Source organism: Aythya marila (assembly GCF_965140915.1).
Source record: "Aythya marila genome assembly, chromosome: 2".
Classification (NCBI taxonomy): domain Eukaryota; kingdom Metazoa; phylum Chordata; class Aves; order Anseriformes; family Anatidae; genus Aythya; species Aythya marila.
Window position 1 is genome coordinate 123,522,170 of NC_139043.1, and position 72,089 is coordinate 123,594,258.

The 72,089-nt window shown below is 35.9% G+C and overlaps 1 protein-coding gene across 1 annotated transcript; it reads right to left on the reverse strand.

Moving 5' to 3' along the window:
* Positions 1 to 4,557: 4,557 nt before the first annotated feature.
* On the reverse strand, positions 4,558 to 44,129 carry TRPA1 (transient receptor potential cation channel subfamily A member 1; the record flags this gene model as incomplete). The annotated part of the gene is made up of 27 exons (XM_082752356.1): positions 4,558 to 5,330; positions 7,212 to 7,309; positions 7,843 to 7,953; positions 9,819 to 9,887; positions 10,903 to 11,085; positions 11,215 to 11,344; positions 13,444 to 13,613; positions 13,835 to 13,924; positions 16,540 to 16,687; positions 17,147 to 17,217; positions 19,128 to 19,226; positions 20,574 to 20,633; positions 20,986 to 21,079; positions 22,027 to 22,193; positions 23,441 to 23,555; positions 24,813 to 24,977; positions 25,065 to 25,234; positions 26,505 to 26,605; positions 27,693 to 27,792; positions 31,557 to 31,605; positions 34,147 to 34,283; positions 36,688 to 36,833; positions 37,186 to 37,294; positions 38,219 to 38,326; positions 39,749 to 39,924; positions 41,058 to 41,220; positions 44,010 to 44,129. 27 exons carry the CDS (start codon positions 44,127 to 44,129, stop codon positions 5,099 to 5,101), a joined length of 3,381 nt encoding a protein of 1,126 aa, XP_082608482.1. The 3' UTR covers positions 4,558 to 5,098.
* Positions 44,130 to 72,089: the final 27,960 nt, after the last annotated feature.

Here is a 72,089-nt window from a genome sequence, read left to right on the forward strand (position 1 = left end):
GTATAAAAGGGAATCAATCTAAAGGAAAATTTTGCTCTGGTTACTTCTCTAGGGTCCTCCAACTAAGGGTGTTCTCTCACTTCCTTTTTTTTTTTTTTTTTTTCTCCTCTAGCTGCATGCTCTACTTATGGGCATAAAGTTTACAAAACAAAATCCTAAGCAGTTAGGATGACCATCTCTTTGATTATACAGATTTCTATTCTTCATCAATAGATGTAGCTCCTAAGGTTTTTAAAACCTTATTGGCTGATTTCAGTGGGGGTTTTCTCCTCTACCCATCCTCTACAACAGATTTTACCACACAGCAGGTATTGTCTAGAGATCTGATATGGCTACGCTTGGCTCTGAAGTGTTTTTCACAGCCACATCTTCAAGATGTTGCAGGTAAGAACATGGCATCATACAGTAGAGAAAGGAGAATGCAAGGTTATTTATTTGGTGACAAAATGAGAGCCATAATATAATGTCGGTTTATAGTGCAGCTTTGTCTTTGTTCCAGTAGCATAACATCACAAAAAGGACACAAATATGCACACTGCAGAGTTTGGAGCGGGTTATAACCTACCTACTGGGTTTTGCCATCCTAAAATAACCTCACTGTAGTCCACTTCCAAGTTGCTTACTTCAGGTTTGCTTGTAAGGATGTATTTCATCGCTCCAACAGATTTCAATTCGTGTGGACACAGCATTATTACCATTTTAACAACAGTCTGATGCATTCACTAGAAATCCAGGCCTCTGGACCTCTGGGTTCCGCAGCCACCACACTGCCACTCATGTTCCACAGCCCTGCTGATTTGTTTCAGACTGACAAATCATACTGCAGCAGCAAGCACTTCTTGGCCCAACTTGTGACCTTCCTAGAGCTATTGGAGATGTCCCAGAATGTCCCCACCCTGGTTTTGATAGAAGAACTTTATGCCATTGCCTTGCCCACATTGTTGCTCTCTTTGCTCACTTAAGGAGTGCTGCTGAGCAGAAGGAAATGAGCTGGAATACTTACCCTCACTATCAGAAATACTTGATGTAAGATCATGAGAGAGAGAAATGGTACCTATATGTGCCTGCAGTACCCTCTGCACCCTGAATAAAGAGCAGGAAGCATTTCCACATAGATTAACAGTTACAATGCCAATGGCATTCTTCATGGTTTAACTTTCTCTTCAGTTACCCACAGTGAAATCACCATAATGCTTCTGGCATTTGGATATTTTAGGAAAGACTACTAGGACACTTAAATGGTGAGCATGAAGAATAATTTGAAAGAAAATAGTGAAGTAAAGGTTGAATTACACACACATGTAAGCACATTCTAGAGATCTGTTAGCCCTGAGCTACTTGTTAAATGGAAGTGGGTGATGAAGATCAGATGCAGATAAACACCATTTACAGGTTGTGGATACATCCACAGACAAATAACCAATTCCAGTTGAATGTACCTGTAGTTAGATAATTCCTATGTGGAAAAATTCACACTTTAACACTTTCATTTAACATATATGGATGTATCCAACAGGATTGTTTATAGAGATGGCTGAAATAACCCACTGTCTTCACCTCAGCCTACACAATTCTTCTTAAACGTGTGATTTGTCTTCTGATTGATAATATGTGTACTAAGTTTTGTAAGCTCGAAACTTATCATAGAGTCATAGGATATCCCAAGTTGGAAGAGACCCACAAGATTCATCAAGTCCAACTCCTGGCACTGCACAGGACCACACAAAAATCATACCACGTGTCTGAGAGCGCTGTCCAAATGCCTCGAACTCCAGCAGGCTCGGTGCTGTGATCACCGAGACTGTTAGGTATTTCTATCACGAGGCAATCAAATAATCATAGTCTGATGATTTCCATACAGAGTTAAATATCTAATTCAATGTTGTGATATTAGATAGTTATAAAATACCTTGTTTTTCCATATAAAAACCTTTGACAAAAATGATTTTTGTTTGAATATTAATTAACATATAGGTGGTTAAACTGTTTTCTATCCACTGTTGTACCTGCTGAGAACTGCTCCGTCATTAAGCTTAAAATCTAGGCTCTACGTATCCCAACCTCTGTAAGCTTTTTTACTTTTTCCCTTGGTTTGTATAGCCCTACTACCACCAAAATGGAAATGACTACTCTTCTGCCACTCTACCCTCATGGCCTGAGAGTGCATACTAAAACCAGGAGAAACTACCTATAACAATATATTTATAGATCCCAATATCTACTCAACTACCTATTTGTATATAAACTCTCCAGTAAACAATGTATATATCATAGTTTTTCCTTAAATCCAGACGGTTTAAAATATTACCAGTCTACTTTATAATGGCTTTTATATTATATGTGTAAATGATAGTTGATTATATGAATGCATTTTTCTTTTTAAAATGTATTATGACACACTTTACATCTCTACAGTTTTTCAGAAGCTTGTCATTAAATAAAATCACTTTTATATGCCATGATATGCATTGGCATCCTAACTATGAACCAATATTGGGATTTAGACCCACACTAGACTAGTGACTAGTAGGTCACTGTTTTGTGGATAAGCAGATGCTATGAATTTTAACAGGCTGCAAGCCTGCTATGGCTAACTCACGGTAAATAAAATAAAACAAAACCACTTAGAGATCTGGAATTTTCTTATCTCCCACCATCAAATTGTCCTCTATGCAGACGAACTATGCAGTGGCTTTCATATCAGGTTTGGATGCCTCCACGAGAAGGATGGATATGGTTATCCATATTTTCCGTCATAATAACAGCTGCTAAATGAATGAAAGCAGCAAAGCCTGAGAAAATAAAATAAATAAATAAATAAATAAAATCTCCAATCGAAATTTAACAATTCAGAAAACATTAAATCCCTGTCCTAAGAGGCTGCTGTGTGTAAGTGTATCAGAGTTCTGCTTGAAAGGCTCAAACTTCAAAACTATGTAATGACTACTTTGCTTCTGTTGTAACCATGTTGCTGTTCCCTTTCACTTAAAGCTATGCATTTAGGCCCAATTTATTTATTCAAAAATGTTATCACTTACTGCCATCTAGTGTTAATGGTACAGATTGTCACCAATTTGAAATAACTTTTCTGGCTTTAAGAATTAAAAATTCATTTTTTTCAAGTTTGCCCTGAACCCAAGAACCTGGACATTCCTGTTTCAGCTGCCAGAGGGAGCCATAGATGAACAGTAGCTCAGAAAATCTGAACAGTTTATTTAAATAAATACATTTGACTACAGTTACCTTTGTTTTTACCTTATTTACTCTGTCTGCTTACTCTCCCTGTTTCACACTGTCATGTGTCAGACTTGGTCCTGAACTCCTCCTGCAGCCTGCAGGGCAGATGCCACGTGCTTTGTGGCACATGTTCCTCGCTCCCTCTCTGTCTAAAAAAAAAAAAAAAAAAAAAAAAAAAAAAGCCACTGCTATGTGGCTATGTGCTAGGTAAGAGTGGTGGTACAAACAATTCGTCCAGAGGCAGACTCAACAAGAGGTGGAGCACCAAGGAGTACGACTGTGAACACAGTCATACAGCAATGCATATGTCCATGACCCATTTAATTGCCTGAATGTTTTGCCTCAGGCTATTTGGGATTAATTTTATTGAGTCACACTTACATACCAAATGCCTGTTCAGATCTTGGGAGGCAAAAGCAGAACAGAGCTTCAGTCTTAACAGCAAACATTTTCAGTGATAGCTGCTGTGGATTTATGCTACAGAATTCGAAGGCATCAGTGAATCTGGTGAGTGAAAAGAAACGAACACCAAGGGCTTCCTGAATCTCATTACCATTACCATTAGATATTAAGCTGTGGTTCACCTTAATAAGTACAGCATAATAGGAAGGAAAAAAAAAAAAAAAAAAAAAAAGAAAAAAAAAAAGTGATAACCTCCTCCTTTTTCTATTTACCAGGCAAGGATTAAAAGTCTCAAAACTGGGATAAAGCAGTTGGATGAGAAAGCACTTTCCCTACTGAACAGAGCATTGTCCATGGTAATTTTAAGGTACAAGTCTCCCTGATTAGTAGTGCATCTTTCTGTGTTTTTTGAGGATTGGACAAGTTCTGTACAGTGAGAATTAATTTTCTGGTGTCTACCTTGGTTTTAAATAAACAGGAACAGTAATTGTTCCTTACATGAAGAATTAATGCATAGTAAGCTCTTAAACAAATAGTCTAAATTCAAAGGCATACCACAGAAGACTGCAACCACATATAGTCATAATTAGTTTATTAGCACTATTTTTGCAACAAATATACTCAGGTACTTAAACACAGTTTAATTCATGTTTATTTCCACATCTGGTATATTACCGTATATTACATAATTCATTGAATATCTAGTAAATAACAAAAACAGTGTGCAGATTAAAGCAGAAAGGTCAGTTTTCAGGATATCAGGAAGGCCAAAATCACACTAGCAGTACAAGGACATTAAGTTGTAAATTACTAGTATTTAGCATGTCATTCTATCATTGCTATAGGCATACTAGTCCAAATGATTCCTCTGAGAATTGCATATAGTTATCCACAAAAGAAAATGGTCCTTGCCTTAGATTACATTTTTGTAATCTTTTTTATTTCTTACCTTTCAGGCCTGATCCTGCAGTCCTTACTCAGCAAAGCTTCCAAAGAATCTGCCAGGTTAGTTTCTTACTTTTTGTTAGTCTACATAAAGCCCATTGGCTCTCTCAAAACATCTGAACACTAGATGAATTGGAATTTGAATTTCTAAAAATTCTGAAATTCTAAAAATAGTTGTAACAGAAAGCATCGTAGTTAAGTATATAACAGCATTAGGGCCAAATTCAGGAATAGACCTAGAAAGAAGCCTTGGGAACTGTCAGGACAGCAAGGCTGGCATCTGGTGAGTTAGGCACTTTCCTGATTAGTCAGCTACTTTCAGGATCACAGTTTTGGATGTAGACATCTTTAGTCTCCTTAAATACTGTTTTGAGCACCTACATCCTTGTTTGGATCTGAATTTATTTTTATACTTGAATAAATAATGTGTCACATTGACATTATGCACAGACATTAAGATAACTGACCCCAAAGAAAAGCAAAATATTAATACACCATACTATCACAGAAATGTCTAGAAGAAGCTATTGTTCTTTTCTGTGCTTGGGTTAGGCACATTTGTTTTAACAGCTTTTAACACTGTATCCCATTTACTATTCTTATGTTCTAACTGCCTTTTCCTAAACTTGTGCTGAAATAAATCATTGCTGTCTTCATCCTCAGCCTCTGATACTATCTCCATTTTTTGTATAATCAGTTTAATGAGGTCGTGTTGCTTTTCCAACAGGGTTGATAGATCTTTGAGCCTAAAAGAAGATTAAAAAAAAAAAAAAAAAGAGTGAGAGAGAGAAAAAAAAAATATATGCATAAAAGGGGCTTTGCCATTTGGTTTCAAAGGACAGATACAAAAGATCTGTCAGTCCTCAATTTCTCCCTTCTGCTAATTATCTCTGGAGTACATTTGATTTTTTAAGCTGTGGTACTTTTCCAGGTTCCAGGAAATTATATTAAAGAACAGATTTATGGATCTTGAGATAAGTGACATATATTTAATGTAAGAGCAGTCTCACTCTCAAATAAAGTAAAATTCTGAACTTTCTTCCATAGTTCTGACTCAATTAGTATGGCAAGGAAAAAAAGACCAGGTGTGCAACAGCAAATAAGCATTCAGACACCTGGTGGACTTCACAACTACTTTAACAGCACATGTGTCAAACTGATGAGACACATACTAATTTCTTTAAAAGTGCTATCCAAAGTGCAATCAATACAAATAAAAAGCATCATTTAGCATCACACATACAGAACACATTATCTGTTAACTTTTAAGGAACAATGGAATAAATAGTAAATGTGTGTAGAAACTGTCTTTATGAAAGCGTGAAGCAGGATTTTTAAAATTCTACTTTTTAGAATTCACAAAATTACAGCACAAAGTCATATAGAGAGTGACTGAAAAGACTCTTTGAAGAACACTTTGGGGTTTCTTTAGTTACTGTTGTTTTCATGTGGCTATCAATCAAATACCATAAGAATTAAAGTAGTGTAACAATTAGCTAGCATTAATGAAAACAAAATGAAACAAAACAAAATGAAGAGTGTAAATACTTGGTGCTGATTGCCACTAGCTTCAGCAGGAACTGAATGCTGTTTTGAACTCTGACAACAAAAACATGTTGGTAACACAGTAAAACGAAGTTTTGAGACATATTTTCGGAGCAGAATTTTCCATAGTGAAGTGGCCACAAGTTATTCCATTCCAAATAATTCTATAATTATAGAAAATATTATTTTTCTTCCTTCTTTGTAGAAAAACAAAGAGTATGTTCTATGCTGTTTCGTAATACACTGATGTGGCATAGACTTGAAGAAAGACTTGTTAAGTTCCATGGCTTGCCAACATCTGTAGGGTGTATCCACAGCCCCTCAATTCTTGCTGTGTCCTACATGCTTCAGTCCTACATACTTCATCAGATTATGTGCAGGGCAAAAAAAAATCAGTAGATTAAAAGGAGAGACAGAACGAGCTTGGATATGGAGGCAGGGGAGACATTGATGGGGGGGGAGAGAGAGAGAGAAAAAAAATAGATTTTTCTAGCTGTACATTCATGGAAGGCTTTTCTGAAACCATTCCTATGGATAACATCGGTAAGATAAGTAAGAAAAGTACAATACAGAGAATTCTTTCCAAGGTTTTAGGAAACAGATGATTTGTCTGAAGGAGAACCAGGACAACAATCAATTTTTTGGGAAAAAAAACTGAAGCAGATTTACCATCTGACCACTGCAATGTCAGTTACAGATTGTGTGTATCTGCAAACCAACTGGAATTACTTTAATTTTAATTTTAGTGTAACTCTGGAAAACCTCCATATCCAAACCTCTGATTTTGAAATGAAAGTTCATTTTCCTCATTAGTTTAGTTCAGTTTAATGTACAATTGACCTCCACCTCCTTTGCTGCCATGGGATAAAAATATTTCTCTAACCCTCAAGTATTTTGAAAGTAAATACATTACAGAATATAAAATAAAATACTAAGTTGCCATAGTGATTGAGCTTATTTAAGGACAAAAGATACACTGGATTTTACTTTTCAGGTGTAGCATTGAGTTTTAGAACACTTCATTTAAATAATATATTTGTAATTTCGCTGTGCTTACTGTAATAAAGTAACACAATGAATACCTGTATTTCTGCTTCAGAACTTCCAGTTCTAAGGTTGTATCAGTGCTCTGTGCATCTGTGGTAGAGTCCTCACACCCAAAGCAATACTGGAACACACTCTAAACAAAACAAAGTACCAAAATGAAACCAGATTTTATAGTCTGAAAACAGATTAAAAATCCCAAAAGGGTGAATGGTAACAGTTTCAACACACTGTTAAAAGTTGAAAACAATTTCAGTTATAAAGTTATTTTTAGTATATCAAACATTTGTTTTGCAAAATGTGTTTAATCAGAAAATTCATTCTACCAACAACAGTTGAAATTAAAAGTAAACAAATAAAAGAAGAAATGCCAAAAGGGAGTAATTACATTTTCAGTCTGAATGACTTCTGTAGCTTGTCTCATCTCATAATGTCACAGATCACTAAGAACTCAAACACTAATTATATTTGAATAAATTGGGCTGCACTCAAACTGAAGACTTAACTGTTCATTTTTAGTGAAGACAATCAAGGTTTAAACATGCTTCTAGTGATATCAAATAATGATCAAGTCTTATTAATACAACATTGCCAGCAATCTGTGTACAAATTAAGTCAATCATAACACATATAAATATGAAATCTTTAGTCTAAGATTCAACATCTTACCATAAATCCACAGTATCTTGGTCTGTTAGGATACACAGTGATTGATTCCTGGTCCACCCGACTTAGGAACCAAAATGGCAGCTTCTTCTCTAAGTTTGTGTGAAGATTAACCTAAACATTATTTCGCATTTAGAGTAAGATATATTCTCTTAAGATAATGACACATTACAATATGAAAATAACAATTATGTCATTACATTCAAATCACTATTACTAGATATCAAGTCCTAGAGGATATCTACACTGCACACCGTAGTATAATATTTGATCTGTGTAGCTCAGACACTAGATAATAACAGTATTAATAATAATTAATAATAATTAATAATGACTAGATAATAATAGTTATTAATAACTAGACACTATTTATAACAGCATTGAGATTTTTTAGCAGAGTTAAGTATTCCACAGTTATGCACTCTTACAATTAAAATGTTTTTGTTGTTGTTGTTGTTGTTGTTGTTGTTTTTTGTTTTGTTTTGTTTTGTTTTTAAAAAATAAAAAACCTGAGTTAATTCTTGTGAAATGAACATCTTTTTTACCTTGAGGGTTACAGTATAGAATTACAGACCAAAAAAGTTCAAAGACAGAATACTTATCATAGCAACAGATTTTGAAACCAAATAATGAGAGTGATCTTTCTTTCTTTAACTGTGCTATATTCTTTTATTAGGTTCTGGCAAAGCCAGTATAGATTAGGAGGCCAGTAGAATGCCTGTGAGTAAAGTATTCCCAAAGGTAAAATGAATATGTAAGTGGCCTTTTCAGCAGATGCCACCTTTCCATTCATTCTCACATTGTTACAGAAATACTAAGCATATGTATCTAAAAGAAAAGGACATACAGCATAAGCCTATAAGCAGACAATCATAATCCTATCAAACATACTAAATGTTACATGCTTAATAAAGATTTCACAGCACTGTCTAAAGTGGCAAGACACCACCATTCCTGAGCATTCTGTTGGCAACAAAATACTTAAACAGATGAAAAACATTAACTGTCCTTATACCTTTACTTCAGTCTTTTTTATAACTCTTGGAAGGAAATGTTACTTATTTCTTCAAATATGCTTGAACTAAGCCAGTACGGCACACAATTCTAAGTTATGTAACTACCAGCAGAAGGTACTTCTGAACTGTTCTTGTCTTTGGATATTCTGTCTGTGTACACATCTCTCCTTTTATAGGCACTATGTAGGCTCTGAAACTTTCTAGAAAAAGCAGAGCCAGCAGGGAACATGAGCAAAGACACTTCTCTCTGCAGCATATGAACAGCCAGTTTCTATGAACACATTGTGAGAAGCAATATTTACTCTTTAGTTGACAGGTGTATACTTAGCATATTTCCACTTGTGAAAAATCAAGCTTGATATGCAGTTCACAAGGAAAAAAATATATGACAAATTTTGTGTTTCTTAAAATAAATGTAAAAAGGCATATAAATTACTAAACTCTTCTGCTTTTAATGCAAATTCTGTTAGATGTCTACATACATCTTAAGGTATCTAAATACACTTGTAAATGTGACCCTAAGCTCCTTGGTTATACCTGGCATCGCAGAGTATCTTCTTGGTCCACAAACCACCATGAGCATTCAGTATACTGCAATGCATTTGGCTTCCTTTTGATTCTCGTGTACTTTGACCCTCTTTTGACTCACCTTAACATGCAACACTCCAGTTTCAAACAGTGCACTTATTCACTTTGACATTCTGTTATTGAAATAACTCAAAATTCATTGATCTGGCTCTTCTAATTTCCTTAAAAATGCAGCTGCTTACATATGCTTTTTTGACAGTGACTCCCATGATTGAAAATAAGGTTAAGTTAGGATGCCCATGTTCAACAATTTGCTTTATAGAGATGTTGAATGTTAGTTAGGGATGTTGATGATAAATTAGTTAATTATCTTGATAGTGTTCCAGTTATGCTATCTACTTCCTATAGTTGTTGCTTCTATGGTATGCTACTCACCTGCATTGCAATCCTTTTGAGTGCAGCATATTTTTGCACTTCAGCTATGTCCCCAACAGCCAAACCAATCTAAAAATACATCACAGGATCAAAGAAACATTTTATTGTGTTTTTATTGTTGTATTTCTCACTCACATTTAAGTCCAGATAACTTGAAATTTAAATTTGCTTACTTGAATCTGGAAACACAACTCCTTTGTGCATATTTGAAAAACACATATCAAGAAATGTAGTAAGCTTTTTTAAGGTCAACTGTCTACTACTAATAAAAACAATGTAAAAGATTTGTCAAGAATAAAATCCCTTCTTCTGTAATCCATGATTGCTTTTATGTTAAGAGAAAAATACATGTTGACCACTGATTGAATACTATCACTGTGACAATAAATAATCTAAGAAAAAATAATTGATCATTAATGCTCATCTCTTGTGAAACCCTGATTTACTAAATACAATAACTGATGTTCAATGGAATATGGCTGAAAATGATTTAACTATTATTATTATTTTTATTATACATGCATTTTATTTTAGCCCTTTCTCACTACGTATAGGTTTTCCAGTTCATTTTGTTTACTTAATTTTGTTTATTTACTTTACTCTCTCCAACATGAAGTTAGACCAAAATGTGCGAATGTTGGTCCAGAATCACCCCAGAGCACTAAGCCTTAATTCTTACATTTTTTTCCACTGTCAGTACAAACTCAGAGAAATGTAGCAGAGACCAGAGGGACTATGCCTCAGCAAAGAATAAAAATAGTGCTTTTCCTATTCTAAAGTGCTTCTAATAGTGCTCCTGCCTATTCTAAAGTTGAACCCAGGAAATGGGGAAGACTTTCTTGAAGTTCAGCAAATTCCATACAGTTACTACCTGATACAAGATAACTCTACAACAATTAACTGTACAGTAACTGGAGGAAATGTGAGTCAAGGGAAAGGCAACTTTTTAATATGTTACTAAGAACGTCTATTTGTTAAATAACGAATGAATGTCACAAGTCAGCACTAAAGTAATGCTATATGCCAAAACTGTGTATAAATATATGCATAATCACTTCTGTATATTGAGAAGTAGTTTACTTACTAGCAAGTTCATAAGAAGGATTGGAATAAGCAAGGTAAATATAATGAGAACTGTGTAGCTCAGGAATGGATACGGCAATTCACTGCTCAGTAATGGATCAAGAAATGCATCATGATAATTTATGTCTCCTAGCATCATTGCAAATGTTTTCATTACAGAAAGCAGTGGCGTGCTGTATGTTTGCTGCAAAAAGAAGAAAAAAAAGTCAAGAAAATACCACAAAACTATGAAATTTCTAAATAATCTCTTGACATTCTTTATTCAAAGATAATATTTATAATGATAAAAAATTAACTGTGCCATTCAACTAACCTGTGAACCCAAAAGGACAAAGAAACTCAGTCCAAAGGCCAATATCAGGAAAAAGAAAACAACAGCAATCCTAATCAAAGTCCTCAGAATTTCCCAGAACATTACAACATAAATGCCATAATTTTCAAACCTGGGCAATAAGTAAACAGAAAAAGATAAGCAAAATTAAATACTGAAGTTACAGTCTCTTACAGTTACATTACAGTTACAGTCTCTTATATGCAATACAGTTAAATATGAAATCAGTTATCCTACTTTCTATGTGTGATAAGAAACATTTCGCCTCTGGACATTCTGAGATGGTCTAAATATTTTGTATTTTCACATGCAAAAGAATGTTCTTATTTATGGCAAGATTAAATTACAGAATCTTATGCTTAATGCACTAGAGCTGCATTTCAAGATAAGTATTTTTTATCGACAACTTTTACTCTGTCCATAGTCACTGAAAGTACTATACTGTACAACTTGTTCTCTAAATATTAGGAAATTAATTGTATGGTTTTTTTTTTTTGTTTTTTTTTTTTTGCTGTTTTGTGAGGCAAATTAGCAATTAGAACAAAGGACAACTGGCACCATTATACATCTAGTAGTCATACACTTGATTTTAAAAGATTTTTCTTTTTATGACACTAGAAGTCATGGAAAACAAATGAGCAGAAAAAAATATTGCTCAGTAAGAGAAGGTGAGTAGCACTATTTTAAGTCACCTGTGTTTCTAACAACAGTCTGTACGCTGGCAAGCCCCTTCCATTCCTGGTTTACACAAAAACCAATTCTCAGAACATGAACTGTTTTCCCCAAAAAGCAGATTCAGGGACCAGATAACTTTTTAATGCTATGAAAATAGCAACTGAGGAAATCCCTTCATGGGGTTCCTCCTCCTCCCTCTTCCCCCCAATATTATTTGCAAGTCTGAAAACATCAAACTGGAAGTAAAACAAACCTAATCTTAATACAAATAAATTTGTATTTATTAGATACAACACCACTGAAGTCAACAGAACTACTTGCTTTCAGAAGAGATGGCCTGACTCAGTTACAGAAACGTCTTGTAGAGTACTTGTAAAGTTCTACCGACATAAGCAGGGAAGGGAAGCATTTAATCTCACAAAAGAGGTAAGGTTGGGTACTTTTTACTGTTTAGGTTCCATACTCATTTTGCCCATTGAACACAGCCAAGAAGAAAGGATAAGCCCATTCACTAGTCATCTAAGGTCAGACACATGCAAGGCAAGGTTTGTCAACAGAGGCAATATCATAAAGAGACAATATCATAAAGATATTGTCTCAATATCAAAGATATTGTCCTCAAACATCCCAACTACAGTAAAATGCTGTTAAAATTAATTAGCAAATGCATGTTTGTCTATCTGTCAAACCACATGGAATAAGAGTCTGAAAAGCATATATGCTGGGTTATCACTTAGATTCTTTAGCAGCTCAAAACACTTTTTTTTTTTTTTTTTCCTGTTCAGCCATATATCATCTTTATGCAAGACACTCCTGCTCAGGTACAAACATGTTTTATTAATATTAAGCAGTACATCCACCCTATTTTTCCATCTTCATAACTCTCCTTAAGTTCATGACTCTCAGACACCACTGTATTACCCATATGATTGGGGTCATTTATGGCAATAAATAGACTTAATGTCAACTAAAGAAATAATTTCACCCATTGGAATTCTTTTACAGGACATCATGGTGTAAAAAAGTGGGGTGTGCCATTCACTCTGTAAAATGATGGAAGATATTACCCTCCCTCAGGTGTTGTAACAACAGATTGTTGTCCTTTTGCCTCCTGTAATTTGCATTCTTTTTTTGTGATGGTATATATTTTTATTTTGGGTTGTGGTTTTTTTGTTTGTTTTGTTTGTTTGCTTGTTCTTCAAGTTGAAGTCTACATACTATAATAAAACACTTTTTTAAAAGACATATCCAGTGACTTTGCTCACTTAGCATTAAAATAAGTTTTGTTATTTCTTATGTTTCCATTACACACTGTGATTCCATACATGAAAAGCACAAAAAACTACTTCACAGTTCATAAGTTAAAAAATAAAAATACTTTAAAAAATCCTATGATCCTAATCTGGAAACTTGTATAGTTTAAAATAAATACATAAATTAAAAATAGGATTATCACATGATAAGTTACACTCTAGAATATATATAATTTGTAAAATATTGAAAGTATTTATTGTAAAGCTTGTAAATAATTTTTACCGTTGAAGGTAAAGCAAGAAGTTCATCCAAGACAAGTATACAGCAATTGCTCCACATTCCCACTGCAAATGAGCTGGTGTATTAATAAATAAAGAAGACACAAAAATTATGCTTGTAGTATAAATTGTCCAGTCCAGTAGATTGGAGTAATCCAACAAATATTTCAATTTCTAGGATTTAAGAGAGAGATGCATATTTACAAGTCATGCATCATTAAAGGACTGAATTCAATAACAGGTTTTAAATCCTCTTCTCACTTGTAATCTCATATATAGGAATAAATTATCTTTCCCTTACAATTAGAGAAAAATCAGATATATTTCAATATAGTACAAACTGCTATGCACATGATTGTGATTGATGTTATGCATATATTTCCTTATGAACTTACCTGCTGAATGAGCTGAAATATTTCTTTGCAGATTCCCAGTAAACTCATAATTAAAACTAAACACATACACACCCTTGTGAAGTATGAGTCCTGAAACAAAAAAAAACAGCACAAAACAAATCAGAAATTGTTAAATGTTTATTTTTGCTCCACCTACTATATATACATTATATTGCCAAGTTAGGATAGTAATAAGCTTATCTGAAGCAAACAAACAGACTAAATTATATTTTACTAATGTTTATTGTGAAATTCATGTAATATATATCATGTTTAATGCAAACCAAATATTAAAATTTGCACATTCCAATGATAAACCACTGCTGTGCAGCTTCCTTGTTACTACTGTTCAAGATTGGGAACTGAAATTGCAGTATTTATGCCACGTTTTTTTTGGTGTGTTTTGCTACTACATGAACATAAAGATAAATTCTATGGTCCATAACTTCACTATCATATTGTAGTGTCAGGAATAGCAACAGAAGTCTTTGGAAGATGCACAATTTGGAGTCCTGGCATCCTTATGTGGCTGCTCCCTTTGACATCTCTCTTTACAATTAGTATCAGCAAAGCCAACTTTATTGTGAAATGCCTTATACTGGCATAGATAACAACAGGGAATTTTATCTTTAATAAATAAATTGTAAAGCCAATTTGCCATCAGAGGTGTTGCTGCTATACATGTCAGCATTTGCCCCATTGTGCCCTCTTTAACCTGGATTCAGAGAACAGTACCACGTTCTCTAATGCTGTGCTCCCCTCAGGATCTGGTATTCCTGGCTTCATTCCCATTACAGAATCACTACGACGCTGACTGCCCCACTGCATGACATATGCTGGTGTTGCTTTAGTCTCTCAGGCAGCAACTTCACAGCTCCTCATCAGTACACTGCTTCTCCACCAGTTGGCATCATTCCTCACTGAAGGATAGAACTCCCTCGTCCAGTTACATTTCTTCCTGATGTCTCAAAGACCTGGGGCAATCAGAACCTTTCCTCTGTCTGCTTCTGTCCTTCTCCTATCTTCCATCAGGAAGATTAGTTAATTTGAGCATGAATTATTCCAGTTCTAGTCTTGGCTTTTGAATTTTTGAGAAACTTGCATGCACTGGCCTGGGTGTGTGGTTCTCCAGACTTTTTCATGCATCAGGATATCCTCATGGACCTTTTATATTCCTTGAGTTTACATTATTTCATATTTCTACTAGCATATCTTTTTTTGAATTCCTTTTTTTCTTTTCTTTTTCTCCCCTGGAATGACATATAAAATATTTTTCTTGTCTATTTTCTTCAAAATCCTTGTTTTTAGTGATAAAAATCACCATTTTAAATTGATTAATTTGAAGATATCACTGCACAACAATAACTTCTGTCCATTAATGCCAGTATGCCACAGCTTGAGACAGAGCTCTGGGACTCTCCTGCTCTTCGGGTGAACACAGGAGTATAACTATGCATGAGCTGTATTCACAGGTTCAGCAAAAAGCAGTATTTGCAATTTCTTCTTTGAAAGTCTAGTACAATGTTCAGCTTTGGGACAACACAGCCTTCCTAAGGGACAGAATACTGCTTAGTTTTAACTGCAGGAGGGAAACACTTACAAAGAAATCAACCAGTCACACCAATGTCTGTCTTTTCTAAAATGTCATTTTGGATCGGGCAAATCTAACTTCTTCAGGTCACTTCAGGTCCTACTTATTGCAGTTCCAGCTTCTGAAAAAAGTTCATTTCTGTCTCCTAACAACCCCAAAGTACCTCTAGAGGACAGGTTTATCCCAAGACAGAGTTCATCCTGGCCTGTTTTCCTTACAGCCCCACCTAAAGCAGCATTTTCACCCAATGCATATCATGAACAAGATCAATATTCACAAATTATTAGAGTATCCCCACATCTACTGTAGTTTTGACTTGAAGATAAATATTCAGAAGTCAACATGATATGCATTTACATCGTTACCTAGCTATGTTTTTCCTTTTGAGATATCATAATTCCAAAACAAGGGTATGTCATTCACATTTTTGCACAACACGATTATTATTTTTTTTTTAATGTTTATACACAAGAAATGAGCCAATACATTTGAAAGTTTTTTTTTTTTTTTGAGAGAGTTTTTCATTCATATATACTGAATTCTGCTGTTACATTTGTTACTACTGTTGTACATAAAGTAGCTATATACAGACTAGAAAAAACTGTTTTGTCTTAGCCACACAGTTTATGGACCTACTGAAGAAATACTGGGCCAGCAAGGAGAAGTAATGCATAACACAGGCAAAGAAAACTGTATTTGAACATTCAGAAACACTATTATTGACAACTATTTCTATGTCTTAAAATTAAAATGAGTAATATCCAATTATTTTTGCTGAAAATTAAAAGGATAAAAAATTCTAAAAAAGTCCACTATTTGCTGTTTTTTCATGATTAAATACATGTTAATCCTTTTTCTTCAGTGTTAAAGAAATGTTGACTTCAGGGAAGAGGCTGATATAGCCATGTAGCAGACACGAACTTTTCAGAAAAGACTTTGAAGATAAGATATGGAAATTGAAATTTATCCACAGAAGTTGTTGCTCAATGTTTAAACATAAACAATTCTATTCAGAGTTGCTAAATAATAAATAACTGTAGTAAATACATAAACAATCACATCTTCTTGCTATAAAAATCCTAAACATATTCTAAATAGTATGAAAACTCAGTACCTCATATTCTAATGGTCTTGCTTCATAGATTTCTGTTCCATTCAAAGGTCTTCCTGGCTGTATGTGGGTGACCAGAAGGGTCAATGGGATGAGACCCAGAGAATATATGCCTAGATTCATCAGATGTGCTCGAAACCCATAGGCCATCCTTGAAAGTAAAAATGTTCACAGTTACAACACTTTACAAATTTATAAGAGCCTGCATTTAAATTTAATAGCCAACAATGTTCTCATGATGAGGAAACAAGCATTTTTCAAACATCCTTTCATGATGAATCACTGAGCTTTGTGAGGAAAAAAGTATATCAGTCATTCTGAAATATTGTTCCTTTTCTTTTTAGCTCAGTGATAAGTGAAATATCAAAAAAAAAAAAAAAAAAAAGACAGCTTTTTTTTTTTTTTTTGTATCCATCAAAGAATCACTACTAAGTACTAAACCACATTAGCATAATCTAAGTATGCTTATGAGTGTGTTGTACAAATACATATTTGCTTTAGTAACATCATAGTAGTATGTGTACTTTACTAAACAGCTCTCAGGTACAATAGCCTTCATCCTGACATGCAATATTGTGTCTATAAATTGTATCTATAAAAATACACCTACCATTTCATAAGCAAATATTCTTTGCACACAGGATGGCTAAGTAGCTCCATGCGATTGTGACGTACCATGGCCTACAAAACGAGAAAGTGCAAGGATCCAATTTGTTTCTTCTAGATGAGTAAAGCACTTAAAAACAAGTTTGACCACCTTCTTAGCCTGAATATTAGCCTAGTGAAAACCACATTGTTTGTAAAATATTGCAAAGTTCTTTTGATTATTCACTTTTGTCCAAAGCTATTAGAATTCTTCTTATATATGAGAAAAGCCTACCCAGCCATTCTCTTCTCTCCTGTAGCTTGTTAGAATAACAGGTCTATTTCAAGCTTTTTTTTTTTAAAAAAAAAAAGGTAAAAGCTCTAAATGCTCTACAGAGACAGACTTACATGATTTTTCGGGAGTAAATATTTTGCCAACCATAGATGTGAAATGACCGTGATTTTCTAGTTGTGTTTAATTAGAAAATAATTTATTCTTAAAAAGTATACCAAATCTAGTTGCCAACAGTAAGTCCAAAAAGTAATCAAATATAACCTGCAATATTGTTCTGTAAATGTTTTCTGCCAAAGACAGCAAGAACAGATTGGCGGTTTGTGAGAACAGTAAAATTTGCTTTAAGCACAGATTATTTTTTCAGTTCACATATTAAAAAGTCATCTTTGTCAGGTTTTTCAATGTCTTATATTCCTGAACATGGTCACTACAGGGACTGGAGAACAGTTTTCCTTGATGTACTACCTTTATTTACAGCATATTCTCTCGAAACCCACGTAACTGTTTAAATAAACCAAGAATTTATATATAATCCTGAAAGAATAGTTATTTATTATTTAGACTATATGAAGGCCCTTCCCCAGGGCTTGGTGCTGGGGCCAGTCCTCTTTAAAATCTTCATCGATGATCTGGATGAAGGCATTGAGTGCACCCTCAGTAAGTTCGCAGATGACACCAAGTTAGGTGCGTGTGTTGATCTGCTCGAGGGTAGGAAGGCTCTGCAGGAGGATCTGGATAGGCTGGACCGATGGGCTGAGGTCAACTGCATGAAGTTCAACAAGGCCAAGTGCTGGGTCCTGCACCTGGGGCACAACAATCCCAAGCAGAGCTACAGGCTGGGAGAGGAATGGTTGGAAAGCTACCTGGCGGAGAAAGACCTGGGAGTATTGGTTGATAGCTGGCTGAATATGAGCCAGCAGTGTGCTCAGGTGGCCAAGAAGGCCAACGGCATCCTGGCTTGTATAAGAAGCAGTGTGGCCAGCAGGTCTGGGGAAGTGATCGTCCCCCTGTACTCGGCTCTGGTGAGGCCGCACCTCGAGTACTGTGTTCAGTTTTGGGCCCCTCGCTACAAGAAGGACATCGAGGTGCTTGAGCGAGTCCAGAGAAGGGCGACGAAGCTGGTGAGGGGCCTGGAGAACAAGTCCTACGAGGAGCAGCTGAGGGAACTGGGTTTGTTCAGCCTGGAGAAGAGGAGGCTCAGGGGCGACCTTATTGCTCTCTACAGATACCTTAAAGGAGGCTGTAGCGAGGTGGGGGTTGGCCTGTTCTCCCACGTGCCTGGTGACAGGACAAGGGGGAATGGGCTAAATTTGCGCCAGGGGAGTTTTAGGTTGGATGTTAGGAAGAACTTCTTTACCAAAAGGGTTGTTAGACATTGGAACAGGCTGCCCAGGGAAGTGGTGGAGTTACCATCCCTGGAAGTCTTTAAAAGACATTTAGATGTAGAGCTTAGGGATATGGTTTAGTGTTAGGTCAGAGGTTGGACTCGATGATCTTGAGGTCTCTTCCAACCTAGAAATTCTGTGATTCTGTGAAGTTTAGCTCATACTTTATTACAATGTACTTTAAATATACAGTTAGGACCTTAGGAGAAGAAATATTATGATAAAAATATAAAACACTTGATTTTATCTCAAACAAGACAGCATGGAATTATGTCAATTAAACAAACAAACAAACAAAAACAACAACAACAAAAAAAACAACTTACATTTAAAATGGCAAGTGGTTCATAGAAAATATCTTCACCATCCTTTAATTTCTTGTTAAGTGTCAGAGGACACTGAAGATATCTGAAGTTATATTCAATCTGAATAATAAACATACATCAGCACTTGAATATGATAAAACTCATAGTCTAAGACTGAGATAATGTGCTAAATTTTAAAATACTAATCCTTTAGAGAGAAAAAAAATATTGTGTAGTCACAGACAGCGTGAACACATGCCATCAAAATACAATGTATGATTGCAAGATGTAAGCTTGTAAGAATAGTAATTTTAAAATCTTAGTCATTTTAAACATTGTTAAAAAAAAAAAAAGGGACATTTGTTCTTAAAATATTATAGCTTGAAAAGGTCATTCTCATATCTATAATTCATTTTTTATGTTGACTTCAAAGAAAATATTGTATTTTAAAGTTATATGGCATTGGTAATACAATATAAAGAAAATGTTTAGTAGCAGAAAATTCTCAAGTTTTCTGTTAATGTAGTAAATCATATTTTTTTTTTTTTAATATGGTTTTAAAGATAATGTAACTGTAGAACATTCATGCCTCTTCAGCATTGTGGAAGCAATTTACTGCTTAAAATTTTGGACAAGAATTTACAAAAAAAAATGTATTCAACTTGGAATTATTTATGACAACTGTATTTCTTATGATAGGCATGCATTTCATATACATTAATAGATATTAATGTTTCTGTCACTGTTTTTTTGCTATATCCATAACCTCTGACACTCAGCTTGACTGTAAGAATTTACACAGCAACGTTAAAGTCAATGGTTTGCTCAGGTTTGATGTTATACTTGCTAAAATGCATAAGCACAAAGGTTACAGAAACTGAACTTCAAAGCCATTTGCAGCCCAAAGGATAAAATAAGATCAGTCACCAATGTTTTCTGTTAAGATCTTATACTTTTCTACAAACATGCTGTATCAATAAGAACTTGACAAACATTAAAATATATGTATAGAATATATGTATTGTCTTTCAAGTAAATTTATTTATTTTTATTTTTTTACATACAAACATACAATAAATAGAATTACTGTCTTTGCAATAAAGTCAAAGACCAACGGTTGAAGATTGCTAGTATCTGATGAAGTGACTTTAAAAAGTCTTCCCAATACTGACAATTTTTTAACAAATACATATTAAAAGCATAAATCTAAATTTAATTATTTGTAACTATGGAATTATTAATGAATGAAGTTAAAATATTAGTCAATTTGAATTTAAATCAAGACACTTATGTAACTACAGAAAAAACGTAAAATTATTAATATTAGTGGCTAAAAGGCAAGCTGATGATTTTCTAAGTTAACTATTATCCAGATAATGCCCTGGTGTTATTACCAGGGACGTTATGACATATTCCATTCTAAGACCATAAAATGTACTGTCTTCATAATTTTTTTTGTCCACTTACATAGAAGTCTCGACTTGTCTTTTCCTCTGAAGACTCAATTATGCAGTTGTCCAAAACCAGCTTTGAAGATGAACAGAAAAGTGAATGAAGGTGATACAGATAATGTTTATCAGAATGAACAGAAAACATTTGTAGCTAAAGAAAATAACATTCAAATATGGCAGTCATCTCATGGGAGTGCTCATTCAGTCAGGTTATATGGTAAATATATGTTTTATGTTATGAATACATAAAACTCCAGAGTTTACATGTAGGATAATAAAATTAAATCAATGTATGAATTCATGTTGTTCCTATTTTATAATAACCCATGTTAGTGAGGATGGCATTAGAAAAACAAAGGCAAATGATGCAATGTAACCAAAGGGGCTTTTTGGTGCAGTTATGTTTTTAATATTTGCAGTGAACTTACTTTAAAAGAATCAGGAAGATACTCAACCATTTCCAGCAAAGGACACTTATTGGCATTAGAATAGTGAGAGAATGTTAGAACAGCTTCTTCCCATCTGCAAAAATAAATTGAAATAATCAACAAGGAATGAGTTACTTCTCTTTTAAATTAAACTAGTTTTAGATTATTTGAGTTTTATTTTAGATATTATCTTGCAAATCACAATATGTAGTAAGTTTACATACCATCACATGGAAAATCAGCTGTAATTGAGTAACATTTTGGATGCTGCCATCATATCTAATTCTGTTAGCAGCTAAGCAGAAATGTTTCAACTGTGTTAAAACATTCTCAAGAATAAGTATCCTTCCAAAGGATACTTCCTACTCCACAGGAAACAAACTAAAGCTGAAATCTCAGGTTGCAAGATTAGATGAGTAAGATAAATACAGTTAAATACTGTCAGTGCTCCTGCAACTCTTACCAAAAAATGCACTCATCTAGCAGTGGTGCAATACTTTTGCTCCTGAAGTGGAACTTGGTTATATTTTAATATAAAACATTCTAAATTGCAGTTCAATTGACACATTTTTAAAATTTTGCAAAATATTTAAAAGAAAATTTGAAAATTAATTCCCTTGAATGGTATCCTTTTATATATATTTTTATATATGGTTATATTTTTATTAAAAGTCTGTAGGTATTGAAACATATTGTGAAAGGACAAAATTATGTATATATGTAGAGAGATGACATGGGAAGGATTACTTATTTTTCATGGTTTCTACATTTGGCTTTTGTTGTTGTTTTTTTCTTGTTTTTGTTTTGTTTTGTTTTCCAGAATCTGAATACACAGTCTAATGTGGAAAAAACATGCCACATACCTGATGTTCATTACAGTTATGCTATTTTATCACTAGATCACAATGCAATCTCTAGAAATTTAATATAAGAACTCAGTCCTACTTATTAAACCACAGATTTTCAAACCTTAATCAATCTTAATTTTTTTTTTTTTTTAAAAGTAAAATTAAACACAAAAGCATTTTCTGTGTACTTTACCTTTTGTGCAAGATTACAGCTGATACTACATCTTTCCTCCTATTGTGTATTGCTTCATGGAAAAAAGAAGCTACTGCTTTGTTCAACAGAATTTTTGCACCATAGTCAAGAAGTAACCTTACTGCTTTTGCATGTCCTTCTTTTGCAGCTAGGTGCAAAGCTGTGTTCTGTACAGAAAAGTAGGACGGAAATGCAAATGAGACTCAAAAAAATAAAATGCCTTTCCCACACTGAAAACCACATGACACTCTCAGTTACAAGACCTAAATGCTTTTACTGGCAATATGAACAAGTAGAATCTTGTCACAGAGAAATTGTAGACAAATTCTTCATTCTACGTCTACGGTCAGAATAGTTCATTCCATTTGAAGAGGAAACTCAACTGTAGATAAGAAAGGCCAATTTGTCAATATCTTTTAGTTTTGTAGCTAACAAACAGTGAGTCACAGATAGGTAAAAATGACAGTGTTGCCAGACGCAAAAAGCCTGCATTTGACAATCAGGAAAAAAAGCATTCAATCCAGATGTACTCATACAAACAAATCTGTAGGCAGAGCTTTTTAAGAGAAACCTTTTTTTTTTTTTTTTTTTTTTTTTTTTCCTTTGTTATTTTCATAAAAGTAGGGCAATGAGTGGTATAGGAATCAAGTGACACTGAAATTGACATTTGAAAGCCTTCCCAAGTGACCCATATTTTCCTGAGGGAACTTAGAAACTAAACATTGGCTTCTGATTGATTTCTAGGCAACAGTTTTTCCTAAACTACTAGTTCTGGATGTCTTCATCATCATTTCTCTGAGAAATTAGCAACATCTTATGTGTTGACAAACGAACAGTTCTTTAAAATGATCGCCCTGTGTTTTCTGATGAAAAACTGTTAGGCAGGTTCATACAAGAAATCTTCAATCCAGGAACTATGTTGTCTTTATTCAAAAGATTTGTTCAGACTTCAGAACAAGACAGAAGATGCATTTGTTGGATATGGCTGTTCAGAACAGATGCATTTCAAACAGTATGTTGATGAGTATTATTTGCTATTGGATTTCGTTTAATCTGTATGAGTTTCTAAAATTTAAATTACCAATGCTTGTATTATATTATTAAACTACTGTTGTGCTGTAAAGGGGGCAAGAGAGACAAGTCCAATATACTCAGCACATTGCTTTTTGATATTTTGTTTGTTTGTTTTGTATCCCATAATAATAATTATAACATATGTATTAATATAAAATAATTTCATTAATTATGCTAATCTAAGTGATAAACTTTAACAGCAATGAAATATAAACTGACTTTAAAAAATAGAATATTATATATGCAATACACAGTGAAATGCAATCTACTAACAGTATACCACCGATATTTGCTCTAGAAGTAACAGATGACAAACAAATAACATTATGTGAACACATACCCCTTCTTCATCCACTCTGTCGGTACACTTCACATTAGTATCCAAAATTATCTGCATTGTGCGAGTGTATCCTCCAAAGGCAGCATGGTGCAGGGCTGTCCAGCCTTTATAATCACTTACATATAGCAGATACAAAAATACTAATTAGAAACAGAAAAGCCTTCCATAAATTTCAGATAAATGTAATTGCCTTGTTCTTTGACTCAAACATCTTTGTTTTGGCATGACTACCATAGAAATGTGCATGCCTTCTATCAACTATTATGTGATAAAAATGCATCACTCTGAAGTAAAAGGTTCAAGGCAATAAAAGTATTTTGGTCCCCCTCTCTCCTTTCATCTCTCTATTCATGTATAAATGGGGATTGCACCCATTTTCTTAGGTGTCCCTTGAAAATGAGTCAAATATTTACAATATTCTGTTACTAATACCTGCAACAGAGATGGCATAGATCATGACCGTGTTATAGAATTGTGTGTTTAAAGGCAGTAATATACAAATCATTGTAAGCACACAAATTTATTCCAATTAATATTACTTCATTGTAGTTTAACAAAATTAAGCCTTTAATCGCATAGAACTTATCAGGTCATTTCATCAAAAATGATAATTTTAAATCTAAATTAAGCCTAAATACATACATAAACACTAACCTGTGCACACACATCCCTATCCTAGCTAAGGAAACATGAAATAAAGAGCCTGACAGCAGTCCACTTAGTGGGTCCTCCACAGTTATAAATACTGAATGTATGACAGGTCTGTTTGGTATAAGATCTCTTCAGAACACCTAGATCCCTAGCTCCAAGGTGCAGATGCAGTACAGATTGTCAAGGATTTAGAAGCATAGCATTTGAAAATTAAAGCTCTAGAATGTACCATGTAAACAGGACTCTAAAGATTCTAAACTTTCACTAGGTTTGGCTCACACCAGGTTTTGCAGGGAACTTTGAAAATCCTGTCAAAATTGCGACTGAGAGTGAAAGGCAAGTTGCCTGCGAAACACCAATTCTGAGAACCCATCCCCAAACCTGTAAGCGAATATGAAGGGAATATCAGTGAAGCTGACATGATTATTTTATTTCTAAAACAGTATTTTTTCCATCAAAAAATACAGTATTTTTCTCTCAGTTGGATTTAGAGAAATCTCAGTTTTGCCAGCATTAGTAGTCCTGGTTCTATGCATGAGGCAGGAGGGAGGTACAATCAGCTTATTTTTATAAATATTATATAAATTTACTTTATTTTATATATATGTATGAAATTGTATATACTATTTATTATTATATATTGTATTAGCTTCCCAGTTACTGGACATAAAATGTAAGGTGATAGTTCTTTAACTTAATGAACAGAAATCTGAACACTTACCAGAGGAAAAGGGCCCCTCTCTTCAGAAGAAACTGAACTACCTTCTCATGACCATTCTGGGCTGCCAAATGAAGGGGAGTCATTCCCTTCTTATCACCTTCATTCAAAAGTCTTGTGTCTTTCATATCTCTTATAAGTCGTTGACATGTATTGATGCGTCCATAGCTTTGAAAGATAAATATGTAAATTATTGTCAGAGAAATATGGATGGGAAAATGGCATTGATTGCACAGCCTAGACTGTACTACTAACCTGGCAGCAAAGTGTAAGGGTGACTTCTTGTCCCTGCTCTTAGAATAAATGGAAACATTGAGGCTGAGTAAATTATTTACAGAGAGGGCCACACCTTGTCTGCATGCATAATGCAACGGAGTGCATCCTTCATTATCTTCATCCACTACAAGATTTTTAATATGTTCCATCTGTTACCCCCAAAAGAACAAAAGCATAGAATTACATTTATATCAATGATGCTCCAGCTTCTAACAGTTCCTAACAATTGCATTAATAATTTTAAAGCAGTATCTAAAAACAAAAAATAAAGAAATGTAGTAATAACGAGCACTTAATATCTGCTGATTAGTGGGTCATCATTTTTAAAAACAATTACTCTTTGGAGAACACAGCAACTTGCCAAACTGTGCCCTCACTGCAATCCATCCATAGAACAAGTGTAACACAGGAGATTCTTCTTTGCTGCCATTCAACCACAATGATTAACAACTCATTGATGTTAATAGAAGGCTTGTACAGAAAGCAAGGGTAGTCTATAGTCTTTATTCAGCAGCAAAACTTCTGGCTGTCAGGAACTACCAGTTCACTGTTTTGTGGTATAATTTTTTACCCCAATTTCTTTTTCCTCATCTTCATTCCCTGTTTTTCTCTGTACCTTGTCTAACACTACTCTATGTATATCCTTTCTTAAAGAAACCAAGAATCTCCTCCCTCAGTCTGCTCCACCCTTTGTATGAATTACTAGTATGATCAATAATGAGAAAGTCAATGTAGACAAGCAAGAGTTATCACTCTTTAAAGTTGATTCCCAGCATTTGCTGAAAAAGGAGAATAAATCCATTCTGCACTACTAATCAAAGTTGTTTACAGAGTCCAGCCAACATAAGATAAGTTATACGTGATTCACATTTAAAAGGTTGTTTCTATAACTTTGGAGGCTAACAACTTTAACTCTTTCAAGCAAGCTTGGGTTCTATCAATATGAGTTCATCTCAGCATAGACAAATACAAATCTGTATTTTAAATCATTTTAAAAAGAAATCCAAGACTTCATTACAGTCCAGTCCACAGAGAATTCCTGCAGAATATAAGGTAAGCTATTTAAGTCCTAGAGCTTGACTGAATATGAGCATGTCCTCTAGTTTTACTGCATGCAAACTGGGAAAGTAGAAGTGAAAAGTTCTGTATTTTATTGCCTACCTCTTGAGCTATTCAATCCCCCAACAGCAAAATAATTTATGGGATTATGTTATTCCTTTGCCTGGCAATAAGAAAACTGTATTATTGCTTTGAAAAGTTTTCATGAGAGATATGTACCTGTTCAAACTATTTTCTGTGACACTGGGCAACTTAGAAGGCACCAAAAACTTTTACCAACATTCCAAAATAAAAAGGTAGTTCTTCCTTTACTTTTTCTACTAAGGGTAACAGATAGACATAAATTGATGCTTACTGTACCTGCAGAAATTTCTCATTCAGATGCTGTAATCCTCCAGGCTGTAACACCGTCAAATGCAAGAAATTCCGACCAAGATGATCTTTTAATGATACATTTGCTCCTAGATAAATATGGAAATAAATACCAGCAACTTCAAAACTGCTGGTCCCTGACAGTAACTGACTATGTTTAAAACAGAGGAACAAATGTTGAAAATAAATCCATAAAATAACAAATATCATTTCAAGTCAACGTTATATCATTTTACTTATACCTCCCTCCCCCCCCCCCCCAGCACAACTAGTGACACTCAGATTTATTCAATGCATATGCATTTTGCAGTTCACTGAAGCACTAAGATTTATATGAGGCCCTTATATTCAGAGATACAGAGCACCCACAGATCAAGAGGTAATTTAAAGATGCAGATGATCAACCTCTTCTCCTATGGGTTTTACAGTCCATTCCAATTGTAATCATACTGTCTTCACGTTTCACTATTTTCAAAATTACAGTAATTTTATCTAGCAAAGCTATTTAAGTAATAATCCACAGAAATACTACATAAAGCAAGCCACAGGAAATGGGAGCTTTCCCAGTTATGAAAGAAAAAAAAAAAAAAGTGTCTTATTAAAGTTTTTGACCTTGATACAAATTTAAAACTTTTATTATAAGGTTTATTAACAGTTATGTTACCGTTAACAAGAAGAAATACACTAACAATTATTGGCTTGCACCAAAGGCATAACAATTGAAAAATATAGCTCAAACATTGTCAAGGTAACCATGAATCTATAAAGTCACAAGTAATATTTGAAACATGAGCTTTAACACTTAAAGATTGATTTCTGATATGAAACACTATTTTTTGTAAGTGGTGTATTTATTCCATGGTTCTTATTACTTTGTGAGCTACTAAGGAATAGAGGGATGGGGTGCCAGTGCCACCTCTGCCTTGAGAAACATGAAACATAGCCCACATTTTTTTCCTACGGCCTATCCATTCTATATGAAAAACAGTGAAACCATCAGTCTAATTCTGCCTTTACCTCCAGAAACACCAGCACAGAGCAGCTGTTTAACTCAGATACATCTGGACTGTATGCTGAAGTATTGCATTAAAATTGAGAGGAAAGTTGAATGTAGAGATTTCATATGTATGAACCCTGCTCAAAGAAAGTATGTCATATGCACATATTCTTTTGTACCTTTTGAGAGCAGTAAATTCACAATTTTCCATGATGCACAAGAAGTTGCCAACAGAAGCGGGGATCGACCCTCTATGTCAACACTATCAATATTTGCTCCCTGCAATAAAGAATTTAAAGTTTATCATGAAAAATGAATAAATATGATTTTAAAATTGTGTTACCCTTTAGAAGCATAGCAGAACTATAGGCATTCTTAGTAAATATACATGCTCCAGATAAGTAAATTCAATAAACATTTTATGTATTTATATAAAAAAAAAAATGTTTTTAAACTACCAGCCACAACACAGTCATCTATCTGTCTTTAGATGCCTATTTCTAAGTATACTGCACTAACACCTCATAATTTTTAATAGGATACCTTCCCATGCATATGAATACTTAAAATATATACTTCTAACTTGAAAATACTTAAAACTCTGGAAAATACAAAAATTGCATCCCTTTTGATGATCTTTTACCTATCAAGCAATTAGCAGAACAAGAGCCTTCTGAACTACTGTACTATACTAGATGAATACTAATCAAGAAGTGATACATCCAGGAATATAAAGTTGATCTGTATAGCTTGATCTACCTTCTTTTTCTATTATTGATCATAAATTATGTAAGCCAAGTTATTTTTTTTAAACCCAAAGTAGCTGTATCAACAACAGACACATTTTTATTCTCCAAACTTAAGGTTTTTGATATGACCTTTTTCCTTGGGTGAAGCTCAAGGACTGGAATGAGATATTCCAGCAAAAGCACAATGTTGATGTTATCTATTTTTGCACAAGGTGCATAATGGCAGGAAAGTGTGGTCACCATGGTGACCTATGGTCATATCAGTACAATGTTATGAGCATAAACATATCTATCTAAAAAATCCTGCCAACAAGGGAGCATGGTGATATAAGTAAATGAAATAATGAGATATATATTTTATAATGCTGTAGATACAGTTTTTCTAGATATCAAGTGCAAGTGAAATTGGATGGAGTGAACAAAGCATACAAAAAGAAAAAATCTATTTCAGATGTTATCCAAAGATCATTGAAAAAAAAATCAATTGGAGTTTTCATATTAACATGAATAATCTTTGGGTCCAGTCCAAATTTGACAGAGAACTAATAATGATAATGATCAATATTTAATTTCTAGGATAGTAAAACCTGTAATATAGTAATACGAAGTGTGTAATAAATGCACTATATTTACTTTACCAGAAGAAAAGAGGAAGCTTTCAATGTATGTTGATGAAATGTTTGAGGGTAACACGTGCAGGACCCTTTCACCAGTCACCTTTCTGCAAGGTCTGGCAAACTCTGAAAAATGTTCTTATTGATCAAAGAAACAAACAGAAACCTGTTTATCCAAAAGGCTTGTTCATTTCAGTGAATACAGAGGCACCAACTTCTAGTCAACAACACAATCTTAAAATCACCTTCACTCTATTGTCCAGCTCTCAGCAAAACAAGTTCAGCAGTATTCATCCTGTATTTATCATGATACAGAGTAATTTACATACTACCACATATATTTACCATATTTACAATACAGCTGAATTAACAACTTGTAAATTTAGCTTCTGAACTCCTTTTACTCTGGCATGTAAATTAATATCTATTAATTAAACAGAAATGAAGGTACATAAAAATATTATGTTTAAAGTTGTGAATATCATTTAGTATTTACAGCAATTTAATATGTTCCATTTGGCGAAAATTAAGATCAAAAAAATGGGGGAAAAGGGAAGTTACAAAAAAAAAAAAAAGTAATAGCACTGCTCATTTACTTTGACTAAGCACATTTCAACAAAGTCTATGAAAATAAACAATCTTTAAAGGAATTAAACTCAGGAAACAACAGACATCTCAATGCTCAATTGTAAAATGCACAGGCAATACACAGGAAAAAAAAAAAAAAAAAAAAAGCAAACTTTCTGATTTTCATGTCTTAATTCTTTTTTATAATTGTGTACATAACTTGCAAATACAATCATGCCACGTGCATGCACTGACCAGATACTGTGCATCTAATTGTCATACATGTATGTGACGAAGATCATTTTGACATTAGTCAAAGTCACTGTGCTTAAAAGGCTTAATTTGTAAAGCAATTTATATGCACCAATTTTGTAAAGCTATAAAGTTTGTAATGTTTAAATGTTAGAACGCTGACAGGTTTCTGTCTTTCCCTTTTGCTGAGGCTGCAGTGAGTCTTCAGTGACCTAAACCAGGTCACTGAAACATGATCTTTCACTCGTTGCTATGGTTTGTAGAAGCCAAATGCAAAATAACAAAGAACTGTGGAAGAAATATCTACCAATTTGGATTCTGAGTTTTGCATAGAATACTGACCTACAACCTCCAAAATAAAACTGGTATAATTTAAATGAAAACAGTATAATTGTTCATTGTGTCTGGACAATTTTGCTTAGTGTAGATAATAACCTTTCTACCTAGAAGAGCTACATTTAACACTTAGTTTACAATGATTTTTATTTTCAAATACAAAAATTACCAAAAATGAGATAAAGAAAGTAAGCAGTGTAAGTCAATTTCCAACAAATATGGATATTTAATGTGTAAAATAAATAAACTTTGTTCTTTCTTAAAACCAGAAAGCCATTCTGACCTGGAACATGGTATTCCTTCTGAGCAGTAAAAATCACTCCACTTTTTCTTTTTTATTCTCATGCATAAAACAGCATAGAAGAAAATTAGTGATCTCACCAGGAGTTCAATCAGCAGGTAACACAGGTTGCATGTGCTGCACCCTACTAATCTTGAGTAGAATATTTTGATCCATTTCCAGAAAGACAAATGAAAACAGTCTTAAAGCTTCTAAATGGTTATATTCTATACGGAAAGCCAAAAAAACCCTCAGCATATAAGAGGCCAAGACACTCAAGGAATTTAACTTTGTTTTCAGCAAATTTGTGTTCTTAGCAGTGTGAACGACTTTCCCTCTAATACTTTGTGCACACAAACTGCCAAATGTGAAAACATGTGCCGGTATTTCTCAGGTAATAAACTCTGCAGACAGGTTGTTTTGTCAGCCAGGTTTCAGCAGTCAAACCTCACCATTTCACATCTGGATTGAAAATAAGCACAACATCTATTTCTAACTAAATCAAATCCCTTTAAGAGAATCTTGGGAAAAGCAAAACTATATGCAGAACGGAATTGCTCTTAATGTAATTACCAAGAAATGAAGTAAAAAAATCCTAGCAGTCACAAAATGGGAAAGTCTACTGACTTCTGAAAGTTTCCTCAGCAAACAGAGTGCGGCATATAATGGTTGTATGAGCCTTAGCTTAATTTGTATTAATGGACACTTGGAGCACTGCCAGCAGCATCACCAGTTACTTTTTTTTCCTCATTCTCCCATGTAGTTACTCTGTGAAGAAATATAACCAAGCTACTCAGAGTAAAAGGCATTTCTAGATCATGAACAAGCTTCGATACATGGCTTTATAATCCAAGAAGAATGGTATGTGCATATATTAGACAATGATTTATTTCTGGAGAAATCAGATTAAATTTAATGCATGTTTAGCTTTTATTTCGTATTTCATATCATAAAAGTGAAGATGCCTGAACCAGTCTGTCATATCTGGTAAAAGATGTTTATGAAACTTTTCTAAGTAAGCAAAATGGAAATTAAAATGCAAGCTTTCATTCTCTGTAACTGTGGATTACTATTACAGAGCCTTAACTACCACTGTACTTTAACTGTCAATTATGCTTTATGAAATATATATATATATAAAACCTATAGCTAAGAAAACATTCTCCTTTATGAATTTCTCTATGCAGACCTGTAGTAACAGATAGCAATAATCTCTATAAACATATCACTTCATTAAATATTTACCATCGAAATCAAATACTCTGCCAGTTCATAATGATCAAACAAGGCCGTCCTGTGGAGAAAAAAATGCAAAATTAGAGTAACATTAGAATGGACAATGAATTTTCAAACTGTTATTAGCTCTATTTGCTAATATTTTCAAATATATATATATATATATATTTAATAAAGTGACAGAAATACCCTTACTACATATTTCATTTTAAAAAGGTATTTCCTTTTTTGCCATTGGGTTTCATTTTTTAACAGTTCAGTTAATGCACTGAAAACACTATGGGAAACAAACACCTCATTGGTAGATGAATGGGCATTTTGCTACTGATTTTTAACAGAAACAGCTTAATTTCATATGCCAGATCTTTCTCTATCCCACACAACGTCAATATATAATTCCATATGCTTCGGATTTGAATCATTCTAGAACATTAACAGATCTAGAACATGAAATTCATTCCATCCATTTGATTCTCAAAATTTTTATAATATATTTAGTTTAAAAATGCTGGAGCAGTGGTTAAAATTGTAATGACTCAGCTAAAATGTGTTCTAACTATGGCAGGCAAGCCTACTTGAAAAAAAAAAAAAAAAGTTATATAAAACCTGACACAAATGGTGGTTACATTACCAAAATATATTACAGTTGCCTATATGCATGAAACATTCTTGGGTTTTATTCTATGATACTGAATTATGTGTTATTCAATAATAAATAACTAAATAAAGCAGGAAGTATAGAACAGTTAATACACACATTCTAAATTATTTCAGAAGTCAGACCTCTATGAAATATTTTTACTCTGTGAGCAACACAGAGGGATGATTCCAAGGCTGTACTGTATCTCAAAGATAACACTTCCCTTAAGAAGAGCTAATAACGCAGGGTTTACTATAAATAGAACCAATTACTCAAAAGACATTTGAAAGTAGGTATCATGGTTCCAAATGAGTCGACATGCCTCTATTATCTATAGCAGAACTCTCAAGCCAGGCATAAATACTGAGTGCTTCACACACATTTAAAACAAATTCCAAGGTGCCCAAACAGAGAGTGAAATTTTATAAAAATATGTAGATGGAAAATGACAGTAGGAATGTGAATGGATCGCATCCAGCCTATGCTTTATGGCTCCTTCACTTCTCAAAAAGTTAATGCTCTAATTCAGTTTATTTATATTCAGAGAGATTTGGGTGACTTTCTACTTTCGAATGATTCTTGATACTATATTTTTCCCTTCTTTCACAGACACAGGGAGCAAAAATGTGTCACTCTTTTTGGTCCAAAGTTTTTTCCAGGACAATCACTTCCATGGATATGAGACCCAATTATCTATTAAGTAGTAAGGCTATATTGGGCCTGCACAATTTTCTTTTGCATGCTGTCATCACTTTGTCTTCAGTAACATTCTATTGCAGTTACATTTCCAAATGTACTCAAACCTTATCTTAACCTTACAACACGCATCCTTTTTAATTTCTTCAGTTATCTTGGAATCATTTTACTTTATACCATGTTCCAAAGAACAATCATCTCTACTATCATGCTCTACAGCTTCCTCACAGGGGGGGCAGAGGGACAGGCAGATATTGTCCTCTCTGGGGACAGTGACAGGACCCAAGAGAACGGCATGGAGCTGGAACCCGGTAGGGTCAGACTCGGTGTTAGGGAAAGGTTCTTCACTGAGAGGGTGGTTGGGCACTGGGGTGGGCTCCCTAAGGACATGGTCATGGCACTGAATCTCCTGGGGTTCAAGAGGCATTTGGACAATGATCTCAGACACATGGTCTGATTTTTGGGTGGTTCTGTTGTCAGGAGTCGAATTTGATGATCCTTGTGGGTCCCTTCTAACTCAGGACATCCTTTAATTCTATGATTCTACTGCTTCCAACTTTCTACCAATTCATATTGTAAAACTCATCATAGAACAATACCGTAAAATTATCAAGCTTTACTTTAATACAGTGGAACTGCAAAAATGTGCAGATGGAGAAATATATTATCTTCCACAGAGCTGGTAGCTATCACATTTAAATATGTGCCTTTCTGCTGAAGATGACAGGAAAATCTTCCACAGTTTGGTGCTCTAGTTTAAAATAGACTGGGAAAGACTGTAAGTCTAGAAGGTTATTATGTACCAAAACACCATCTACAACTTTGCAATCATAGGGAAGTGTACCAACATCTACTTGTACTTGAGCAGGTATAAAATATTTTTTGAGGAAAAAATGTGGACATAAGCCACACTAGATTAGGACACTTGTTCCACAACCTCAGAAGCTGTTAACAAATCCATAGTCTTGTTCACTTCCTTATTCTTCACTGGAGTGAATTTTCAGTACAAACTGTTAGCAACCATTCCTTGACATGGTACCAAGGTAACTAGACCACACTATTTTGATTTTGGTATCAACACCAAAATCTTTAACATTCTGAGCAAATTGCAGACACTTTCATATAGTACAAAACCCATCTCCCATCCCATAGAGTTCCAACACATTTGGAAGGGTGTTCCCAAGTACACTTTATAACGTGTTACTGGATGCAGTAAAAACTAAGAATATCATGCCAGTGAAGTGTGGCAGAGCAGTCTCCTACCTGTGAAGCAATGTTTCCTTATTCCCATCAACAGCATCAATAATGGATTCCTCACCAGCGTAGGATGACATCATTAACTTCACAATCTCAGTTGCTCCTTGAGTGGCAGCAAAATGAAGTGCTGTACATTTTTCATTCTATAAATAGGAAAACAAAACAAATAATGATAATAATGATAATAATGATAATAATGATAATAATGATAATAATGATAATAATGATAATAATAATAATAATAATAATAATAATAATAATAATAATAAAAACACATTTAAAGCCAACCTAGCCCCCATCATACTAAATGGGATTCATAATTCCTAAATGCCTGAATTCCTGTTTCATGTGAAGAAACTTTAGTCTTTAACTAAAATAGTGGAATTCTAAAGAGATCTTAAAGACCAAAACCATTAAAGAGACAGTTTTAAAGGATCACTACAAAACTCATCATTATTCTACGCTAAGCCTTTACAATATACCATAACGAGTCTTAACAATTTTCTACTTGAATTAATAAACAAGCACACACAGCAGCTTTAAATAGAAAAGATGATGCAGAAGAAAAACACAGAAAATCATTGGCAGAATGGTACAAATGAATAAGCAAACAAAATTGCCTTCATAACGGATTTCTGTAATACAGAAAATGTATTTTTAAGAATATCTTTGATTTCTTTATCTTCCTCAGAAGTGCTTCTTAATTACAATTTTCAGCAGGTTTCATTAAAAACAACTTGTTCTAATAAGTTATTAACTATTGTAATCTAAACAAGCATAACGACTATTAAACAATAAATAAATGATTGGAACAAGATTTGCCAAAACACAGTTTCATTTAGGTATATGGGACAAATCAGCTTTGATATATGCCCGAGGGTTTTGTCTTTGTCCATTTCAGAACATGAAAATTTCATTAAATGTATTGGGATGGGCTTTTTCCAGAAAGCCATGAACATTATCAAAATGGTTCTTACCCATCACAAAACCTTCAGCACAAACTATCTCATTCAAAAGCTGTGTGTTCCAAGAACCAAACAAATACAAGAAGGATAAACTCTTATCTTTGCTCTCTTGAGCTGGTTTCGGCCTTGCAAACAATTTGATTAATGTCAGATATTTTTTCAACACGAAGCTGGAAGCCTTCTATGACGGAGTGACTGCATTAGTCAAGAATGGAAGACCAACGGATGTCATCTACTTGGACTTCTGTAAGGCCTTTGACACAGTACCATGTGACATCCTGATCTCCAAATTAGAGAGATATGGATCTGAAGGGTGGATTTGACCATTCAGTGGAAAAGGAATTATGTGAAGGCTGCACCCAGAGTGGTGGTCAATGGCTCTGTGTCCAAGTAGAGGCTGGGGGTCAGTGGTGTCACTCAATGGTCTGTCTTGATACTGTTACTATTTAATGTCTTTATCAGTGACATAGACAGTGGGATCGAGTGCACCGTCAGCAGGTTTGCAGATGACACCAAGATGAGTAGTGCAATCAATGCAACAGAAAGAAGGGATGCCATCCAGAGGGCATCCTGGATGTCCTCCTGGACAAGATAGATAAGTGGACCCATGTGAACCTAATGAGGTTCAACAAGTCTAACTGCAAGGCGCTGCATCTGGGTCAGGAATCCCAGACATGAGTACAGACTGGGAGAAGAACGCACTGAGAGCAGCCCTGCAGAGAAGGACCTGGGAGTTCTGGTGGAAAGAAAGCTCAACATGAACCAGCAGTGTCTGCTTGCAGCCCAAAAGGCCATCTGTGTCCTGGGCTTCATCAACAGAGGAGTGGTGAGCAGGTTAAGGGAGGGGATTGTGTCCCCCTAACATGCCATCATGAGGCCCCACTTGGAGTGCTGCATCCAGGTCTGGGGACCCCAGTACAAGAAGAATGTGGATTCATTAGAGCGGGCCCAGAGGAGGACCACAAAAATGATCAGAGGGATGGAGCACCTCTCCTAAGAAGAAAGGTATAGAGAGCTGGGGTTGTTCATCCTGAAGAAGAGAAGACTCCGGGGACCTCACTGCAGCTTTTCAATACTTAAAGGGAGCTAATAAAAAAGATGGAGAGCAACTTTTTACTTGGGCCAGTAACGACAGGACAAAGAGGAATGGTTTTAAACTAAAAGAAGGGAGATTTAGATGACATGTTAGGAGGAAATTCTTCACTCAGAGGGTGGTGAGGCACTGGAACAGGTTGCCCAGAGTTGCTGTGGATGCCCCATTCCTGGAGGTGTTCTGGGGCAGGCTGGATGAAGCCCTGGGCAACTTGATCTATTGGGTGGCATCCCTGCCCATGGCAGCAGGGTTGGAACAAGATGATCTTTAAGTTTCCTTCCAACCCAAGCCATTCTGTGATTCTGTGGTTCTATGATATGATTTTGCATGATTTGAGCTATAGACTTGTTTTCATTTGCTGCTCCCCAGGCATTGCATCGGAAAACACAATGACCAATGAATGAAGTTCATCTTCTCTTTGTACTACTCAGAGTTTCAGAGATATCTAGTCTTTATCAAAACTATATTTCACTACATTCCAAGTTTTACCTGTTTTAGATCAATTTGGGCTCCAAATTCAATGCACATTTTAATCATTTCTAAGTCCCCACTTTGAACTGCCAAATGAAGTGGACTGCACTTCCCATTATTGGTAAAATTGATGTGGGTTTTAGCAGAGTGACCCAATTCTTCACCTGAGAGATGAAAATAATTGGAAAGCAAAGATGAGATAAGAGACGATGTTTTTATTTTTATTTTTTTAATAACAGTTAGAACAACTGTGGAATAACATTCTCCCCCTCCCATTTTTCAAACCTATCATTAAACAATCGATGGGCAAACATTTCGAAATGCAGTGAAGCTTCTGCAGTAATCCTACAAAAGTTACTAACATTAATTGCCCATAAGAATAATTGCATTAACTTATTCTAAGCTCCATTACAGTTTTAAGTGCTTGTTTACAGTTCTTTGAGATGTAAAGCTGTAAATTGGTATTGCTACTACAAATAATACATTGTGAAGAATAATTTTAAACAAAGTATTTACCTTTTTTTAAAAGAATTTCCATACATGTTTTTGCACCTGAAAATGCAGCAGCGTGGATAGGCATACATCCTGTTTTATTTGGTTTACATATTTTCCCACCATTTTCAATCTGAAAAACAATGTCTGGATATAGCTTAATGACATACAGAAAATCCCCAGTAATGAATACATTGTTGCAGATATAGTCTCCTCTGCAGCTGTCTCCTTTTTTATGTTGCATATGTATTGTGAAGTTAGTATGCATCTTCTATGTGTTACCTCCATATTTTTATATATGCATGTGTTTCTTTTTGTTTTGTTTTCTTTCTTTTTTATGACCTTCAAGGTTAGTAGTTTTTTGTTTGTTTGTTTGTTTGCCACACAAATATGCTTACATACTGTCTTAAAAGATTAAAGTTTGTTAGTAGCCTTGAAGACAATCACTTGATTCATACGCATTTTTTTATATTTTTTTTTCCACAAACCAGGCAAGACTTTTTCACACAATGTACAGACAAGTAAAGGAACTCAGGAATGCCTGATTTTTTTCTACTGTTTTCTAAATCACAAAATACAATGTCTCATTTCTTCCAAAGTACATATAGCCTAGGGATCGCAGAACATATTTAAGCACTAGTTCCACCATCTTTTCAAACAGTTCCTAAGTATTTCATAAACAGTTTTCTTCAGAAGCATATAAATGAAAACTATAAAACAGATTTGACAAAGGGGAAGATAAAACACAGTATTTCAGCCCCCTCCCCCCAAAAAAGAAAGAAAAAAAAAAAGGTTAGTTTTGAATTTTAAATCCCATTTTTTCCCCAGATGATGTTGTCTTTATTTAATAGATGGGGATGCTGTAAGGGCATCCACTGAATATTTATTTGCAGTATAAACATCTCATAAAAGTAGCACACATAGGCACTCACGTATGCACAATATCTTGAATGTTGTATCTATGATCCTTCCTCCATTAAGCAAAGAACATAGGAATAAAACATCACTGCATCAACATAAACAGAATCACATCAAAAAATGTGATAATTATACCTACCAGGAGTGTCAGAGCTTCAGGATTATCCTTGTAACACGCTACAATTATAGGTGTGTTTCCTGCTTCACCTTCCAAATTAACATCTGTACTGCTATGCTGGACTAAAATCTAGATATTTAAGAAAACATGCAGTCACACATAAGTAAAAAACAACAAAAAACAACAAAGGCCTATTCTATTACTTTAATTGTTTATCAGCCGTAGCACTCTTATGACTTGCTCTTTTTGCATGCAAAAGTTCACAGTGCTGAAGCAGACTAGGGACAAAATGAGGAAGAATGTAAAAACATGCAGGTGAAAAATGCTGGTGAGAACAGACAAATTAAATTCTTTATGGCAGACAACTGCCTAAGATAAACGCTGCACTAACTCCAGAGTACATGTATTTTAAAGTTTTATTTAACAATTTATCTAATACTGGGAGAAAACCTTTTCTGTAGCACATTGCAGATAGGGATTTTCAAATAAAGTTTGTTATTACGGTGATATTCTGTAATCCCTGCAAAGTGGCAATGCTGTAGACTCTAGTCAATTAGGCATTTATTGAACAGTTATATATAAGATTGAAGGAGATGAGACTTAAGAAAAACAGGAACCGTTCTAGTCATTAATCCCTATTAATTTAAATTAAATTAGGGATTTATTTAAATCCCTGTTGACAGCTAACACTGAGCTATCAGTGTTAGCCAGTATCTCTATGACTGCTTCCTACATACTTATGAGGAGCAGAGGATCTGGAAACATGACGATACTGTACCACATTTTTGTTTCTTTACCCATATATTTATTTATTTCTCCTTCAATAATCCTTTTTTTTTTTTAATTTTCTGGTTCTGGATGAACTGACACATTTTAATCTTTCTTAGGGAATTTGATGATAGAAACCACATGAGAATTTGATTGAACAAAGAACAGAGTGGGGAAAAAAATTAGAGCATATACTTAATCAAGGGCAGAGCTGCAAGACAAGCCAAATCAAGAACTTTATACAAAACCCATTTTTAAAATGTCATTGTATTTTAGATTTTATAGTTTTATAATTCATAATTGATAATAAATACAGATTTTGTGAAAGTTGTGAGCACAGTAAAATGTTTTATCAATGAAAATCTCTAAAGGTTTTAAATCTTGAACACAGGAATGTGATTTTCTTTCCTTTAGATGAACTAGAAGAAGAGACATCTTCAAAGTGAAAAAAAAAAAAAAAAAAAAAAGTGTTGTGGTTTCATTGACCTAGTAAATTCAATAACTTTACAAATTATTAAATTATATCCAAATACCATATATGGAATAAAAACATTCTCATTATACTTAGTCAAATGACAAAAAATAGTGTTAAAAAACCTTCTGCTGTGAGAAGACCCAAACTTTTCTTTAAGCATCGTAGGCTGTATATTCTGCTTGCCAAAGAAGGCATATGAGGAGCTACATCCAGGATACAGCATATATAAACAAGATCTTGCTGTTCTGCACACAGCTGCTGCTGAGCTGCTTATCAAATCTGTATATTTATGTGGACTTTAGACTTACCTTAACAATTTCATTATGCAGGGACTGTACAGCCATATGCAAAGGTGCCATCATATTGGAGTTGAGAATGTTTGGATTGGCTCCTCTACTAAGAAGTAAACTAACACTTTCAACCTGGTTTTTCTTTGTGGCCCAGTGCAGTGGGGTATTTCCAGAAGAATCCATCACGTTTAATACTAGGTCAAAGGAGAGCAAATAAAACCAAAAACAAAGCAAAATCATCATATGTTACAATCACGTTTTCTAAAAAGGTGTCTTCAGTGAAGGTTTAGGTCTGTGCTACTGTGCTTCTTTAAAGAGAAAAAGAGAAAGATCACATTTCACACAATGTGCTGTGTTAAACTAACTAAATATTGTGCTGAAAACTGTATTGGTGAGAGAAAATGTTCTATTAAAATATTAGTGCATCAAAATATTATTGTATTACAATAGCAGAGAGGAAGTTTGATAAGGTTAGGAAATAGCAATAAAGCTTTTTATTAGATCTTTAGAAATTATAATAGCAGAGGAAGGGTGAAACATCTGTCTCTTTCCTGCACATTATTGTACACTCTTTTTTTTTTTTTTTTCCTTTTCTTTTTTCTCCCCCCCCCCCCCCCCCCCCCGGAGTTACTTGATTTACCTCTTTCCTTTCCTCTTTCCTATCTTCTTTGACTTTGCAGCCATTGCTGTTTCCTCTTGGCTAGTACCAACCATGTATCTGCAGCTTAACAGATGTATGTTTCCACTATATTATATTGAACTATATGTTCAATGTATTACTCCTAAGCTGACATTTTTATTGAATTATATCAGAACTCTGTTAAAACGGGTCGGAAGTGCTTATGTGCAATCAGAAAATATTCAATTATGTATCAAAACAAAATTAACTTGGAAGTATTTAACATGTGTTAACAACTTGAATGACAAGTACAAGAAACAACACTTTTCTGTTTCCAGTGTTTTAAATGTGATGAAAGATGATACATAATGCATATAAGGAAGATACTCAGGCCTGCTGTACTTCTTTGAAGTTTTCTTTTGAAAGAAAGAAGACTGAAGTTTTACATCTGAAGACTGTAAAACTGAGTTTCAAATGATGTAAGATGTGTCAAATCACTACATTAGAGAGCAAATAATACTAAGACAATAAGGGTGTCCCAAATCATACCCAAGACACTTCAAAATGTGACAGTTTCATCTATTTTTGAATGTAGAAACATAGATAACATACAGATTCTGCTTATGTTGGGTAACAAACACTTTCATTACTGACCTTTTTTTTTTTTTTAATCCCGTTAGATAAAATAATTCATAAAATGTGTGTTACCTTCACAGGACGAATCATCTATAATCAACTGCATTAATTCTATTTGACCTCCTTCTGCAGCATGATGCAGTGGGGTGGCATTTAATTCATCCACTTTGGTAAGTCCAGAACGATTCTTCTTAATGAAGCTCCGCAGCCTACAGGCACTTCCATCTGAAATCACCTATTTTGAACATATATTTTCTCATTTACTTTCATAAAGCAGTACACAAATCCTGATCAGATCAAGTCAAGAGTGAAACTGATTTTACTGAACAGAATAAAAATTAACAGAATTTAAAATGATCTAGAATATATTATTTCATCTTCTATAGTGAGATCAAGACCCTCCAACCCAGGAAACCTCGAACTAAAAAAAAGTCATCACTTTCTGTTATATACTCTCTGCAGCTGTGGACAAATCAAACAAATTCAAGAGAGATGAAAAACTGATAATCTTGTTCTGAACTTTCTGAACTTTTCTACAGAGACTGACATTATGATATGGGCTTTTGATTCCAGCCTTTGGGTTTCTGTGATTGTAAAATCAGAGCATATAAATTTATGATTATATGTCAGAGTAACCAATAAATTCTTCAGTTTACAGCTCTATCCTACAAGCATCCCATGGGCCTCAGCTCAAAACAACCGAGCATCATCACACTCTAATACAATAAAAACCCTCTGACAGCTCAGCCCTCTGATATTTTTATACATCTCTGGTGCTGCACTTTGCAGCCTAAACGCAGTATGGAAAGCCTGCAGATTCTTCCTCTAGAAGTTAAAATATTTCAAAAAACATACTTGCAGATGAGGAAAGGTGGTAGTAAAAATGAGTGCAATAGAATGGGCAAAAAAATAAATTTATTCAAGTTATTAAAAAAGATTGAAAGGGAATAAAAAAAAAAAAAAAAAGGAAAAAAAATGAGAAAAATGCATACCAAAAGTAACGCAAACTTCCTCAAAGATGAGTAAGCAAGCGAAGCAAGAAAAAAGGAAATCCCAAAAATCATTGTTCCTTCCTCTGAAGCAAAAGAAAAGAAAAACTCCTTCCCCAGGACCCCTCAAACCGTAAAGACTCAAGAATTTTTGCTGTCATTAAGCAAATATATGTTATGGGGCTGCTCATTCTAACATTTAAGCATGTGTTTAACTTCTTTCAGCTTAATAGTCCCATTGACATCACTGTGATTACTCATGTGAATGCTCTTAGAAATGTGTTTAAAGATTTAGGACACTGGGGCCAAACACAGGGGTAGCATCTGCTCCAAAAGTGAGATCAGAGAGGGCTGATAGAAAACAGGCAATATATCATTGTGAAATGGGTATTCAGGGTGACTCAACAGTCATAAAAATAAGAGGTCAATTACATACGCAAACATCTACACATTTTATACATACTGAAGGACTATAAGAGATTATTAAAAGAGCCCTATATATATGCATCGAGTATCTTCTACTCTTCCTTACATTATAATGTATTTTTAATTGTAAATAATGTTAAAATGTTTTACTGATTTAAATCACATTTCATCACTAACTTGGGACTTTTTGTCAATGTAAGATAAAATGTGGCTGAAATATCTCATGATGAGAATCTTACATCAAAAATTAGATTGTTTAGCTAATACTGCAGTGTTTCAGTAACAAAACAGGAAAGCAAGAAAAAGGAAAGGAAAGGAAAGGAAAGGAAAGGAAAGGAAAGGAAAGGAAAGGAAAGGAAAGGAAAGGAAAGGAAAGGAAAGGAAAGGAAAGGAAAGGAAAGGAAAGGAAAGGAAAGGAAAGGAAAGGAAAGGAAAGGAAAGGAAAGGAAAGGAAAGGAAAGGAAAGGAAAGGAGAGGAAAGGAGAGGAAAGGAGAGGAAAGGAGAGGAAAGAGGAAAGGAGAGGAAAGGAGAGGAAAGGAGAGGAAAGGAGAGGAAAGGAGAGGAAAGGAGAGGAAAGGAGAGGAGAGGAAAAGAAAAGAAAAGAAAAGAAAAGAAAAGAAAAGAAAAGAAAAGAAAAGAAAAGAAAAGAAAAGAAAAGAAAAGAAAAGAAAAGAAAAGAAAAGAAAAGAAAAGAAAAGAAAAGAAAAGAAAAGAAAAGAAAAGAAAAGAAAATAAAAGAAAAGAAAAGAAAAGAAAAGAAAAGAAGCACCAAAAAACAGCAATCAAACAGTTGCTGTTTTTAACCAACAGCATCTCCTTTCTGCTTTGTCTGACTTGGTCCGTAAGGACAGATCACCTACCTGAGCAGCAACTCATGTAACGCAGAGGAGGTGTTGCTTGGGACTAGAGCTGGCACATGGGGCTTGAGGTTGGAAATGACATCAAACCCATCCACGTACTTTGGCATATTTGTTTAGGTAACTTTGAAGACGTTGGAAAATTTTAAGAACAGGTTGGCATCTAATTAACCTCTGCTTTTGCTTAATTATTCTGACTGTTACAAAAGGCTTCTCTAGCATCTGGTTGAGGTTTCTCTCTTTGCAACATGAATGCACTTTTTGTCCTATTCTCCCTTTCCCTCCGTAACAGCTCCAGTACTCAACTTTCTGTTTAGGATGTTTTTGCTAGAGGGTGTACTCATGCCCACATCACTTTGTAGACCTCTAGAAGAGGGGTCTCCCTCTACAGAGCCATGCTGGGGGGGGGGGGGGGGGGGGGGGCAGGGGGGCAGCCCCATTTCGGCTTCTCACACCCTCCCTTTGCCCATACTTTGGCCTTTCCACCACCACCACGTCACCTCCCATCCCTCACAGCTCTTCGGGGACACCTCGGCATGGCCATGGAAAAGGTGTCATGGAGGGAAGGGTATCAGGAGCATGGCACCTTCTTCCCATCTTGTCCACCTCATGCTCCTCGCCCACTTGCCGCACCCCAAGTCCCTGCAATGGGCAACGCCGTATCCCCATCGGGCTTTACCCCCGCTACCCTCCACCCCGGGGACCTCCATCCTACCCCTCCGGGCAGCACCCCGCTGCCCTCCCCACGCACCTTGAAGACATCCTGCGAGGCGACGGAGGCGGCATCCGCCTCGCAGACGACGCCCTGGTAGGCGCTGGACCCGGCCGCCTTCTCCCGAGACTGGCAGAGCCGCCACAGAGAGCGCTTCATGGCGCCCGCCCGCCCGGCTCCGAGCAGCGCCCGCCCCGCCCGCTCCGGCTACCTGCGGGGCGAGAGACCGAGTGGCGGCCGCCGCCGAGGCACGGACCCGGCCGCCCCGCCGCGGAGCCGGCAGGAGGCGGGGAAAGCGGGCGGGGGCGCTCCGCCGCTGCCCCTGGGAGGGCGAAACGATCCCGGCCGGGGCCGCCTGTGCGGCCGGGGGCCCGGAGGGGGCTTCGGGTGTCGCGGTTTCGAGGGCTGCTGGCGCTCCCGGGGAGGGGAGGGGATCGTGCCTCCTCTAAAAGGCAGCGCTCGGGGTCGTCCCTCAGGGGGAGAAGCTCAGCTCTGTCAAGGGAGAAGCCCGGCTCCCTCAGCGGGAGAAGCCCGATTCCCTCAGGGAAGAAACCCGGCTTCTTGAAGGGGGAGAAGCCCGGCTCCTTCAGGCGCCGCCGTCGGAGAGCGGTGCCACGACCGGCCGCCTGCGGTGGGGTCAATGTTGGGAGGGAGCCGAGCACCCACACATATTTTTTTTTTTTTTGTTTAATTCTCTCAGTGCTGCGAGATTTCCGGAGTATCTGCCGGTCAAGCAGCCCTAGAGATCTCAGCGCATCTGTGAAGGCGAAACTTGCACCGAAAGAAGAGGCAGTGCAAAAATGGGACACCCGGTGCGAAACTGTGAGAAGAAGAAACACTCCTCCGGGCCAGCCCCTGCCTTGTAGCGGCAGAATGGGGACTCATCCTTCTAGCCCTTGTTGTACCAGAAAATCCGGAGCAGTTTAGGAAAGCTGTAGAAAAAACGTAGAAAGAAGCAGTGCGACGTATGTCAAAGGGTTAACCACTAAAGCAACTTTAACTGAGTCATACTGAGTCTTTAATGAAATCGTTTGTAATTCAGGAAAGCTAACAGTTTACTTAATGTGATAAGAAAAGCCATACCAAAGGTCAGGCTTGCAGTCCTGGCTCAAAGTAGCGGCCGGGGCAGATGCTCGGGAAAAACAATAGGAAGCGTGTGGGAGCACTTTCTGCCTACGAGGTCATGGTTTGCAGCTCTCAACAGCTTCCTGACCCAGGTGTTGCACCCAGTCCAGCCTGTTTAATACCCATCATTTCGCAATTCTCCATTACTTTGCTTCTGCCCTTTTGGAGCCCTTTTTATGGTGTTCGTGCCACAACATCCTGTGGCACTAAGTGCCATAATTTCATTGTGTATTTGTGGGAGAAAAAAAAAAAAAAAAGTTTCTTTTTACCACTAATTTCACTTAGTGCTCCCTAGCGCTTTTATTTGGAGAAATGCAGAGTTGTTTCCCATTTTTTATTCCTGTTATTGCTCAATATTTCAAGAAGTTTTTTTCCATCTCTTCTTGCTGATGGGACTAGGTTTGCATGGTTACCTTTCTGAGGGAAGCCATTTAATATCCCTGAGCATCCTCATCCTGCTACTCTGCTTCTTTTCTATGCTTCTTTTGAAATGGGATGACAAGACCTACGAACAGAAATCTTGTAGTCATGCAATGCTATTAATTAGTTGCTCATTTTTTTTCTTCATTCCTCTCCTAAATGTTCACAATGGTATTTGCTTTTTTGAATGCCATTGAGCTAAGTCTCTAGAGATTTTTTTCTGCTCCACCACAATCCCTTTTCTGAGTGGTGATAGTATAAATAGCATTAATTATCGTGTGAGGGTAGTTGGGTTTATGGTTCCCCTGTGTGCCCACTTAGCATTTATCAACATTAAATTTCATTTGACATTGCATTACTCTATCACCAAATCTTGTGGGATACCCCGCCGTTATCTTAATTGTTGGCCATTCTGAAAAATTCAACAATGCCTTCCTGATCACCAGAATATCTTTATACCACTGGTCCCAACACTGATTTTGTGCAGTCCTAAGGAACCTCCTTGAGTTGAAAATACTAACCATTTATTTCTATTCTGTGTTTTGTAGCCCTTAATCAGGTTCAGGAAATCCTACCTGCCCATCCTAGGACAATTTTTGTTTCATTAAGAGACAACAAGGAGAGACCTTACTGAAGGACTTTCCCAAATGCATGTATCACTGGCATCATTTATACCTTTGCACTTGCCAGTTCCTTCAGATAATTCCACAGCCACGTGTAATGCCAGACTTCTCTCCATGAACACTATGTTCACTGTTTTGATCTTAGAGCCTTTAACTCCAGAACCATGTATAGTAAGTTGATTTAAGTTACACACCCTTAACTCAATAGTCTTAAAATCCTAAGATGTATAGTCCTCAAACTAACTCAGTGGTTTTAAATGCTTGTGGTGTAGACCTTCAGATTTTTCATGCAACATTAAAAAAAAATGAAAAAAACATATATTCAGCCCACATTCTGTGGAAGTCATAGGTACTGTATATGTTCAACAGAAGCACATTTAAGGTACATTTTTATGTAATCTTTAACCATGACCATAAAAGAGGGTAATTTCTGCTACAGCAAGAAAGCTATATTCAAGAAAGTTGACCATTAGTGACTTCAATAATTTTAATTTTATGTCTTGAGATTAAGTCACTGGAGTAGCCCTTTGTATTTCATGGTACTTCCATTAAGAGCAGCCCCAATTGGTGAGATAGTTCACCTTTCCATGGTGAAGCCCCTTTTAACTCCCTGTCTAGCCTTTACCTTTCTGTTGTCTATAGCCCTCTTTATGAGAAATTCAACTCAACAAGTGCTGTATAAAGAAAACAAATGCTGTTTTCTGCAAGAATCATTACCTGGAAGTAGACAGAGATTGCTGAAACATTGGTAAGTATTGTTAAGTTCATATCATGCATTTTTTCTTAAACTACATTTTTTCTATAAACTGCAGTCAGAATAATGCTGTGAAAAAAATAGATGTCATGATCCTCAAACAACCAGTTTTACTTATTTTCTTGAATCTGATAATGCTGCCCCCTTCTTTTAGAATTACTGTTAGTTTTCAATCTTCTAGTAAATGTTCAGAAGAATGTTCAGACTACGAAAAATAATACAGATTTTCCATTCCCAGGAGGAATCAAATGGAATTTTAAGTAGGCTGACCACAGCTTTTATTTCTACATAATGATTTGACATAAGGAACTAATTCACATAAGTAGTCAAAGAGTAACCTTTTTACGACTGTTTTTCCCAAGAGTGGATTAAAATACACTTATACCATTTTATTTCAAACATGATCTTGCTAATGGTAGAATAGTGGATCCATTAGTACAATCAAAGTTCACTAAAAGTAACCACAGAGTAACATTTCATTAAAAATGATTGTTTAATAATTAAATTGTATATACAGTAAATATGCACCATTCCAGTCCTGTAGCCTTAGTAATAGTGTACTGCAATTTTGTTAAATTTGTAGGCATAAGAACTGCAAATTCAAGCAAATAACAGTAATGAAAAGAATGCACTGTATGTTTTCTGCTTTGGAAGTGCTTTGTTTGGCAACAGTGTTATACAAATTATGAAGTGTAAAATTATATTGAGGATTTTGTGTTGTCATAATTCAGTAAGCCAAATGAATTTTTGATGTTACTTCAGATATTGGTTATGGTCATCTAGAAATTAGTCTGACCTACTGCCTAATCAAGCTTGGACACACTGTCTCTTACAAGTTTTTAGAAACATTGTTGTACTTACAATTGAGAAAAAGTTGAATTTCACTCATTTGACTCACATTTTACAGATACGTCTAATAGATTTTTCATTGTATTTTTTCTTCTTGACATTTTGCTGAGGTAAGGAACATGCTGTAATCCTCAGCAGAAGATTTTAAGTTACTGACAGATTTATTACATACCTCATTCAAAAAAAAAAAAAAAAAAAAAGAATATAGAAAACAATAATTATTCCACTATGCTTCATTGTGTTGTTGTTTGTTTGTTTGTTTGTTTGTTTTTCTTCTTTTTTTTTTTCTTTTCTCTTTTTTTTTTTTTTTTCCTGGTGATAACCAGATACAAAATACTATACTAGACATATTGAGTCTTGCTCTTAATTCTTCAGACAAATAACATACATGTATAAGCTGGATCTACAAAAGGGTGGTAGCCTACTGCAAAAGTGAATACAATCCCAAACACCCTGCTCCTGTGAGATCTGGATGTTTCAGAGTGAAGCGTGTGCAGGTGAATGTGACCCAGGTACCTGTTTCAAATAGTAATCCTCCTGTGAATAAGGGAACTAAGACGTTCCTTGCAAGCTACCTTTTGCAAGCATAGGGCTTTTTGCATACCATGTACAGTTGAAAACTGCAACATAAGACTCCCTCAGACTTTTCCTACTTTTTAAGAAAACAATCAAGGCCATAATATGGTAGCTTGCTTTCTGGCGGTGATGCTCTCTACTCCTCCTGATGAAGCTGTGCTAATGTAGAACCAGAGACCGAAACAGAAACACAGAATGATTGAGGCTGGAAGAGACCTCTGGAGGTCACCTGGTCCAACCCAAGCAGGGCCACCCAGAGCAGGTTGCCCAGGACCATGTCAGGGTCAAAGTGCTGATGTCTGGCTCACTAGCTCACTGGAAAACTTACCTTCGTGTTTCTGCCTCCAGGACTGTTTTTGCAGTTTTTCATTCAGCTATCATTGACCAAACCCAGCAACCACCTTTGAAGTGGGGACCTCAACCCTGGACATCCCCTAACAGCCAAATTTAGGAAAAGTTGACCTATCAGGCTTCAGAAATTTTCTGGTCCATAATGTCCAATCAGTCTTAAGCTTGGCTACTATGTGCAAATTCGTTTCAGTTCTGGATATTGCAGAGATATACCTCTAGGTGTACCAGCTGTAAACAACTGGAGAAACAGACATGAAAGACACATGCCTCAGGATATTCATACATGTACGGGTTAGGATTTTGTTTTTGTACGGGTTAGGTTTGTTTTAGGCAAGACACTCTTATATTTAAGAAGCCTAAATATACCTACAGTCTAATTTAAGGACTTTCTTGCTGACCATTGACCATTGTTACAATCAGAAAACATTTTTTCTTAGTGCTGTTTGTTCTTTCCTCATTAACTGCATATTTTATACCACCATTGCTGTCCTAACATGCACATGGTTCTTCATCCTAAATGCTGAATGTAAAATAACAGTGCACATTATTTCCAACAGTATTAATGTCAGCATTTCAAAGTTATTTTTTACAATGGTAAATCTACCCTGTCTACAATATCATCCTGCCATCTCTCTCTTGCAAATTCTTCTACACTGGTTTTTCTGTTCATATTTCATGGTTGCTTAATCCTCTTTCTTCTATTTTCCTGACATTATTTTCTTTCTGTACATCCCATTCTTTCTGTTACCCATCCAAAGCCTGTCTTACCCTTAGCCTCTGCTGGCTATACTTCCATTTTTCAGACGAAGAAGATTCACTTAACTCTCTAACCTTCTCATATGCAAACAGTTTCTGGACAGAGAGCATGCCTTTCACTCCCAGAATTTCTAATATCTAAAGTAGACATAGTTCCTACCTTTCCAGTGGTTAACCTGAACATTTTATATGAGTAACTGTGACTAAAAAAATAGAACTATATTGCCAAAGGAGAAAACACTTGAGGTCTTTGTAATATGCTCTCTGTGGATCCTCACAGAATGATATAACCACAACAGAATGTCAGTTTTTCAAAATAGAATGCAGTTCTTATGATCCATGTTTGACTACATCTCAGGTTTTCACTTCTTTCAAACATCAGTGTTATTTTTCTAAATGTCTATATGATTTTATTTATTTATTTATTTTTCTTCTCAATGAATTACCCATGAAATTACACTGGAATCGTGAAGCAGAACTTTGGGTATATTAAATTATATTTCTGTAAAGATAGGAAAAAAACAAACAAACAAAAAAACTTGTTCAAAACTAGAATTATTAAAATTTACGTGCAAATACAGTGCAAATAAACTATATATATTATATATATATACAAATACAGTGCAAATAAACTATATGTATTATTTTCATGTTAAAAATGGGTTTGCATATATAATTGAGTGAAAATGATGCTTACATATCTGAATTCATAAAATATAGAAATAGAATTTCTTTTAAAATTAGTTTAAACAAATATAATTCAGGAAAAAGAAAAAGGCCAAATTGTCTTTATGAAATGTCTTTAAATACAATATCCTGCATGTTAGACAGTCCTTGTAACTTGCTGATTCTTGATTTGATTTCCTCAAGTTCTGGACATTCACATCCTTGAGGATGGTAGTAATATCAAAGTCATTGAGATGTTGTGTTTCTCCAAGAATAAATTCTGTATGTTTCTTAGGTGGAATAGATATGGTACTTGTTTGAAATATATTTTCTATGTCGTATATAATAGATATGAAATGATGATGAGACCGTCAGTAATAATAGTCTATTTTAGTCTTAGCAAATATAATTAAATATTTCAGTTACTAACAAAGAGTTAATATTTACTTGTAAGGTAGGTTCAATATTTATATATATATATATATATTATTTTTTATTATTATTTTTTTTTCATACGGATCTCCTGGGGAAAAGAAACAATATCTGGTGGCCAAAATAAAAGCTAGATTGTGAAAAAGTATTGCCAATTAAAAGAAATGTAAATTCATACTGAACATGAAAGGATGGCACATTATTTGTATATTACTTTCATTTTCCTGCTTGGAAAAAGTAGTTTTTATTAAAATTCACTACGCTATGTATCATACAGTTCTTCAATTAGCTGAAAGTATGAGAAAATTACATTTAAATATGAATTCCAAATATTCTATACTGTATTTTTAACACAGACTGCTCCCTAAATGCGTAACAAAAATAGGCCCAACAAAAATTTGAGCGACAGAATTTGAGCTACAGGAAAACTATATTCCGCTTACCATTCAAGATGTTTGCAGGTGATTTCTCTCGGAAGCAACACATATATAATGAAAATAAAGATATGACTATTTGAATCCTTATCTGATTCTTATATCAGTAAGTTCTTGTGACGTGTGAAGCCACCAGGTATGTCATCCGGTGGCTTGCTCTGTGTAGCCAGACACTTATTTAAAAGAGGTGGGATGCATTGCTCAGCATGGGAGGAGCATCAATATTCATCAAGTGATCCTTGAAGCATTCTCTTTTAAATACTTCTGATCAAACCCCATCCATTTTCATTTCTGGCTGAAAATGTACCTTTTGTACCAGAAGTTTTTTTTCTAATGCAATATCTTTGAGTAGTTTTTGTTTTGTTAGGTAGTCACTGGAGGGTACTTGTTTACCTATTTGCAGTGAACTAATTGCTTTTAATGGAAAATCTAAATATCACTGAAGAGGAATACTGGCTACTTATGAAGATTCACTTTGGTAATAAATGTTTCAAAAATTAGAGTTCGCATACAAAAAGTAGTGGACTGTGATCAATACCTAATGCAATGTGGGGCAACATAAGAGTTACATGTTCCTACTTTTTGAAATATACATCATACTTTGTTTTCTGCACTTTATTTTGAAAATGCCACAAAATTGCTTCGTTCATTTGAAGTAATTCTCAGATGACTCCTTGGCCCCATCTGCATTAGACTGAAAGTCAGACTATATAGTTTGATGCTGGAACAGTTACTGTGGCTAGCTTTCTGATAAGGAACAATGTTTCCGTGTGCTAGCATGTATCAGTCAAATTATCTAACCACATATACTAAAATACATAATTGTGCAATCGGGAAAGCAGCTCATATACTCTGATCAATATCACAGATTTAAGGTCTGTGTGATTTCATCATCTTCATGCTTCAGAATCTAAGAGTCTTACTGATTTTCAAACCAGGGATTTGTTCTGTGGTTCAGAGAAGCACATTTTCAAGCTTTTCTATTATTTTGGTCGCATTGAAGCTTGACAACACCAAAATATTTAGTATAAAGTACTTAAATTTACATGAAGTCTCCTAAATCAACATTTGACAAGGGTAGACCTGATTCTGCAGCTCATCCTTCCCTAGCCTGCTGAGAAGCACCAAGCATTGTAACTCATCCACGCTAGCTCTGTTCATGACCGGAAAAGCTTAGTGACTCAAGAATACATGAAGAACAGCTTTCTAACCTACAAAAATCAAGCAACTTAGAAACTTCTCCTTACATAAATCGTCTATCATCACCAGGTAATTCTATGGGATATGTAGGGATATTTAAGTTCCTAAGTTACAGATAGTCCCTGTAAGGAAAAAGCAATCAAAAGACTTTGTAACATGATGAAGGAAGAACTCCAGGATGCATTTATGTCAGCCAGAGGAGTGCCAAGGCTGCTTACACTGTGGAAATAAATTTCAAGGTTTATTTTATAGACCTGGCCACATAAGTATTTAAAGCACCTTTTAACATTTAAAACTCATTAAGTGCTAACTTAAAAAAAGGCCCTAGGAATGGGTGGGAATTAGGTGCTTAAGTACCTTGGGGATCTAAACCTGAATCATTTATCCATTTTTAAGAATGCAGTTCCTAAGAACAACAGGAACGTATTAGGAAAACTTCATAGTCTATGGAATAAAAAACGGCAGAGAAATTAGAGGAAATTATTATTATTATTTAAAGATAAATGTAAATATGTCTTATTATTTTAGTGAAAATACCTTCCATAGAGTTGAGAAAATGTGAAGGGCTAGTACTGGTAATGTCAAAGTAAAGATTTTAGATATCACAATTAATGAGACCAGAGCTAAGGTTAAAAAGTATATAAATAAATAGAAAAGTGGCAAATCTTTGTTAGGCAAAGGGGCCTTTAGAGGGTATTGTCATATGGTGGTGTAGTGGGAAAGGGAAAACAGAGAGGAATCAAGAAACTAGGAAGATACTATCAAAGTATTTTCTTTCCTGACAGAAAGTTGAGCTATAATAATAATCTTTATAAACTGAAGATGGGGAAACAAATTCATAGTATATGCATAAAGCCAAAGTGCACCAGGTACTCAGCACTGTAAAAGGTGAAAACATTGGACAAGTTCAAAAGGAAGGGTTTCATGAGAAAAATTGTCCAAATACATCTAGTTGAATATACCCTGGATAATTTATTGATTTTTCTTCAACATTTTCTCTGCCTAAAGACTCTATTGTTGTTTTCTGGAACAGAGATACTGCACTATATTTCAAAGCAAGAAACATAATGCAGAATATATATCTAAGGATGCAGCCTGTATTAAGTTCAAGTGTCTGCACTATGCTATCTTCTCAATGACTGTTTCACTTTTACGAAAAGGAAGATTTTTTGTATCCTATTTCATTATCATTTCATTTAATTAAAGTATAAAATTAATGTCATACCTCAAAAAGTGCATTACAATCTTGTTTCTTGGATAGATCCTTTCTTTTACTGAGTGAAAATTACGATACTGCTGACTTCAATGGGATGGCATTGTGAAGTATTATCCAGTGTATTTAAGGCATGAGGATGGTCATTTAAAGAATTTTAACACTAGCAAAACTATTTCATTATAAATCATTATGAATCACCTTCATAATGAAAGAAAATAAAGCTCTTCTCTCAGCCATTGCTGCTTCTATACTACCCCTTTCTCTCTGACAATAAATAATTTGATTGATTAATATGTACATACCATTTTTTCATAAACAGTCCAACTGTGACCTTCTATGATATTTTTGCATCTGTTTGTACATAATTTCATGTTAGCAAGTTTCAAAGAATCCTATTAGTGGTAGGTATTCTATTAAAGTTGGATTTCTAACTCTCTTACACCATCTGAAATGATCTGTTCTTTTACAATAGTTGTCAGCTTTGCCAACTGTGTTAGATTTCCAAGTGCCTGTTTGGAGTGGCCATAGTGATTACAGTGCTTAAACAGAGCAACAGATATGGTGACACTCATACACCAATCAATTACGTTGCACAGGAAGTCATGAGATAGCAGCGTGCTTACCTGTGGTGACAGCCAAGACCACATCTGTTAATATGACTCATTCTGTTTATTGAGAGTTATAAGCCATTCAAAAAAATATATTTTTTTTTCCTAAAAGTGTTGTTAAAATTACATGAAGATAAGCAGCCAGTCCATTTGAAAATATAACTGTCTTGCAGTGAAAATTGAAAATACAACTGATAGCTGCTGCAAAACAGGAATTTGTAAGAAAGATTTGTACATTGTCTGAGGGAGTCATATACATATACATATATATACATATATGTACCTGCATATACAAGCTGGAAATCTAAAAATGCTTCAGACCTTTTAATTAGCTCATAGTAACTGAGGCATAATATCACAGAAAAATGGGCTCTAAGTTTTATGAATCAGAGGTATGTCAAATGCCTTGCCTGTTTCATAAGCTAGCTAAATGTGTTGAAAAGACAGTTTGCATCTGCCATCTCCATATCCTCTAGCCATAAGCTATTTAAAGCTGTGTTTTAAATATTTACCCTGGGTCCCTTTTTTGCATTTATAACGTTAGTAGAAACTTTACGATGTGGATTTTTTTTTAGAACTGTAAATACTAACTTGGATATTAATAGCGTTCTTGCAAACACAGTAAACTGGGATTTTGTTTACTAACTTAATTGGTCTAAATTAAATATATATATATATATATATGGAAATAACACAAGAAGCAGAACACAGCTGATGAAGCTTTCAGTATATACGCAGTTTGTTTCTGCACTGCTGTAATCCCAGAAGAGAAAATCTGACATTAAGTTGCACAAAGTCATCAGTCTACTTATGCCACTTACAGTGAGCTGATCCAAACCAATTATCAACTCAGAGGCAATAAAGCTAGTGATCCTGAGTTCAGTGGAATGTTTTATTAGTTAGTGAAAGCAGCATAGTCATTGTTGATGATGTCCCTAGGTTTGACAAACTGAAGAAAAAAAGAGGAAATAGAACAAGATAATTAGAAAGCAACAGGCAGGAAAAGCATAGAAGAAAATATCATCAATAATGCTGTTCAGCTTCAAGGGTAAAACCTTGGCTGTTGTAAAATAATGACTTTGGAAAAGTAATATAGCATGAAAGTCTCCTTATAGGATTTCTAAAAGCAGGTCCAAGCAGCCTACCTACCAAGTAAATTCAATAACCTGGGTCACAATGCCACTTGCCCCATCAAATGGGCTCAGTCCTTCCACTTTAAATCCATGGTGACTCTTAGTTCCACAGTGATTTTGGTCAGTTGCTCTTAGGATCAGCAATATTGTCCCCCTCATCTACATAAGTCTATCAAACAGATGGAGAGCTGTTTTTGCCAGCAATAGCTCTATTTCAGAAGAGTCTGTAAATATGTCCTTCCCCACTCTCGTAGCTGTGCCATGATGGCCAGGGAGTCAACTACCATTGCCTGCAGGATAAACTTTTTTTGGATCCTTTAAAATCCATGGCATCACCTGAGAGACTTGTTCAGATGCACTGTGTTCACCTTTTCGAACTCAAGCACACAACAATCTGTGTTTGTCATAACTCTAGAGATGTATTGTTGTCAGCTAATGTAATACAAATTATGTACAATTAACAGCACTCCAGCCACTTCAAAATGGCAAGTAGTTTGTCATGGACCCCACAGCTGCTGCTGCTGCCATCACTGGTGATGCTTGTTGCTAACACTGCAGGCAGCGATGCCAGCAAAATAGTTTGGAAACCTTGGTGTAACTGAGTTACAGAGTTAAGTTAAGTTACAGGTGTAACTGAGTTACAGGCCAGAAAGGACACTTAGAGTGTGGGTAGTTAGGGTCTGGCGGCCGGAAGATGTCGCGCTGTACGGAAAGGTGGAGCCCCTCCCTTGATGGACAGTAGTGTGTGGTCTGTGATGTAAGCAAGCAGAAGTGACGTTATGGGCCTCGGGTCTGACTCGACAATAAACGCCATTTGCCATCCACCACATTGGTGTCTGTGAGCCGATGGACCGAGCGGCCTGGGGTTGGTCGCCGTGCCGTTCCTGAACCAGGTCGCCACTGCCCCCTGAAGGCAACATTATAGACATCACACGTGTTTTTTTTTGTATAGAAAATAAAATGTTACCAGCTCTGTAATTAAGCCATGCTGCTCATGAGATTGAGGATCTAGACACTCAAGTGCAAGGCACAATATAGTTATGATAAGAGGATCCACAGATGATGAAAACAGTCATCAATTAACTGAAACAGGATCAGATTGGTTGCATGTAATATTGTCATAACCACTTATTTTCACTCTTCTCCAGATGTCTTTGTGCCCTTTTATACGACTTTTTTTTTTTTTTTTCTTGCTTATTTTAATGGACTTCTAGTTAACATCTGCATATATTTTTTAATTTTATATCTGTTGTGGTTTTTATCCATTTATGAACCATTTTATAACTTCTACACAGCCTACCCTCTGTGACCTTTTGGATCTGACTTTCTGTAGTGATAAAAGTATAGCATAGAGCCATCAGGAATACAAGGAGCAATTTAGTCATGATAGCTTGAAACAGCATAAATTGATTCCCCTCTTCTTAGTCTTTCCAAGACACAGGAATAAACTGATTCCTACCTGAAATATGAAAGAAGCTTAAACCATACAAAACATAAGACACATATTTTTTTGTGTTACACATCACACAGGAAAATGGATTTACCTGACAATTAAAAGTTTCTTTATTTTGAAGTTACTGCTTTAAAGTCAGTTGAGTCAATTTATGATAAAAATCCCCAAAATTTCAGGAAACAAACAACTGGCCTTGTAGGAACAACAAAAAAAGGATCCAGCCTATTGATCCTGTACAAAAGCAATCAAACAATTTGCTTCCAGTTACCTGTATATTAACTAAGGAGGGAGAAAACAAGCGGAAAGGTAAGGAACAATTCTACATATAAATGATATTTAAAGCATGTCACACCACAATGTCTACTAAGGCAAATGTAACTTCTTAGAAACCATCATGGAGGGGCTCTCTGTCTCTCTTTGCATGATGTACTTTTTATCTATTTGAAATCTCTGTGCATCCTTATTTCCTTAGCAGCATCAAACATTGCTAGGTCCCTCCTCATCAGTTATTCTTTCATTATCTCTTTTCTGCTTTCTAGAGGAAGTTGGTGTGTGTCCTGCCCGATAGGTCAGATGAGGAACTAAGAAATATTCACACAGCCACAAAGCAATGAACAGCCTGAATAATTACTAAATAGCTCGTGATGCACCCTCCCTTGCCATCTTTCACTTCATGGATTTCTTTAAAGTTGCAGATTTAAACATAATTGAGACTAATAAAAACAACTTGTGGCATCCAGATGGCCACAAATGCGGAAATGGAAGCCCTCAGAAACATGGGGAGCTGAGAAGATGAAGAATTATGTACTTAAATTACACTTAGACCACTGCCATTCAGTTCAAATATTTCACAAGTCAAAGTGTCATTGAAATTGTGATGGATGTCAACACACTGCATGATGAAACATAAGATCAAATCCATTTATCAGCTCCTACCTTTTCCACTTTTTTTCCCCTCAGTATGTAAGTGCTTCACAGCCGGTGCTGATATAAACAGTTTAGATTTGTAGTAAACTGTAGAAATAGCATAGAATGCTTCTTTTTCTTCACAGATAGATTGTGTATTCTGAGTATACACAGAAAGGAAGTGATCAAATAAGGTATTTCCAAAAGTAATTAATTTCTTGCCTATTATTCTGTGTAAGCAGCAGTGGGCCAGACTAAGAAGCTGATGTGGAGGATATACCAAGGGAAAAATCCTTTACTTCTTTTCACTGCTTAAGCATCTCAAGGTCTTGGATGAACAGACCAATGATCACTTCTGCATGTGTTTTCTTCCTTTATTCTGCTTGAGGCTTAAATGCAAGTTCTCCTTCATTTGACATCTATTTATACAAGCATTTTTTTCTGAATGGGCAGGGTTCTCCTGCTCTTTTGCCATTGGATTTTGATACTCAAAAGGGATGATGCAGTCAGCAACTTCCTCTTGAAGTTTCCTGCACCATGTAGTTATGTGAAGTTTATCCTGTATTATGGAATGTAGACAAGTACTAGAGAGCACTCTGAGTGTTACACAACTAAATCATGCCTCATCATACCCTTTTGTGGCAAAAAGTTAGTTTCTGATCTATACAAAGAGTTTTAATCTCATGACTCACAAAAGGCAAAGATTTCTTCATCACTGAAGCCCAAATCCTTGATGACACCTAGCATCTAACTTCATGATGGCTGCAAAGTGATTTCACTGGACTTAGGTTCTTAATATTTGGTATATCCGGCTGTTTGTTTCACACATTATTCAGTCAACATAATAAAGAATAAACCACAGGTCTTGAGCTATTAACTTTTTAATGACTTTTTTTGTATTGTCTGGAAAAAGAATAAAATAAAAATTGAGCATTCAATATTAGTAGGTTCAAAAACATTCCTACTGCTTTCTCTTCCAGGTTTTCCATTCTGCATTTCAAAGTAGCCGAGAATTTAGTTTTGTGTTAAAATGTTTTCCCACTAGGTATTCTAAGCAATTTTATCAATTTAAATGCTGATTCTGAGGTATTTATGTGGGCAAATGTAACATTCATTATACTGTTTGCAGTAGCTTGAAAGTAGCTCTGGCCATTAAATCTTGTTTTATTGTAAATTTGAATACAGTGTAGAACACCATGGCTTGTCATCATTTGTGTACGTTCTGTGATTTAGAAGAGAATGTACTGTTCCAGGGCTGCTAAGCTTGGCATTACTGAGACAGAACTCATGCAGATTTTGAACGGAATAATACCACAGCGTCTGCAACTAAGATAAACAAGTATTTGTATAAGCTGCTGGCATGTTTGGGTAATGGTCATGAATTACTATGAAATCATGGAACTCCCCATGATCATTGTCTATTTGCCCACCGTCATACAACTACCATGTCTCTTATGATTTGCTTGCATAGAAAATACATGCATTTCTCACAAGGTCATATGAGAAATATCGCATAGGTTCTATATGTGCTGTTTTTTTTTTTTTTTTTTTTTTTTTTTTTTTCTAACATAAAACAAAACAAAACAAAAAAAGTAGCAGATCTGTCCAGTAATCTTGTGGTATTATATATTAAAACTCATCTTCAGGAAAGTATAAAACTAAGCCCAGAGTTAAATTAATGTAAATATTGGGCTATCAATATGTAAGTGATCAACATATGGTACTAGCAATATAAAAACACATTTATAATATTGTGAAAACAAAATGGTCTGCACCAGTACAGACTCTTTCCAGTGCTGTTAGGGTTTCCTGGACAGTTGGTTCTGTTATGGTCACATATAGTTCATTCTTTTTGGCTAGAACCTCCAGAGATGCTGACATGACATCTCTTGTATTTCAAGGTGTAATGTAAATAACTAACAGTCTCTGATACTCTTACAGTGTCTAACACAAGCCAGATAGTTCCCTAGGTTTTGCTCTCTCTGCAATACTGTTAGTAGCACAAAAAAAAACATCATACAGATCACCAAACTTGTTGTGAATCACATAGACATGAGGGGCACTAAACCATCATACCCTGACCTACACTTCCACTGTGGGAAAGACGCTACATTATTGGAGTTACAGGCACTTTAGCAACCTGTAGATGACTTATACCCATTGGCTTCCCAACAACTATCCTCCAAAAATCCTCCAACTGCTTGTTCTGTGGTCATAAAAATTCATGTATTCAAAATTCACAGAGAAAAATTTAACTGAGAAATGCAAAAGCAGTAGGGACAGCAGTTGGCCCTTTACTTTACAGAAAGGCTATAACATTTATGTTAGTGCAGGGTGTGATGCACTAATTGGTTATGGTGGAATAAGAAATGCACTAAATGTTCCTGTACTCCTTTTACTACATGTTGTTTTGACATACTCTGTTTGCAGCACACCAACAGTTTCATACACATTTCAGTGGAACTGAGGCAGAGAATACACTAGCAGTGGTAATAATACAATGAAAAGATGTTTTTTTGGATGCTGCAACCGTGTAAATCATGTCTGTAAATATGGCCAGGCTCACTCTTTTCACAAAGTAATGGTCACAATTACTGATCTCTTCCCTTGTAACAATAATTGAGGCTTGGGGGCAACTGAAGTAGAGAGAAGTATTCTTCACTTGTTTTATCTGACTGTTTCTGAATGTAAAAGGTACAAACAGCCCTGTTAAGAATCAGAGTTTTTGCCCGGAGGACTTTGCTAAAGCTAACATTGACACTCCGTCTAGGCAGAACATGCATTCTCATCTGGCAGGTCTTCAATAAGTAGCCTAGGGAATACTTGCATCCTAAATGTCTCCTTGTTTAGAGTTCTAACACACGTAAGTGTGAAATACGGATTTGGACATCTTTTAAGGTGAGCCTATGAGAGAATTAAATGCAAGTCTCTCTCTTCCCGGATTAGTGAGATAAAAATGTTACTATTTAAGAAGCTGTATAATAGATCCAGTACAAGATAGAGACACATGTACATGTATACTGCTTCAAATGAAATAGGATTTGACAACAGCATTTGGCAATAAACCCAAGGTAGCAAGCATTGAGAATGCCCCAAGCTCACCTCCTGCAATGGGTCACCCACAGCCGATAGGCAGACAAATGGTTAAGCCACACATTCTAAGGAAGACTGCATGAGAGACACGAGGCTGAGCATCTCCAAGCAAGACAACAGAAGAGCTGTTTCAGGCATGTGTATAAACTGACGTCTAGCTGTCTTCAGAAGTATAAAAGGGACTTTGTCAGTCCCTACAGACTTTCAGGCAATCTACCTGTGGCACAGCCATTTTGAGGACTTTTCTCTTGGGGACGGGATGCACTTAAGTGCCTAGACCCTTTGGTTTATTGACCTATTTTGCCAACAGACAATATTTTGTGGATTCTGAAGTAAGTTTCATTCTAAATACTTTTCCTTGCCCACTCAAAAAGGAATAATTTCCTAAAGTAGTTTACAATTGTCATGAAAGTCAGGAAGACACTTCTAATTGTGGCTGAAACTGTCAACCTATGCTATTAAACAAAACCTCAGTTCTCTAAGGCAATGCTGGGATTGGTTGCTTTTAGTGTGCAAGTTTGAAATGTCTTCTTAAATTTTTTATTGCCAGTAAATTCCTTATAAAGAAGAATACTTGCTGTACTACAGAACTTTTCTTCAATTTTAAAATGAAATATATTGAAAATGTCTAGCCTGCTATTCAACAAAAAGGAACATTACTGGCCATTTAGATATGTAATTCTTACCACAAACAACATCCTTATGGTGAGATATACAAGTTTAGGGGACAGTTATGAGTTGAATGGGCTTTTTTTCTCTAAAATGTAAGACATAAGTGGTGTTTGAATGTCTGAATACAGAAGAGAAAAAATATAAACTTAGTAGATATGATCTGTGCTTTACTAAGTGGCAAAGTGTACTTATTCTACAAATGATTAGAATCATGGTGAAGGCTGATTTTCAGCATCACAAATATAAAGTATTTATGTTCTGTCTTGCCTTAATGAAAGTTGACAGCAATAACCCTCTTATGACTTTGAAAGTTTCTTAAGTAAGTAAGGATATGATAGGCAGATCCCGTATTTAATTTTCTATTACAGTCCATTACTGAACAGTATTTTATGACAATGACCATTATAACAAAGAAGATTAAGTTTTTAATACAGTAGAAGCCTGAAGAGACTTTGTCTTTTAATGTATTGGGATTTTTATGAGATTGATTTCCTCTCAGTTCTCATAAAAACTCAGCAGTGTTAGTTTGGAGCATGTTGGACAAAATATCTGCCTACTGCTTCTTTCATTCATACTAGCTTTGTAACTTTAATTATCCTACCAGTATACTCAGTCTGGTCCATGAACCAATGTCATATTTTGTAGGTGTCTCTTTTGCATCACATCCTGCACCTAGTTCTATCTTGTTCATTTATCTGAAAGAACTTTTATGCTATTTGCTTCTGTTTCCTTTTTTTCTCTTTTAGTCTTTTTCTTTTTTTCATTTTTTTTCTTTTTTTTTTCTTCTTTTTTCTTTTCTTTTCTTTTCTTTTCTTTTCTTTTCTTTTCTTTTCTTTTCTTTTCTTTTCTTCTTCTTCTTCTTCTTTTTTTTTTTTTTTTTCCTTTTCTTTTCCAAATGTAAATTTCCTTATTATTTGCAATGAGAAAAAATATAAAATACTAACAAAACCTTTAGGAGCATTAACAAATTCAAAAGACCTTTATTCAATTCCCTTTTCTAGCTTTCTCTTTGATTTGTCTGCATACGCACTGTCTAGATAGTAACAGAATACCAGTTAAAATATTCTTAGATAATACACACAGAAAATAAATTCACAAATAATTCAGAGTCAGTTTCAATATTCAGCTGGTCAAAAGATAAAGAACCTATGAAATGCAGCTTTCTCCACTTGCTCCCAGACTGGCTTCAGAATAACTCTAAGATATTTCCACAAGCATTCACTGTTTTGCCGTCCTTTTAAACATGCAGCCAACCTAATTCCTTTTGTGAGTAGTTTGTAAACACATCTGTCCAGCAGAAAGAGGAGATGACCAGAGTTCTTTTCACATATTTCCAAGAAAACAAAGGTTCAGGAAAATGTGGCTTACATTCACTATTTATCTAGCCTGGACTTGGATGAAATTCTCTGAAGCAGTAAAGAGTATTCTGTCTTTTCACTGACGAGCTTTAAGGATTTCAAAGACTGCCTATATGAGGGTGTGTAATTTCCTGTTACAAGAATGACCTTATTTTTTCAAAGATATCTAAGTTATCTAAACAGTTAGTTATATCTGAGCTATAGACCAGTTAACCACTTGCATAAAACAGGACATCTCTTCTACTTTAAATAGAAATACATTATGTTATATATGTGAATTTGGATCTTTATGTTTCATTCTTAGTCCTCAGAACAGATATCTAGATTCTTAACTAGTAAGTCTTATTTCTGCAGAAAACTGCAAGTGCAATTCAAGGGGCAACAATGCAACAATAGGTTTGAAGTCAGATTCTGTTTTCATTTTGGTTCACAAAAGTGCAGTCAGCTCAAACATAGCTCAGTTCTGGCATCAGAAATGTTATGCAAAATGAACTGACATTTTCTAGTGTTCTAGTGATGTGTGTGTGTGACCTTTTTAAAACATTTGCCCTCTACCTCTCAATCCAAACACCAAAGAATGATATTTTCAGGGTTAAGTTGACTTTGCTGATGTTCTGTAAATTCAGAGCATTATAAATATAAAACACACCATATTTTTAATGTTGTCGTTTAGCAATTTTTTTTATTACATCTGTAATGCAATCCAAATCTACAAATTATGATCATATTGAGTAACGTTACATGTCCCTGTGTCATGGTCATGTCCAAATCAAACTCATTTGTTTCTCAGTGAGATTACTGCATTAAGAAATGTGACACGTGCCAGAGAGAAAACACTCAATGGAAATATTTATTTTCTTTAGCTGTTTGATGGCCTTTTCCTATTATTTCTACCTTCTCTCATTCTCCATTATTCTGAAAAAATGGTGATGAGAAAAAGAAACAATAATGTTTTGATAAAGATATAGGAAATATACTGATGGCAGTGGCTTTGATTAGCTGTTAAAATGAGCATAACTCATCAATACACTCACACACTCTACATAAGATCAGAAATAGATTAGACTTCCCACGTACCAATCTATACCTTTCAAAACTCCTTGTGTTCAAAGCAGTGTTTTTAATTCCAAATTAAGTTTGGACCATTGTCAGTGAGATGAAAGAATTAGATTTCAGCATGCTGTGTGGGCCTAACAGGTCAAAGACAAAAAAATACAGAACAGACAAAAACATACAGAACTGTGAAATAAAATAAGATTTATTTATTTCTTCCAAGTAAACTGAGAAGAAGGTGGATATAAACTATGTGTCTTCACAGAAAGCCTTTAATTAAGTCAACTGAAATATCTATTCACTGTATTCAAATGAATTTGGGAACTCAGTGAGCTGAACAGTCAAATTACCCCTGTGCATAAAAGGCACACTTTAATTACATAGCAATATACATTGAGCTTTTTCCTTCATAAAGTCGGGAGAAATGGGTCGAGATGGACAAAAATATATTTAGGAAAGGTGTCAGAGAGGGGCTGCTTTTGCTGTACCTCCTTGGAGTAATGTAAATTACAGAACTGGATGCTTTAATGAATGGGAGCCTATGTAAGAATGTCCCTTCCTCATGGACACCTAATCATACCTACACTTTTTTAGTGATGCCATAGCATCACTAAAAACCACTACTGTGTTTTGCTTCTGCTTCTTCCCTCCTGATAACACCAGGACCTCTGCTGGCAGGCTCCAGAGAGGAAGCCAGCGTCAATGTGAAACCCTTGAAAAGACTGTCTAAAAGCAAATTCCTCACACATAAACAATTTTACCCCAGGATGTTGGCAGAACTCACACTTCCTTAAGACTGTGCTAAGATTAAACTTCTCCCAGGGTGATGTTATTTCTGTCTGAGGAACAGCAGTTTTACAATTTCCTTGTGAATGCACAATATTACAAGAAATTCAAAGATGTTTTCTGAATGTTTTCCCTGTGATCACAGTTTAATTCCTGGAATTTCCAATTGCTCAAAACTGCCAACCACAGTTTACATGTAATATCCTGTTTCAGTAAGCAGTAGATAATCACCAAAACCAGTCCTTCCCTTTAAACAAAAACACTCTAACTTTAATTTGGGGCACACAGGCTTTAGAAAAAAAAAAAAAAAAAAAAAAAAAAAAAAAAAAAAAGACGGAAAATAAAAGGCAAAACTGGTAAAAGAACCAGAAAGAAGTACAATATTGTTTGACAGCTTGGGTAGATCACTGGAGATGTATCATTACTGTAGTGGCTTTTGTAATAATATGTTATTTATTCTCCTCCAACCCTAGTTAACCATAATAAATAAATAAATACATAAGTAAATTGTGTATTAATATAGCAACACTTTTGTATCTTTCTTCTCCTTAGCAGTGTAGTCTTACTTGAACTATCAGTTACCTTTCCTTCTACCAAAGCAACAGGAATTTTTTGGATGTATCCAAGAAATGTATCATGCTGAACCAGCAGTAGGACTTGATGATCCTTGTGGGTCCCTTCCAACTCAAGATGTTCTATGGTTCCATCTTTGTCCCCTTGCAAACTCACTGACAAGACCACATAGTTCGGTACTGGGCATCTCCTGCCCTCCTATCCAACTGAGGGAAGAGAAAGAGGAAGCTCCAGAGTCCCCACTGCCAGTGCAGTAGTCACAGCAAAGCTACTCAGAGCCAGCAGTTAAGCAGCTTCCTAGAAAGCTGTCACAAAGCAATATATTTTCTTGAAACATTTCCCTGTCAATCAGTTGATATTTTCTGACTAATCTCATTTCAGTGGAAATTTTTAGCTAATTTTATTTCCAGACTGACTGTATTTGCTTAAAGAAAATCTGTGGGGTTTCGATGTTCAGCTTCTTAGCTACCATATCATGGGTAAATGAATGAGCTACTGGGAAAATAAAGCCTTCTGTTTTTTATGCAGATCTTCTCTTACACATCTGAAAAATCTTTGTTTTTATCATCACTGTGCCTCGAGGCACATTCATCTTCCTAAGATGCAAAAGCATCTAGGGTTAGTAGTACTGCATTGAGCTCCATTGACAAGGTACCAAGAGATTCAGGATCTGATCCAACAAACAGTCCTATCTTTAAATCACAAACGTGGGAGCATAGCTTTGACTCCATTTAGTTTTGAGTGTCAGCTATAGATACAGCTTAAATATTTTTGCTTAGATCCCTTAAAATGGGTTCCTAAATTGTGGGTGTCTGTCAAATATAGAAATGCCATTAAAGACAAGCAAAACAAAACAAAACAAAACAACAAAACAAACGGTAGAAGAAGTAAAGGATTGTTTGCCTATACACAGAGTCATATTTGCCCCATATCTGATTCAATTTTAATAGAAAATAAAATGTTGGAAATAAAACCTAGTTACTTTATTTTAGTGTAAAGTATTTTGTACAATAGAGATTGCATACTACTGAATGACCTACATCAAAAGATGTTGAAGCCTGAAGTAATCCAATTAATCTTTAGGCTTTTAATTGAGATATATTTATGGGAAGTTTAACAATCCTAAGCACCACCAGTGGAAGAAGAAGTGAAATTCAGCCCATATCAGATTTGAATGATAAAGAAGTTGAGGTTGAATATCATGATAACATCACAGAATCACAGAATTGAAGGGGTTGGAAGGGACCTCAAAAGACCATCGGGTCCAACCCCCTGCCAAAGCAGGTTCCTTAGAGCAGGCTGCCCAGGTAGGCATCCAGATGGGCCTTGAATATCTCCAGAGAAGGAAACTCCACAATCTCCCTGGGCAGCCTGTTCCCATGCTCTGTCACCCTCACCGTGAAGAAGTTCTTTTACATGTTGGTGCCATCATAACATAGCCATCTTCATTCTGAAAAATTAATAAATTGAAATGATGGACACCTTGAATTGGAAAGGATACTACTGTTTTGTATCAGTGATATTTTTATTTTTTTTTTAATTATTATTATTTTTTAAGTGCATTTTAATTAAAACATTGATTCAATGGATTTAGTGTCAATGATCCTTGTGGATCCCTCCCACCCAAGATATTCTATGATTCCATGACAATTTAGTTGCCTGGCCTCTTCCTAAAGGCCACTTCTTTCTCTGTACAGAAACATTTTGTGCTCTGAGCTTGCTGCAAGGATGTGGCATCAGTGCCCTCTCTTCCCACCTGGAGGCACTGGAAGTGCCCAGGGTGTAGCACTCCCCTGCCAACGGTGCAGTTTGCTTTTGCAGGCAGATGAAGGCAGCCAGTTTTGCTGGGGTGCCTGGCAGAGAAGCCAGGTCTGCCTGGCCTCTCCCTCTTCTTCCTAGTCTGGGTACCTGAATGCAACAGGCATCAACAGACAGGCAGGGAAAAACGTGGAGGCAGTAAAGATCCTTAAAATATGCCCAAGCAATGACAAATTCTGTTCTTGAAGCATGAAACAGCAATTTATCATTCAAAGTGAAAATATTTATCACATCTATCAAAAAAGCAATCCTCCATGGATATATGAGCACAAACCCTTTGTTTACAGTTTTTAAAAGAAGAAAAGCTTTGTTTGTTCTGTTTCAAACCACCACCAGACCTTGCCTTCACTGCTTTCAATGTCATGTAGTGGCTACTCCCACACATTTTTTACAACATCCCTAGCACAGTGTTTCACTTGACCTGACATAGCCTTGTTCTTGAGAAAGACTTCATCATTTCCAAATTGTTTTGCAAAGCCAAGTCTATGTTTTGCACACTGCTTTCTAAAATTCACTTTCAAATTTTATCCCCTACTTCTGACTTCTGTCAATAATATATCTATGAAAACCACTATGTGCAGTTTCCAACAGTTGCATTCTGAGCTTTGCAAACTTTGGTGGTGTTTGATCAGCTGGCTCTGGGGCAAGAAAGTTGATATTATTTACAGTGGTTATCTTATCTGGGCTTACACAAGTTTATATAGACATTATCTGTATCATCTTTGTCCTAAATGATATGACATGTTTACCACCTCAATTGCACCATCACCTTTTCAGGAAAAAAAATATATTGATTTGTATTTACTACCTTCTAGCTACTTGTTATTTACTATTGATCTAAATATGCAGAAGAGTTAGGTATTTCAGACTGCTTAATTTATATACATTTGTAAGATTTCTGTCAAAATAGTGTGCAATAACAAATGATTTTCCTCCTACATACAAAGATCCATGTTTTTGATCTCTTTCTTAGGTTTCATCCTGCAGAAAATATGCACTCTTTAAAATTGAGCTGCTCTCAGAATCACTGTATCACAGAACAGTTAAGGTTGACAGGGACATCTGGAGGTCATATGGTCCAATTCTCCCTCTCAAGCAGAGGGACATCTGGAGCAGGCTGCCCAGGGCCACATCCAGACAGCTTTCAAAGATGTCCAAGAAGAGAGACTACTCAACCTCTCTGGGCAGCCAGTGCTCTGTCACCCACAGAGTAAAAAGTGCTTCCTGGTGTTTACACAGAACCTCTTGTGCCCAGTGCCTCTCGTCTGGACCCTGGCCACCACTGGACAGAGCCTGGCTCTATATATTATAAATATTGATGAGACACCCCCACACCCCATGAGCCTTCTTTACTCCAGGCTGAGCAGTCCCAGCTCTCTCAGCCTTTCCTCATAGGAGAGGTGCTCCAGTCCCTTCACTTTTTAGTGGCCCTTCACTGGACTCTCTCCACTATGTCCACTAGGTACCCCCTGTACTGGGGAGCCCAGACCTGGACACAGCACTGCAGGTGGCGCCTCACTAGTGATGAATAGAGGGCAAGGATCACCTTCCTTGGCCTGCTGGCAAAACTTTGCCTAACACAGCCTAGGATACCATTAGCTTTCATAGCAGCAAGGGCACTTTGCTGACTCATGTTCAACTCGGTGTCCACTGAGACTCCCAGGGCGTTTTATGCCAGGCTGCTTTTCAGCTGGGTGGCCCCCAGCCAGTCCTAGTGCCTGGGCTTCTTCCTCCCCAGCAGCAGGACTTTACCCTTTCCCTTCCTGAGCTTCACAAGGTTCCTGTCAGACCATTTCTCCAGCCCGTCCAGGTCCCTCTGGATGTCGCCACGACCCTCTGGCATGTCAGTCACTTCCCCCTGCTGTGTGTCACCTGCAGACTTGCTGATGGTGCCCTCTATGCCATTGTCCAGCTCACTAATGAAGATGTTACACAAGAATGGACCTGCTATTGATCCCTGGGCACTCCACTCATTACTGGCCTCCAACTAGACTTTACACCACTTATCCTTACCCTCTGGGCTCAGATGTTCAGCCAGGTTTTGATCCACCTCACTATCTGGGGGACACTGTCAATGGCCTTCCTGAAGGCCATCCATTGTTTTGCCCTCATCCATCAGGCTATTGTGGAAGCTAATCAGGTTGGTCAAGCATGACTTCCCCTTAACTAGTGATGATCTTTTTCTCCTTTATGTGCCTGGAAATGGTTTCCAGGATTAGCTGCTCCATCACCTTCCTGGGGATCAAGGTGAGGCTGACTGGCCTATAGTTCCCTTTTTCTTTCTTGCCCTTTTTGAAGATAAGGGTGATAATTGCTTTGCTCCAGGCTTTAAGTACTTAAGTATTCCCTGACTTGATCCTTTTCTATTAGAGGTACATTTCCCTTGCCCATGGTCTTTGGGACCTGGGATTCCTGCAGGCCATTCTTGCTGGAAAATACAGAGGCAAAGAAGGTATTCAGTGCCTTGTCCTTTTCACAGGCCTATGAAACCATGTCTCCTGTTTCATTCAGCAGAGGGCCCGCATTTTCACTAGTTAAAGATGTACTTGTAGAAGCCATTCTTGTTGTCCATGATATCCCTGGCCAGATTCATTTCCATTTGAGCTTTAGCTTTCCTAACTTCACCCCCAGATGTTCAGACAATATCTCTGTATTTCTTCCAGGTTACCCATCCTTCCTCTGTACATGTCCCTTTTGTGTTTTGGTTTGGCCAGTAGCTCCTTGTTCATCCACACAGGCCTGCTGGCATTTTTATCTGACTACCTCTTTGCTGGGATGCACCTCTCTTGAGCTTGGAGGAGGTGATCCTTGAATAATAACCAGCTTTTCTGGGCCCCTCTTCTGTGCAGATTTTTATCTCACTGAACTCTACCTGGCAGACCCTTGAAGAAGCCAAACTCTGCTTTCTTTTTCTTGCTCTCTCACACTTCTATTCCTGTACTGTTTCTCTATGTAGTATACAGTATGTAAGAAGCACACTGTACACTCAAGTACAGGTATAGGAGGTGAAATTAAGTTTATAGCCATGAGTTTCAGAAAGGCCTCAGAAAGCTGGTCTTTTGCAGATTGCTGACAGTCTCAAGGTGCCATGGTAATCTAGTCACTGTGGAAGTATTTCACTATGAAACTATGCAGTTTGTCTGTTCAGTATTCCTGTGACATTTTCACAGTCCTTCTTGTTTGCTTGTTTGTTTGTTTGTTTGTTTGTTTTTTGATGTATTGTTGATGTATTTTCTTGATTATTAAGACTGAATATAAAATATAGACTTCCGGTTTGAATCTATCTTTCCAGTATGCTATTTTGATTGACTTCAAAGTTTAAGGAATTAATAAGTCTGTTGTTTTTTTTTTAATGCAGTAAGGTTGTGCTTTCCTCTAATAGACAAAAATACAAAGTAGATTTCCAGTCTCTGAGTCATTTATGTCCTTGTTAATTTAAAAAGTCAATGAACGTTCAGTTAATTTAACAAACTTGCTCATACATGCATGCATGAAAGGATCATTCATATTTTAAAACTAAATTAAGCCACTGCTTCTTACTGGATGCAGAAATAATAAACAGAACCAAGTTCCACACAATACTTAAAAATATTTGGAAAACTATTTTTTTATAAATCTTTGCCAAAAAGATGCGACCTGAGTCTGTGATAATATTTAAGTACTAGTAACTTTTAATGCATATATACCTACAAATCTGGCTATTATTGGAAGTAAGAAATGGAGGAAGAAAGGGAGAGTGAAAGAAATAGCATGTAAAAGTTTAATCATAAGTGCAAAACATAAATGACTCCAAAGAATGTTTGCATTTATAGGAAAACTATGAGCCTTGATTGTATTTATTATGAATTTCTCTCAAAAATAGACAAGTGCTGTTGGGGAAGAAAGTAATTTTTAACAAACTGTTGAATGCCATAAAAATATATTAATTATATATATCTATTAGGACATACAAACACAACACTTTTCCAGTTCCTTGAAGTTTCTCTCCCCCTAGACACATGTATGCACACACCCTCACGCACCCCAACTATATCAACTGGTATATAAATCTGGCCACATTGCAGCCTTTGGCTATCACAAGTACTACATTTTTCTACTCCTGAAATATTCATTGTTGTGATTTGGCACAATTTTAACTTAAGCAGGATTTTGCTCTATTGCTTTCTCAAATATTTTTTGCCAAAAAATAGAATGAAAATCAAGATTATATTTTAAGTCATCCAGATGATGGCAGTATTTTCACAGTTTAGTTGTGCAGTGTGGGGGAATATTAAAAAAAAAAAAAAAAAAAAAAAAAAAAGTGCTTCCTACTTAATTACATATTATAAAAGACTCAAGGGCTTTGTCTTTCTTTTTCTCTAATCTTCAATTATTCTTATATTATCTTTTTTTTCTTTTTTTTTTTTTTTTTCCTTTACTATTTTACTTAACAAAAAGAGCTTTATTTAAGTTCCTAGTAATATTCCCCAAGTTATTCTGAAGTGCTTACTGCAGGGTTTTGTGGCTAGTATCATGTCGCTGATGTCTCTTTGCAAAACAAATATTTAAGAGCAAATAATGCCTGGTCAGGCACTGATGCACGGAAAACAGAAGGTCACTGGGGACTCATCCTGCCAGCCTCCAGCCTGCACCCTGTCTCTTTACAAGCTCAGCAACTGCAAGGGATGGAGGACATTTGTGGCATGGGCTTCCTGCTCTGCAGCATGAAAAGCAAAAAAATTGAATGTGCTGCATCATGAGATAAATATGAATACTAGCACAGTACAGTATTACTATTGCATGATGACAACTCATCCTTCACTAAAGGAGAGCAGCTTTCTTTGCAGCGTAGTGATCACCTGTTACAGGATTCTCTTCCCTGAAGCAAATAGTATGAGCTGTTGCCAGACAGAATATATGACTAATAAATAGTGGCATGGCATTTCCCCTATTCTCATGTCTGAGCTGAGGACCTCCGAGGGGCTAAAGCAGCTCATGTCATTTTTTCCACCCACCTGTTATTGTTACGCACATCTCTGCCTTGTTTAATGAGTTTATGGATCCACTCCTATGTGGAGTGTCTCATTTGGCACCGGTATATCAGGGCTAAACCTGCCTTTGTCCCAGTACTGAGACTGCAGGCTTGAAATTAGTGCAGTACCCTTAGTCTTTGACTTGACCACAACTTTCATGCATGTTTCTGAATCTAATCATCATCCATATGTCCTGGATACATGCAGAAAAACTCTGCATTAGTATCACCCCCATTCCCCAAATAAGAACAG